At 40.7% G+C, this 72,089-nt stretch overlaps 1 protein-coding gene and 1 long non-coding RNA gene across 3 annotated transcripts; one reads left to right on the top strand and one right to left on the bottom strand.

The window, feature by feature from the left end:
• The first annotated feature begins 20,566 nt into the window (after nucleotides 1-20,566).
• On the top strand, nucleotides 20,567-52,189 carry LOC135488090 (uncharacterized). Of its 2 annotated transcripts, XR_010446922.1 has the most exons (7): nucleotides 20,567-20,731; nucleotides 29,721-29,798; nucleotides 31,022-31,096; nucleotides 37,627-37,806; nucleotides 40,517-40,696; nucleotides 43,407-43,586; nucleotides 45,426-52,189. It is a non-coding gene; the product is annotated as an uncharacterized LOC135488090 (long non-coding RNA). The 2 variants fall into 2 exon arrangements; XR_010446924.1 differs by lacking the exons at nucleotides 20,567-20,731; nucleotides 29,721-29,798; nucleotides 31,022-31,096 and adding an exon at nucleotides 37,328-37,345.
• On the bottom strand, nucleotides 25,435-26,491 carry LOC135496551 (uncharacterized). Its single transcript, XM_064785917.1, has 4 exons — nucleotides 26,439-26,491; nucleotides 26,070-26,297; nucleotides 25,789-25,960; nucleotides 25,435-25,672 (listed from the first exon to the last, which is right to left on the bottom strand). Exons 2-4 carry the CDS (start codon nucleotides 26,281-26,283, stop codon nucleotides 25,435-25,437), a joined length of 624 nt encoding a protein of 207 aa, XP_064641987.1. The 5' UTR covers nucleotides 26,284-26,297; nucleotides 26,439-26,491.
• Nucleotides 52,190-72,089: the final 19,900 nt, after the last annotated feature.

A 72,089-nucleotide genomic window follows, 5' to 3' on the forward strand; every position in this document is an offset into this window, starting at 1 on the left:
GTGGACGTATTTCCTTCTTATCTTGAGTTGGTGGACGTATTTCTTACCTATCTTGAGTTAGTGGACGTATTTCTTACCTCTCGTGAGTTGGTGGACGTATTTCCTTCTTATCTTGAGTTGGTGGACGTATTTCTTACCTATCTTGAGTTAGTAGACGTATTTCTGACCTATCTTGAGTTAGTGGACGTATTTCTTCCCTATCTTGAGTTGATCGACGTGTTTTTACCTTCATATCTTGAGTTGGTGGACGTATTTCTTAACTTAGGACTTTGGAGGGAGCCCTTTAACTATCAGCATCACGATCAGTGGCGAGGTAAATAGTCGCTTGTATTCTTTCGTCACGATATTTGGTCCACCTTGCCTGTTTCAATTTTATTTTTATCAAGGTGACTGTAGGCGGGGTCGATTGAAAGTTCCCTCCTTTCAGTATTATAAACAGATAGAAGTATGCAATCATCAGAAAAGCTCTTTTTTAATCAACGACAACATTGACGCCAAAGTTCGTACATGTACACAAGGTACAATTATCCGATACCAGACCTATTGGTCCCGGTTACCAACTTTGTAAGACAATGGTGAAACTAGAATTGGGTACTATCACTGATGTCAGGTAAAATGTATCGACATGTACATGTATAATTCAAAATACAGGTAGATTCATCTGATCATAATTTCTTAAAAGATGATTCCGACAATAAAGGTCCTAACTCACAGTAAGATACTGCAACATAAGTTGGTCAAGTTGACCAACTTAGTGAAGCCCAGGACTAATGTCATGTGACTGATGAAACAGCAATTTTTTATCGTCAATTGAAGACTTTTTTAGTCAGCGGATCATGAAACCGGCTAGGTAAATTTGTTTCACTTGATCGGTCACCTGACCAGTGGTATTGGTCAATTTGGTCACATGACCAATGCACTTGGAATACTACTAAATGGGCTGCTTGATACTTGAAATTCATGTGCGAGTGCTAACAGTATTGATCTAAGGGAGACTATGGCTATCTCGCAGAACATCGAAAACGAGGAAAATAGAATAACCTTATAATTATAGCTTGAGGTGATTTCTGGCGAACAACAGTGATCAATCACCACTTTCCAAGAATCTCCGATCAATTACTGAAAAGTATTAGGCGATTTTGCTACTGACAAACAGGGTGTCCCCTTTTCATGGCCTAGCTTCGTTAGTTCAGGATGTAGTCCAGTATCAATATGCGTGCGTGGCGACCCTTGCAGAGTAAATGATAAAACTACCAAGGTTCCCCTCTTTCAGATAGTATGTATAGGATGTGGTGCGATGGGTGAACGGTTCGACTCTTTTCTTACAAGTTTGAGTGGATGTAGTGCTTGGCCGCGGTGATGTGTTGCTTGTTGGTCATGAGTTCGATTCTTTTGTCACATATTTGGTCGTGGCTGATTTAGCAACCCGAACACCTTGAGACCAGGAGGGTAAGCACACTGGCCGGGTAAAGGAATAGAAAAAAAAGATAAATTCAAATAAAAAATCATCAGATAATTGAACCAAAGTCATGCAAGTTAAAGGCTGTTGCATCATCAATCAGATAATTAATACAACCCCAAGACAAAGCACTACATTTGTATATCCCAGCTAAATACTACCCCAAACAAGGGTGTTTACAGTACCTTCTTTGAATACTTCGAAGGATATCGCGCTCACAAGTGCACTCGCAAGACATGAGATTATAGAGTGTCAGCCATCATGGATTTTGATGTCGTGACCTACTTTTCGACTCGGGCGTTCTTCTTACTAATGCCTATAATATGTACGAACAGGGCAAAGTTGGCTAGGAAATGTTGACTTCGGCAGATATCACGTGCACACTCACAAGTTGCAGCCGTCTTTGATTATGATGTAGTGAACTACATTTCGATAGGGCTTTTAATGACTGGGGCCTATTGTTTTGTACCTGAATACCAAAGTTGGCTTTAATGAGTCGCTGAATTCTGCTGATATCGCGTTAACACGTGCACTCGTTCTCAAGATTTCAACAGATAAGGTGGCATCCATCTTGCTTTTGATGTAAGCTACATTTGATTATAACTAATGCCTATTATTTGAAATCTTTATATTTTTATTTATTTATTGAAACCTCCTTTTCAGGAGAAGCAATATACATACATGTAAGACATTTACAGGACGGTAAATCAGAAAAAAATAAATGATACGTGTTGGGTTCACCTATGACACATCTGATGTGCGCTTCCAACAAAAATTTCTATAATATATTATTCACAAAAGGGTTTCTATTTATTTCAATGTACAATGTATGTTTTAGTTCCAAGCTTTATCTTTCCATTTGCATAAAAAAACATCAATTTTTAAACTGATTGGAATAGAGTTAATAAGCTTTTAATTAGAGGTCATAATTTGAGTTTTGAACAATCCTGCAGACTTTACGATGCGACATATCTGTTTCTGGTTTGGACTTACAGATCGAGGCATGGTGCATGCAGGTGCTAACGATCCGTTTTTTCTAAAAATACATTCCATTTAATTGGTATAAACCAATTAATGCCATAAAAGGCATTTCTGAATATTGCCTATTTCCGTCCGAATATTTTAAAAAAGCAATCGTTGGGATCTGGAATACACTGATGGCTATATTTTACAAAATAATGTTTCAAATATATTCATCTATAAAAGATAAAACTTGTGACAAAAAGCTGAAAATAACGCCTGCCAACCGCCAGTTGCAACTTTGTTATTGTAATTCACGTCATTCCCGCCCCTGCCTATAGCTGAAGTCGGATATTCTATGGTCACTTGCGTTAACTTGTGGTCAATTACCAGGTCAATGGCCCAACCTCGTTTACCGAGGGGTCATTACGGGCTCCTGTGGTCACTTGCACTGCCCCTGGTATCATGTTGAGCTAAAACATAATTGATTTGTCAACGAATAACGTTTGACATTCAAATAAGATGTAAATAATGTTTTGAAACTTGGCATATTTATGACATATTGAATCGGCGAAAAGGGCGGCATTGTCAGTCTGCATGACCATTTACCCTTATGCGATCACCAATCAATTGACGGCATAATATAACTTCATTGACACGGATAATATATGAAACTAATGCTGATATAAAAAATTAATTGCCTCTCCAAGAAAATTGCGTCACTTAGTCGGGCCATGCGGGCACTCGGAGCAAAATAGAATGGAAGAAGCACGCGTTACAAATGCTAATCGCACCAGCACTGTGAAAATATCATTTCGAAATCCCCTTTTGATGATTTATTTTTTATTTAAGTATAATACTTCTTTATCTGTATTCACCCAGAGATAATTGCTCAATTTTACAATCATTTGGTGGCTTACAAACGGTTTTGCTGATGATGAAGCAGTGCTGACACGTAGTGCCAGAATAGACGGGTCATAGGTCAAACATGATAAGTCACCCCCATATTCTGGCTGTGACGAGAGAATGACGTACACGAGTATCCAGGGTCTAGTGGTACAGCCATTTTGAATGCTAATCAAGTAGATCCCGGATGAAGAGGCTGCAATGGGCCTATCTCTGATTGACCGACGATGAAAGCCGAAAACGGCATTGAAATACATTTTTGAAAAAAGTATATAATTGCGCGACGAAGGGAATTAAGTCTGCATGTAGGCATTAGTTAAGAGGATCCCGCTTGTCAAAAGTGCTTGCCGTATTGGTGAACCCCAACCTGAACTAGAAATCTTGCTAAAAGGTTAGTCTTTGACAATTAAAAAATAACGTCTTGGACGAGAGTTTTGTTCACAGCCAAATCACCCCCACATTTTTCATATATCCAATTGTCCAAGATCGATCATGATGATATCGATCGGACGAAAGCAATATCTGATTCAGTTTCATGACAGTACCTCCATTTTATACATTCCATGAAATCCATTATAGTTCAACACTATAGGCCTAAATGCACAAAAATATCTTTAGGCATGCCATAAAGTTAAAATGTATGTGTATTCTGCTACACAAAACGATTTGACAGTAGTCCATTGTATTTCCTGTGTGAATATCGCGATAGAATGGAGATTCGCCGAGATGGACAGGATTAGGACAGTCAGATTAACACATACGGAAGTCCTGAGGATGAAGTCTCGAGTTGGTGGGCGTATTTCTTAACTTTGGAGTTAGAGGGACCCCAATAGCTATCAGCATCAAGATCAGTGGCGGGTCATATTGACGAAGTACTATTAGTCGCGATATTTGGTCCACCTTGTTTCCATTTCATTTTGTCAAGGTGACTTTAGGCAGGGTCGATTGTAAGTTCCCTCCTTTCAAGGGAGGCTGTAAACAGATAAAAGTATGCAATCATCAGAAAAGCTCTTTAATTTTTTCAACGACAACATTGACGGCAAAGTTGGTACATGTTAAAATTAGTGCTCATCAATCTATCACTGGGTGGAGACGTATGATTGTCCGTATGATTGAATGGGAGAGATAAGGGCCTGAAATTTCGTAACACTCGAGCAACGTTTACAGTTGAAGCCTAACTGATATGCCTCGAGATACTGCAACTACAGCTGATTCTTGCTATGGCGTTTATTGTAAGGACTGTTTTGTACATCTCGACAGTGGTAAGGAACGAAGTATCCGCATGGGCACCAAGAATATGGGAGAGTTTCCAACCATATTTGGTTATATCAGGATTGGTCGGGCACAAACAATAACCTAAAAAACGTAGGCCAGCCGTATTTTTTGACAAGTTAACGCCAGTTTTTGACCTGGGTATTACGCATGCAAACATTAATTCTCTACGGTGAAGCAAAATAAGTTTAGATCAAGAACATATGTCAGAGTGACGCAATTGACAATATCGTCTCACAGCATGTACTAGGCGCACAGGACTATCAAAATAATTAAAAGAAATAATAGTAATTTCGTGCTTGAGACTGGCGTTTGTAACTATTTTCGAATTCGATCGACCAATGATTTTAGAAGCTCCGCTATAGATGCTCATTAAGGGTTCGCGGGTCCTTGCGTCAGCCTCAACTGCTGAAGTGGAAAAAACACCAACAAAATGATGATCGATTCATTGTCAACTGAACTTCCAGTATTGCGTAGTCTTGATTCATTTTTCACCACGGCAATTATGTGCTTCATTAGCTCAATAAGAAGTACGAACTTCGCTGTGATATTTGCGCCACTTTCAAATGACGCTAAGATCGGATTTATATACCAACAAAACGGTATCTGGTTAGACTCGAGGTCACGACTACACTGCTCAATGAGCTGCGCAAAACACGATTTAGTAGCCGGGTTTAAGTTTGAGAACCAAGGCAAAACTAACGCTTGCTTATTTCTGGGTCGGTGTTGTCAGTTTGAATTAAAAAATGGGTTAATCGATATAATCATGAGAAAAAAGGTAAATACTTTTAGCTAATACAGTGAGAGGTACCGGAAAGCTACAGGGTGGCCCAGAAATATTTACCCACACACAATGGATACACAGTAGATTTCTAATGTGCAAGAGAAAATAATTCTGGGCCATCCTGCCGTGCCAACTAGCTACTTCATGCAAGGCAACAGAAGAGCAGAGTGCCAGAGCGTTGCCCTCATTTGCCACTTTCCTCAAGCAGCATTTTGGTATTGAGCAATCAGAAGAGAGCTATCATGCTTGTTCGGCGCAGACAGCACGACATTGGTCAAAACCTGTCACCTGACAAGAAGTCCAACATGATTTCAGCTTATGGAAAGTGGTGAACGATGAAGTGGTCGTGGTTTAAGGAATTGATATCGAATTGGAGGTATTGGTTGTCTCAACTAAACCGCGAGGGTGGAAATAGAATGTAGACCAACAGCGAGGCGGAGCCGAGGTTTTGGTCAATACTTCAGCTCCAACCTAGCAGTTTGGGTGAAACAATCAATACCGACAGTGAGGTATCAATTTCTAATCTAAAACATCTCAAATTAAATGTCGACTAATTTTGTTTTAAATGCTGTTGAAATGCTCCCACATTTTGCACCAACCCAAGTGGTTATGGTTGCCTGACCCAAACCGCTGAATTCAAAACGAGGCTTCATTCGACCATAGTGCATTTACACTGTAATGTGCGGTCCATTCCAAACCAACTTGTTTTAGAATTGAAAATAAATATTCATCGTCTCGATACATTCTAGAGAAACGTTTAATATGGCAGCAAAACTGCTGAGTTAGAGCTTCGTTGCGGAAATTCTTTCTAAATATCATTCCAAAAGGAAGAATTTTTGGAACATATCTTTATAGTAATGTTGTTTTTAATTAATTTTGGTGAAACAAACTCTCCAACACAAAGCATTTGTTGGGGATACCTAACATAGAATTCATGTTGGAGCTAGCCAATATGAAATTGACGTTCGTCCAACATACATTTAATTTCTGATATCCATTTTAAAAAATAGATTTGGTTACATTTACGTCTACATTGGACACCCAACAAAAATCATATGTGGTTCATGCAATGAATTGCATGGAGGGCGCAATTAACTGTGCACCCAGCCACGAGACCAAATTCACTTTTTTAAAGCGGCAAATATGAACCCTAAAACGTCAGACCTACAGACGTAGGTTATCACGGTTTATGTTAGTTATTCTAAAACACCAGAATTTAGAATGAACCGCACTTTACATTGAAAATGCCCTTTGCGCCAAAGAAGCCTCATTTTGAATTCAGCAGTTATGGTGAGGCAACCATAACAACTTCGGTTGGGGCGAAATACAGTAGCTGTCAAAAAGCATTTAAAACCACATTATTCGCTGTCTTAGTTGAGATGTTTTAGAATAGAAATTGATCTTCACTGTCGGTATTGATTGTCTCCCAAAACCGCTCGGGTGGAGCTAAAATTTTGGCGAAAACCTCGGCTACGCCTCGATTTCGGTCTACATTTTAGCTCCACCCTCGCGGTTTTGGTGAAACAACCAATACCTCCAATTTTGTATCAATTCCTTAAGCCCAAATATAATTATTCTATAATGTAAATTTTGAAGACAAATTGATACCATGTACATTGTATTAATAAAATGTGTTGAAGCAGGTTTGAATGAATTGCTGGTTTATTTCACTAACCACATGATTTTGTTCAGTCTTAGTTCGACGTGTGCAATATACTCGATCATATACTTTCTCTTCAATGGATACTGTTTCAAGGGAAGGCGACAGCTGTATCATCAATACAAAACATTGTCCCTTTCATCGCGTTTCTGGATGTCGTCGCCCGGGAAAGGTGCCTTCAACGGCTTCAAGGCGCTTTTTGATGAATTCTCAAATTTTCATGTGGTAGAGAAGAGACAAAACAAAAGTGTGGTTTATATTTTCCGGAGAAGACGGTATGATTATCAGAGGAAGATTCTGTTCACCACAGACATTTTTTTGCGCGGTAAGCTTAAATTTCTTCGGAGAAATTTAGCGATATTTAAATTCAGATCAAAAACGACCCGCATCGTAAATGCTAAAAATGGGCATGACGCTGGCTCATATTCCTTAGAATTGCCACGAAAAGATGACGAGTTGCTTTGTTTAAATGAAATAACAGTCAAGGGCACTGCAAAAGAAGCATTTGTGATGTACCACATACGGCGAAATGGGAGGAAGCTTTTGATATTCGGACGTTACAACATCGTTATAATAAAACACAGTCGTGACAAAGTAAATTCATTTGGGCATTTGATGCAAAATGGAACAGAGTTGAAAGTCATCAATTCTGATTCGAATAAAATGGGAAATTCTGATTTCTTTGTTCACATTACCAGTACCGGTGATGTTATTGTTAGAAATTTGAAATGTATACTTCTGTTTACAAGGAGGAGCAATTTCGAAGAGAGTTTGGTAGTTCAAGGGATGATATGCCTATCAGAGCTAAAATCACCTGTTTCGTGTGATGGTGTTGACTCTGAGTGGTGGAATGGCAAGCGCCTGTTATCAATTTGTCGCCTGGGGAAGAAAAAAACATCCGCGGTTTTATCTCTTCGAATACCAACATTACATAACATTTGGCACGATGAGGAAATATCGGTTAGTATTCTGAGGAAAGTTGATTATGACTTGAGGTTGATGGGCTACGGGCGTGATGGAATATTTGTGACATATGACTGGCGAGGGCGAAAACCCATTACAATCCACAGACCAAGCGGGCTCAGGTGACATTGATCTGTTCATTTCACAGCCAATCAATTGGCATGACCACGCATTTAGAGCAATACATTTGTGCCACGACACATTAATGCCAATGAGACCAACCAATTAGGCCCGATTTCTTTATCAAATATTAACCACAATAAATTGGGCGTGCTGATTCAGATGAATTTGCGGAAACTGAGCGGAAAACATTTAAAAAGATGAGATATCAATACAAAATGCATGATAAATATTTGTAATATTTCATAAGTATCAAATTATGTTTAAACCTCATAATCTCTTGAGCTTTTCTCACAGTTCTCTCCTCAATCCCACCTGACAGCAATAATCTTAATTGATGTGTTGCAAGTTTTTGAATTATTCTCTTTACAATAAAGTTTTCGAGAAAAGAAAAACTTTTTCTCAGATCATGACTATTATGCAGCTGTCGTAGGAACTTGCGCATGCTCAATTATCCGATACCAGACATATTGGTCCCGGTTACCAACTTTGTAAGACAATGGTGAAACTAGAATTGGGTACTATATCTGATGTCAGGTAAAATGTATCGACATGTATAATTCAAAATACAGGTAGATCCATCTGATCATAATTTCTTAAAAGATTATTCAGACAATGAAGGTCCTATCTCACAGTAAGATACTGCAACATAAGTTGGTCAAGTTGACCAACTTAGTGAAGCCCAGGACTAATGTCATGTGACTAATGAATCAGCAATTTTTTATCGTCAATTGAAGACTTTTCTAGTCAGCGGATCATGAAACCGGCTAGGTAAATTTGTTTCACTTGATCGGTCACCTGACCAGTGGTATTGGTCAATTTGGTCACATGACCAATGCACTTGGAATACTACTAAATGGGTTGCTTGATACCTGAAATTCATGTGACAGTGCTCACAGTATTGATTTAAGGGAGACTAAGGCTATCTCACAGAACATCGAAAACGAGGAAAATAGAATAACCTTATAATTATAGCTTGAGGTGATTTCTGGCGAACAACAGTGATCAATCACCACTTTCCAAGAATCTCCGATCAATTACTGAAAAGTATTAGGCGATTTTGCTACAGACAAACAGGGTGTCCCCTTTTCATGGCCTAGCTTCGTTAGTTCAGGATGTAGTCCAGTATCCATATGCATGCGTGGCGACCCTTGCAGAGTAAATGATAAAACTACCAAGGTTCCCCTCTTTCAGATAGTATGTATAGGATGTGGTGCGATGGGTGAATGGTTCGACTCTTTTCTTACAAGTTTGAGTGGATGTAGTGCTTGGCCGCGGTGATGTGTTGCTTGTTGGTCATGAGTTCGATTCTTTTGTCACATATTTGGTCGTGGCTGATTTAGCAACCCGAACACATTAAGAACAGGTGGGTCAGCACACTGGCCGGGTAAAGGAATAGAAAAAAAGATAAATTCAAAAAAAATCATCAGATAATTGAACCAAAGTCATGCAAGTTAAAGGCTGTTGCATCACCAATCAGATAATTAATACGACCCCAAGACAAAGCACTACATTTGTATATCCCAGCTAAATACTACCCCAAACAAGGGTGTTTACAGTACCTTCTTTGAATACTTCGAAGGATATCGCGCTCACAAGTGCACTCGCAAGACATGAGATTATAGAGTGTCAGCCATCTTGGATTTTAATGTCGTGACCTACTTTTCGACTCGGGCGTTCTTCTTACTAATGCCTATAACATGTATGAACAGGGCAAAGTTGGCTAGGAAATGTTGACTTCGGCAGATATCACGTGCACACTCAAAAGTTGTAGCCGTCTTTGATTATGATGTAGTGAACTACATTCGATATTGCTTTTAATGACTGGGGCCTATTGTTTTGTACCTGAATACCAAAGTTAGCTTTAATGAGTCGCTGAATTCTGCTGATATCGCGTTAACACGTGCACTCGTTCTCAAGATTTCTACAGATAAGGTGGCATCCATCTTGCTTTTGATGTAAGCTACATTTGATTATAACTAATGCCTATTATTTGAAATCTTTATATTTTTATTTATTTATGGAAACCTCCTTTTCAGGAGAAGCAATATACATACATGTAAGACATTTACAGGACGGTAAATCAGAAAAAATTAAATGCTACATGTTGGGTTCACCTATGACACATCTGATGTGCGCTTCCAACAAAAATATCTATAACATATTATTCACAAAAGGGTTTCTATTTATTTCAATGTATGTTCTGGTTCCAAGCTATATCTTTCCATTTGCATAAAAAAACATCAATTTCTAAACCGATTAGAATAGAGTTATTAAGCTTTTAATTAGAGGTCATAATTTGAGTTTTGAACAATCCTGCAGACTTCACGATGCGACATATCGGTTTCTGGTTTGGACTCACAGATCGAGGCATGGTGCATGCAGGTGCTAACGATCCGTTTGTTCTAAAAATACATTCCATTTAATTGGTATAAACCAATTAATGCCATAAAAGGCATTTCTGAATATTGCCTGTTTCCGTCCGAATATTTTAAAAAAGCAATCGTTGGGATCTGGAATACACTGATGGCTATATTTTACAAAATAATGTTTCAAATATATTCATCTATAAAAGATAAAAACTTGTGACAAAAAGCTGAAAATAACGCCTGCCGACCGCCAGTTACAACTTTGTTATTGTAATTCACGTCATTCCCGCCCCTGCCTATAGCTGAAGTCGGATATTCTATGGTCACTTGCGTTAACTTGTGGTCAATCAAACCAGGTCAATGGGCCCAACCTCGTTTACCGAGGGGTCATTACGGGCTCCTGTGGTCACTTGCACTGCCCCTGGTATCATGTTGAGCTAAAACATAATTGATTGGTCAACGAATAACGTTTGACATGCAAATAAGATGTAAATAATGTTTTGAAACTTGGCATATTTATGACATATTGAATCGGCGAAAAGGGCGGCATTGTCAGTCTGCATGACCATTTATCCTAATGCGATCACCAATCAATTGACGGCATAACATAACTTCATTGACACGGATAATATATGAAACTAATGCTGATATAAAAAATTAATTGCCTCTACAAGAAAATTGCGTCACTTAGTCGGGCCATGCGGGCACTCGGAGCAAAATAGAATGGAAGAAGCACGTGTTACAAATGCTTATCGCACGAGCACTGTGAAAATATTATTTCGAAATCCCCTTTTGATGATTTATTTTATATTTAAGTATAATACTTCTTTATCTGTATTCATCCAGAGATAATTGCTCAATTTTACAATCATTTGGTCGCTTACAAACGGTTTTGGTGATGATGAAGCAGTGCTGACACGTAGTGCCCGAATAGACGGGTCATAGGTCAAACATGATAACTCACACAACGTAGTGAGTGTAATGGTTACGTATGTATACACTGTATTCAAATTCATATATCCATCATGTCCATCGAATCTGAAAAAAATTGTGCAGACCCATGACAATTCTGGTTCCGGTACAGTTTGTCGCATTCCATACGGGCCGCGCGTTGGCCGATCCTGCATTCACGACGCACCGCACCCACAGTTACCACGTCGGACGTGATTCCCATTGTTTCCTTCCTCGTGACGCCATTATTTCATGACGTCATGAGCCATTGACCATTCACACAAGTAGATTTATTCACACCGGCGCCACTCAAGTGCGGGTGTGGGACATCATGTATTTAGAAATTGTCTGCTAGGGTCTCATTAGGGAGTGGTTTTTTTTATTCATGCGCAGCCCCCACTGTAGTTCCTAAAATCATTGATTTCTCGGTCCTTACAGTATGTCAGTGTTGATTCAGCCGTTGTTTTGGCAAAGACATGTTTTTTGGAGTTTCTAAAACCTAGAGCGCTACTCAATAACAAGAAACTACGCATTTATACTGTTGTTGCCAACGTATGTGTACACTGAACTCGGGATGTGCGTCGGCCCCGTGTTGAAATGCCGTCCAGTGCCAGTTGGTGCTTTTTTCGCTGATTTGTGCAAAATTCAACATATCTCAAAAGTTCAATGGTTGACCCTCGATTTTTTTTTATTTTTGTGTAGCGTAAGCAACTGTCTTTCATGGGAGAATGGTCTCTGTAAGAATTTTTCAGGAAGAAATGTATAATATTTGGGGTTTTTCGTGATTGTCCGGCCCAATTGGCAATATTTCCATTTGGGATGGTGAACAGAGCTAGGAGCTAATGCGACGCTTATGATTTATTTAAAGAAATAAAATGCCCGATTTAACATCCTGCAGAATCAGGGGAATCAGGCGTTTCCAGTGATATACGACACAAATGGGTTGTCCTCATGCATTCACTTTGGAAACGCATTTTAAAATAGATGTTACGTCCTGTTAATTGGGCACGTCATCATCACGTACATTTGGGAAAAACTCCCTAACAGACCTAGGACATACAGGACAACGTCGGTGGAGACAGTTGTGACATTTCAATTTTCATTGCATAGATTTGACGGACTGATTTGGAAATTCATTCCAACCATGCAACTGTTTCAGAAATGAGAAAAAGATCCTGGGTGTCATGACATGCATTCAATTATTATTTCGCCACATAGAGCTGCTTCTGTCAGCAGATATGAGACAGCTACCGGGGCGCCCCCCCCCCCCCCCAATGTACTGACTAAAACCTGTCACATTCAGAGAACGGGGGTGGGGGTTTGGGGTACTCATCCCCCAATGTACTGGCTAAATATGTCAGAAGGACGGGGGTTTGGGGGGCTCCCCCATGTCAAACAGTTGTGTGAGTTCACTAGAGCTTGCTCTTTACATATTAAGTCACCCCCATATTCTGGCTGTGACGAGAGAATGACGTACACGAGTATCCAGGGTCTAGTGGTACAGCCATTTTGAATGCTAATCAAGTAGATCCCGGATGAAGAGGCTGCAATGGGCATATCTCTGATTGACCGACGATGAAAGCCGAAAACGGCATTGAAATACATTTTTGAAAAGAGTACATAATTGCGCGACGAAGGGAATTAAATCTGCATGTAGGCATTAGTTAAGAGGATCCCGCTTGTCAAAAGTGCTTGCCGTATAGGTGAACCCCAACCTTAACTAGAAATCTTGCTAAAAGGTTAGTCTTTGACGATTAAAAAATAACGTCTTGGACGAGAGTTTTGTTCACAGCCAAATCACCCCACATTTTACATACATATATGCAATTGTCCAAGATCGATCATGATGATATCGATCGGACGAAAGCAATATCTGATTCAGTTTCATGACAATACCTCCATTTTATACATTCCATGAAATCCATTATAGTTCAACACTATAGGCCTAAATGCACAAAAATATCTTTAGGCATGCCATTACGTTGAAATGTATGTGTATTCTGCTAAACAAAACGATTTGACAGAAGTCCATTGTATTTCCTGTGTGAATATCGCGATAGAATGGAGATTCGCCGAGATGGACAGGATTAGGACAGTCAGATTAACACATACGGAAGTGCTGAGGATGAAGTGTTGAGTTGGTGGGCGTATTTCTTAACTTTGGAGTTAGAGGGACCCCAATAGCTATCAGCATCAAGATCAGTGGCGGGTCATATTGACGAAGTACTATTAGTCGCGATATTTGGTCCACCTTGTTTCCATTTCATTTTGTCAAGGTGACTTCAGGCAGGGTCGATTGTAAGTTCCCTCCTTTCAAGGGAGGCTGTAAACAGATAAAAGTATGCAATCATCAGAAAAGCTCTTTGATTTTTTCAACGACATCATTGACGGCAAAGTTGGTACATGTTAAAATTAGTGCTCATCAATCTATCTCTGGGTGGAGACGTATGATTGTCCGTATGATTGAATGGGAGAGATAAGGGCCTGAAATTTCGTAACACTCGAGCAACGTTTACAGTTGAAGCCTAACTGATATGCCTCGAGATACTGCAACTACAGCTGATTCTTGCTATGACGTTTATTTTAAGGACTGTTTTGTTCATCTCGACAATGGTAAGGAACGAAGTATCCGCATGGGCACCAAGAATATGGGAGAGTTTCCAACCATATTTGGTTATATCAGGATTGGTCGGGCACAAACAATAACCTAAAAAACGTAGGCCAGCCGTATTTTTTGACAAGTTAACGCCAGTTTTTGACCTGGGTATTACGCATGCAAACATTAATTCTCTACGGTGAAGCAAAATAAGTTTAGATCAAGAACATATGTCAGAGTGACGCAATTGACAATATCGTCTCACAGCATGTACTAGGCGCACAGGACTATCAAAATAATTAAAAGAATAATAGTAATTTCGTGCTTGAGTCTGGCGTTTGTAACTATTTTCGAATTCGATCGACCAATGATTTTAGAAGCTCCGCTATAGATGCTCATTAAGGGTTCGCGGCTCCTAGTGACAGCCTCAACTACTAAAGTGGAAAAAACACCAACAAAATGATGATCGATTCATTGTCAACTGAACTTCCAGTATTGCGTAGTCTTGATTCATTTTTCACCACGGCAATTATGTGCTTCATTAGCTCAATAAGAAGTACGAACTTCGCTGTGATATTTGCGCCACTTTCAAATGACGCTAAGATCGGATTTATATACCAACAAAACGGTATCTGGTTAGACTCGAGGTCACGACTTCACTGCTCAATGAGCTGCGCACAACACGATTTAGTAGCCGGGTTTAAGTTTGAGAACCAAGGCAAAACTAACGCTTGCTTCTTTCTCGGTCCTTGTTGTCAGTTTGACTTCACAAATAGGTCAATCGATATAATCATGAGAAAAAAGGTAAATACTTTTTAGCTAATACAGTGAGAGGTACCGGAAAGCCACATTGTGGCCCAGAAATATATTCCCACACACACAATGGATACACAGTAGATTTCTATTGTGCAAGAGAAAATAATTCTGGGCCATCCTGCAGTGCCAACTAGCTACTTCATGCGAGGCAACAGAAGAGCAGAGTGCCAGAGCGTTGCCCTCATTTGCCACTTTCCTCAAGCAGCAATTTGGTATTGACCAATCAGAAGAGAGCTATCATTCTTGTTCGACACAGACATCACGACCATGATCACATAAGGGTTGGAGGTGATTGGTCAAAACCTGTCACCTGACAGGAATTCATATCGAATTGGAGGTATTGGTTGTCTCACCCAAACCGCGAGAGTGGAGCTAAAGTGCAGACCAAAACCGAGGCGTAGCCAATATTTCAGCTACACCCGAGCTGTTTGGGTGAGGTATCAATTTCTCTTCTAAAACATCTGAAATTAAATGTCGAATAAATGTTGTTGTAAATACTTTTGAAATGCTTCTACATTTTGCACCAACCCAAACGGTTATGGTTGCCTGACCCAAACCGCTGAATTGAAAACCTGGTTTCAGTGGAGCATAGTGCATTTACACTGTAATGTGTGGTTCATTCCCAATCCAGTTGTTTTAGAATTGATAATAGATATTTGTTCCTTGATACATTGTAGAGAAACGTTTTATATGGCAGCAAAACTGCAAAGGAAGAACGTCATTCCGGCAATTCCTTCAAAATATCATTCTAAAAGAAAGAACTTTTGAAACATATGTTCTGGTCATGTTGTTCTTAATCAATATCGAAGAAACAAACTCTCCAACACAATATTCGTTGGGGATACCCAACATAAAATTCATGTTGGAGCAAGCCAATATGAAATTTACATTCGTCCAACATACAAGTAATTTGTAATATCATCGTAAGAAATAGCTTTAGTTACACTTACGTAAATCTATATTGGACACCCAACCAAAATCATATATGATTCATGCAATGAATTTCATGGAGGATTCAATTAACTGTGGGCCAAGCCATGGCCTTAAAGTCAATTTACAGGTCCAAATTCACTTTTTTTTAAAGGGGCAAATATGAACCCCAAAACGTCAAACCCTGCAGACTGAGGTTAAATCACAAAACGAGGCTTCGTTGGCGCATAGTTCACCAGGATTTAGAATACCCGCACTTTACAGTGTAAATGCAAATACAGAAGCTCTCAAAAAGCATTGAAAACCACATTATTCGCTGTCTACGTTGAGATGTTTTGGAATACAAATTGATACCTCACTGTCAGTATTGATTGTCTCCAAAAACCGCTCCGGTTGAGCTAAAATGTTGGCGAAAACCTCGGCTACGCCTCGATTTCGGTCTAAATTTTAGCTCCACCCTCGCGGTTTGGGTGAAACAACCAATACCTCCAATTTGGTATCAATTCCTTAAGCCTAAATATAATTATTCTATAATGTAAAATTTGAAGACAAATTGATACCATGTACACTGTATTAATAAAATGTGTTGAAACAGGGTTGAATGAATTGCTGTTTTTTTTCACTGACCACATGATCTTGTTCAGTCTCAGTTGGACGTTTCCAATATACTCGATCATATACTTTCTCTTCAATTGATACTGTTTCAAGGGAAAGCGACAGCTGTATCATCAATACGAAACGTTTTCCCTTTCATCGCTTTTCTGGATGTCGTCGCCCGGGAAAGGTACCTTTTACGGCCTCCAGGGTTTTTTTGATGAATTCTCAAATTTTCATGTAGTAGAGAAGAGACAGAGCAGAAGTGTGGTTTATATTTTCCGGAGAAGACGACGCTATGATTATCAGAGGAAGCTGTTGTTCACCACTGAACGTCTTTTGCGCGGTAAGGATAAAAATTTCTTCGGGGAAATTTAGCGCTATTCAAATTAAGATCAAAAACGACCCGCATCGTAAATGCTAAAAATGGGCATTATGCTGGCTCATATTCCTTAAAATTGCCACGAAAAGATGATGAGCTGCTTTGTTTAAATGAAATAACAGTCAAGGGCACTGCAAACGAAGCATTTGTGATGTACCACATACGGCGAAATGGGAGGAAGCTTTTGATATTCGGACGTTACAACATCGTTATAATAAAACACAGTCATGACAAAGTAAATACATGTACATTGGACCATTTGATGCAAAATGGAACAGAGTTGAAAGTCCTCAATGCTGATCGGAAAAAAATGAGAAATGCTGATGTCTTTGTTCGCATTACCAGTACCGGTGATGTTATTGTTAGGAATGTGAAATGTATATTTCTGTTTACAAGGAGGAGCAATTACAAAGAGAGTTTGGTAGTTCAAGGGATGATATGCCTATCAGAGCTAAAATCACCTGTTTCGTGTGATGGTGTTGACTCTGAGGGGTGGAATGGCAAGTGACTGTTATCAATTTGTCGCCTGGGGAAGAAAAAAATATCAGCGGTATTATCTGTTCGAATACCACCATTACATAACATTTGGCACGATGAGGAAATATCGGTTAGTATTCAGAGGAAAGTTGATCATGACTTGAGGTTGATGGGCTACGGGCGTGATGGAATATTTGTGACATATGACTGGCGAGGGCGAAAACCCATTACAATCCATAGACCAAGCATTTAGAGCAATACATTTGTGCCACGACACATTAATGCCAATGAGACCAACCAATTAGGCCCAATTTCTTTATCAAATATCAACCACAATAAATTGGGCATGCTGATTCAGATGAATTTGCGGAAACTGAGCGGAAAACATTTAAAAAGATGAGATATCAATACAAAAAGCATGATAAATATTTGTAATATTTCATAAGTATCAAATTATGTTTAAACCTCATAATCTCTTGAGCTTTTCTCACAGTTCCTCAATCCTACCTGACAGCAATAATCTTAATTGATGTGTTGCAAGTTTTTGAATTATTCTCTTTACCATAAAGTTTTTGAGAAGAGAAAAACCTTTTCTCAGATCATGACTATTATGCAGCTGTCGTAGGAACTTGTGCATGCTCAACTATCCGATACTAGACCTATTGGTCCCGGTTACCAACTTTGTATGACAATGGTGAAACTAGAATTCGGTACTATGACTGATGTCAGGTAAAATGTATCGACATGTATAATTCAAAATACAGGTAGATCCATCTGATCATAATTTCTTAAAAGATTATTCAGGCAATGAAGGTCCTATCTCACAGTAAGATACTGCAACATAAGTTGGTCAAGTTGACCAACTTAGTGAAGCCCAGGACTAATGTCATGTGACTAATGAAACAGCAATTAGTATCGTCAATTGAATACTTTTTTAGTAAGCGGATCATCAGTTCAGGATGTACTGCCTGGATGGACTGACCGAGATCTACTCTAGGTCAATCAAGGGGAGAAATTGACTCGTTGCGGTCCCGCTATCAGGATACCTCTGTATATCCAACCGTATTTCTTTGTCGCCACACGCATCTGATGAGTCTCTCTTGATGAAACCGCATTTCTTGCACCTTCATGACCTATCAGGCACACATGGTTGCTTCAAACCATCAGTGCACGGTGCCCAGTAGCCAAAATCCTTCATTTTGGTCCTCTCTTGTTGCCATGAACAACAGAACATGCAGGCTCAGGCTACGATGTCACTGATGACGTCACAAGAATGCCATGACGTCATCATGATGTCATGACGTCGGGTCAACAATCACAGCTGTCAGACAGTCCCTGAATGATCTCTTCATTCAGTTGCGGTCATGCAGGCGCAGTGGACACCAAATTGCCACGTCAACATCATTTGTTATTATTTCCTTGGTGTTCACTGTCTGGGAACACCACAGGTCGCTCTGGCTTTGGCACTGCACATCTGTAGTGCCTGTGATGAGGAAGTCTCACACTCTCCCATCTTCGTAAGGTCTCATTAGGGAGGTTTTTTTTGTTATTCATGCGCGGCCAAGCCCTAACCGTAGTTCCTAAAATCATTGATTTTTCGGTCCTTAGAGTATGTCAGCGTTGATTCAGCAGTTGTTTTGGCAAAGACATGTTTTTTTGGAGTTTCTGAAACCTAGAGCGCTACTCAATAGGCGACTAACAAGAAACTACGCATTTATACTGTTGTTGCCGACGTATGTGTACACTGAACTTGGAATGTGCGTCGGCCCCGTGTTGAAATGCCGTCCAGTGCCAGTTGGTGCGTTTTTCGCTGATTTGTGCAAAATTCAACATATCTCAAAAGTTCAATGGTTGACCCTCGATTTTTTTTTGATTTTTGTGTAGCGTAAGCAACTGTCTTTCATGGGAGAATGGTCTCTGTAAGAATTATTCAGGAAGAAATGTATAATATTTGGGGGTTTTCGTGATTGTCCGGCCCAATTGGCAATATTGTAATTTGGGATGGTGAACAGAGCTAGGAGCAAATGCGACGCTTATGATTTATTTAAAGAAATAAAATGCCCGATTTAACATCCTGCAGAATCAGGGGAATCGGGCGTTTCCAGTGATATACGACACAAATGGGTTGTCCTCATGCATTCACTTTGGAAACGCATTTTAAAATAGATGTTACGTCCTGTTAATGGGGCACGTCATCATCGCGTACATTTGGGAAAAACTCCCTAACGAGACCTAAGTGGTCGATTTTTGTCGCAACCATTTGGGCCTAGGGCCCCGCACTCACTTCAGAGTGCATTATTAATGGGCTTCAGCTCCATGAAGCTTTCATCAGTGCCCCCAGCCCCTGTGGATTTCATGTTCCCAAGGTAAGTATACGTACATTGCCACGTCATTTAAATATTATTTCCCTCCGTATACTTATTTCCTTTACTGTCCAGCTGTTTCAACCTCTCCGGTTTCACGTGTCTTCTTCAGGCTTTAAACTTTTAACTATCTAGACCCACTTTTTGCCAATTGCTTGGCTCAGACCGCCCTTCAGCAGGCCATACTGCCTGGATGGACTGACCGAGATCTACTCTAGGTCAATCAAGGGGAGAAATTGACTCCTTGCGGTCCCGCTATCAGGATACCTCTGTATATCCAACCGTATTTCTTTGTCGCCACACGCATCTGATGAGTCTCTCTTGACGAAACCGCATTTCCTGCACCTTCATGACCTATCAGGCACACATGGTTGCTTCAAACCATCAGTGCACGGTGCCCAGTAGCTAAAATCCTTCATTTTGGTCCTCTCTTGTTGCCATGAACAACAGAGCATGCAGGCTCAGGCTACGATGTCACTGATGACGTCACAAGAATGACATGACGTCATCATGATGTCATGACGTCGGGTCAACAATCACAGCTGTCAGACAGTCCCTGAATGATCTCTTCATTCAGTTGCGGTCATGCAGGCGCAGTGGACACCAAATTGCCACGTCAGCATCATCAGTTCAGGATGTAGTCCAGTATCAATATGTGTGCGTGACGACCCTTGCAGAGTAAATGATAAAACTATCAAGGTTCCCCTCTTTCAGATAGTGTAACAATATTAGCTTTTCACCTTTCGTTTCATCTGGGGACAACTCCTGGGTTCATATTTTACATACAACCGCTGTGTAACAAGTACCGGTTTTCCAGGTTGGGATTTTAGATGCAACCGTATCAATTTTACTCGATCAAATTTTTGTGTTTGAAGGCCATTTTTATCAAAACTGTGCTAAGTTGGACCTTCAAACTTTAGGGATACATTTGTCCTTGGGGAATCTAGTGATTGAGAGCCTCCTGGTAAGTTGACAAGTAGGTGAACGCTTGTATTTCACCATTTTTATGCTGCGATTTGTGACTTTTTGTAAACTGTCCTCCATGTTGGATGACGTCAGACTTATGTATTGTTTTGATGAGTGAGCGGTGAACTTTCAGATTGCAACTTTTCAAAGTCGTTTAATTCAGGTAAATATGTGTATGAAAGTAATTTCAAAGGTACCATTTAGTTTAGGAATATCTATAGAATCTTTTGGTGTTATTTTGTTAAGTTGTGACTTGGGGGAATTAGTTGTATTTTGTGGCTGCAGTTTGCACATGTTTCAAAACGTGTTTGTTTTGCACGGCCGTTAGCTAGGTAATTTTTACTTGTGGAGAAATCCCTCGGTCTTGTTACTATGAATAGCCTGCCGACCACCGCGCCAACGGCGGGTTGAGTAACCAAAGTGGCTTGGTATATAATAAGGAATACGACCAGGAGACCCGGGCTCGCGATTTTCAAAGTTGGTCAAGCAAATCTCCTGCTACACCATCGACGAGCCGTGTAGTTGGTTCCACATTGTAGCATACACCACCAAGATGAGAAATTACCATATAATTTTCCCTTTTCATCATTCTGTTTACGTTTAATATGAGGAAGGCTCAGGCCTTGATAGGGAGCTCTTCGTTAATAGGGCTGGTGAGCGAGAAGACTCGGGGGGGGGGGGGGGGGTATATAGTTAGGATGATGCCATCATGACAGTTGACCGAAGAAGCAGTTGGCTAGCACACAATGTCAATGATTGATGGCGAGTAGTTGGTGGGTGGGAGAGGGGGGATATAGTTAGGATGATGCCATCATGGCAGTTGACCCAATAGACGCTGTCGCAGTATAGAAAATAAGTGGGGAGAATGTGGGAAACTAAACACAACAGGAGAAGGATAGGTATTTTTGCCCGGAGATAAGCATAATGATCCCAAGACCCAAGTGTAATTAAGATTTATATTCTAATTCAAAAACACCTTAGCCGACCCCCCCCCCCCGTCCTGAATAGTTTGAGGTCTCACTAGCCAGTGGTGATCAGGTGTTAATCTTGAAGTTATAAGGCATAGAGGTGAAATTTTTCAAATTTGCGTTATATATACAGGGTGTCTCATGCATTGTGCTACATCAGTCTATGCATGACTGTAAGTCTAGACGACGTTGAAACTTGGTCAGATGTATTCTACAATACAAGAGACATGCTATTCAGAAATGTATTGGTTTGTGTGAGAGTAACGTACTGCCAAGTCTACAGCCGCTGGAACAGGGGTATGCATGAAATGACGTCGCGTCATTTTTGGAGGCAGTTAGGCCTGGCCTCCGCACCGGCTTGTGAGACCTGAGGGAAGCGCGTGCGTTTGAGTTAAGTGCGCATGCGCTTTCTACGGAAAATTAAAATGGCCAGTGTTGTGGACGAGTGGTTTCAGGTTTCACGGTAGGATTTTGACATGGAAACGGGGAAATAGACATTGAGACCAATGTACTTTCAAGATTATTGCATTATTAATGGAACCAGACCGTTGACATATTGTCACACCCCATGATATTGACGAAATCGTCGTCGAAACGGGCAGCCCCGGACCGATCATGTTGGTGCGCTTGAAACTACGGAAAAGTTAGCAGACGGAAAATCTTTTGCGGAATTTTGCCAGTTCAAAGCACGATTTCTTCGCGGAAAGAGAAAAATGATCTCTGGCAGCGATGCAGATTGTTGTTTAATGCATTTCGATTCGCCCCAGGGTATCGTCACACTTTGATTCGGCCCTGTTTTGACGAAATCTTCAACCGAACAGCGGCTTCTCCACGTAAACATCGCAGCGTCCTGCTGAATTGTTTGGAAAAAGAAAATCTCTCCCTAGGTAAATTGCTGTGCATTAGCGTATACGATTCGCGTGCAAAAATGTCACCTGGGTGCAGAGGTTTTCTGGTTCCGGTCAAGCGGGTCAAGTTTTTTTCGTTGACGGTATACACGCACACATTCGACCCTTAACCATAAAGCTCGCTTAAGAGCTCCCTATAAAGACTTGCTAGTTTCTATTCTTGGTTCATAAGAGTCCCTCGATATGGGTTCTTCGTTACCATGTACGAATTCTTGGCATATGAACCGATCTTACCTGTTTTAAACTGATTTTCCGGCGAAATATCGAAGAAACTCGCACGGGATTTGGCGCATCAGCAAATTTCTCCGCCAGCTGACGAAGTACCCAAAAATTGATTACGCAGTAACCATTCCTGGCACATGACCTAATTATTATTCACTTCCGATTTGGGTCCCTCCCTTTTATTATCATAATCGATGCGTTCAAAGTTGGTCAAGGGAAATTACTTCATAAATCATGCAAATTACCACGAAGGCGTCATGTTTGCAGATCAACCAATCAGATCGGAGATTCCACAGGAGTCATGTGATCAAATAAATTGTTAAGGCACATTGTTGTCTAACGGCCGTGTTTGGTTAGCATTTCTCGAGGGTCTGTAGCCCGTGGGTGACCCCCGTGGATGCTGTATAAAACCCTGATTAGCCTGGTTAGCCTCAGATTGCCTGGACACATGGCCTAATTAACAGCTCTAAAAGAGACAACCGTATTTTTAGCACGATTTATTTTACCAAAGTAAATCTGCTGTGCAAGCACCACCAGTGCGCACTACTAGCCTGATCTTAGTGCTTTGCTACTGTTTCTGGCTAACAGGTAGGTGGCAGAATTTGCCATTTTCAAGTTGACATTTTGACTTAGAGTAACTAAGTGCAACCCATATTTCATTTATCATCCTAGCATTTTATATATAACAATGCCGCAGCAGTTCGTGCCATTGGAGGCACCTAGTGTGCATATATAATGCAGATGATATTTAGTAATTGAAACCATTTCTGTTGTATGTGAATTTATGCTTGGTCACTGTTTAGATATTTTAATGTTGCAGTGTTTTACTGTACATTGGGTTGGTTAGTGCCACTGTCACTGGGTAAGCACTAATAATCAATGGTTTGATGGTGTGTCAATGCTGGTTGAGTATGGAGTTAGGTCAAACTGGTTGTTTGCAAAATGAAATTGAGAATCTGGATTTAGTCCTGGTACTAGTCATGGGGTAACAAACTTATAATATGTAGCTTTTCGGCCGGAAGTTTATGTATTGTGAAGTTGAAACACTTGTTGGCAGACAGCAAGACTAAGTAGTGGGAGTGACACTTTTAAAGGTGAACTGTCACTTGTCAGTTTGCCAACAAAATAGCTATAATTGACTTTCTTTTGTATATAAGTTCCACTAGAATGCGTCCTTACCAGTTTTATGCATAAAAACAATGCGCACAATGATTTATTAGGCCTTTTTTGTAAGTACCTCGCAAAACGCACTCGATCCAAGCTGCGAATCTATTAATAGCCCCGTGACGTCATTCCTAGAACGTGTGCTGGGATCCACTTCGAACCAAGATGGCGACCAATGAGGAATATTCGAGTGAAAGCGACTTCAGCGAAGATTCTGACGACACTACGCTAGGTTTCATTGATTATGGGGATGAAGATAACGAAGGAGATGGTGAAGAACAAGCAGAACCTGTTCATTTTGGACCATATATGTTTGAGCCGCTAGTTGAGGCCGATGAAGGCGCAGTCGAAGTGGACATGGCCGAAGATGCGGATGATCGGAGATGGCGACTGGACACTGATCGTTTGGGAGAATGGTATGCCTATATTTTTACACGTAGCCAAGGCCAACAAGGTTTCCAGGGTGTCGGTGTGTCAAGTTAATTCGCCATAACCATGTTATCAAGGACGTGCAGTAAGGTTTCATGCAATTTCATGATTTAGTATAAGGCTGCGCCTACACACAATCAATGGCAATGCACGACAATTGACATGCATACCCGGCCGGCCTTGCCAGGTCATGACAACACTGGACTTAGCATTTCCAACACAGTTGAGCATGAATGACCAGTCCTCATCATGATCGATGAGAGGACCAAGGATGGTGTACTGTAGTGTAGGGCCAGAGTCAGAGATGAAGATTGAGGGTCAAGTCCGCCCCTCCATCATCAGGGGACAGAATGGGATGAACAAATGAAGTAACTAGCATATTGATTGATTGATCTCTGTTTCATTTGTGTTTTATTTTTACATGTATATTACAAAGCATAATATATAATATCTGCTACCCTACTATATTTTCAGGTGCACATGCGGAAATTGCCAGACAATGCCCACTGTGAGAGAATGTTGTTGCTGCATGGAAACAGAACAAGTTCCAAATAAAATTGCAGAAATACATTTGGTAGAGGATGTAAATAATGTGACTCCCAACTGCATAGTCGATCATCCCGGATTTACTCCTGTATGCCTCAGCCCCTGGTCTCTACAAACTGCTTGGCTGTTCTACAAACAGCAGTATTGAAGCAAAGCCTTCAATGGGCCCTCCAATGCCAAGTACAGGCACATCGCATATAGACAGTTGGTTCGTTGGTGTTGGGGATATGTAGGTAAAGACAATAGAATTATTCTGCCGTCATGTGCTGTAGCATGCATACGGGCACACTACCCACCACCAGGACAGGAGGAAGACTTCCAGTTTCGAGGGTATATGGCTTTAGGTGTTAAGCATCCAGAACTGTGATGAGGAACATTCAAATTGTGCTATTGCTGAAGCGAGACTTGAATCCTGCAACCGCATCACTGACGTTTGGCTTCTTGAACTGATCACATAGCGGTGGAGGCTCTTGTCGGCTTGGACCCTTCTGTTTGGTTGTTACTAACTCCATCATGTTCTGGAAGCATTCCTCTACATAATCTGGAAGTGTAAATAGAATACAATACGTAACATGGTATATAAAAGATAGCCAATAAATGTTTTATTTTTTCTTACATTGTTCTATGCTTCAGTTATTTGACAAATGTAGGGAGACCATAATGGTTGTGAAATGGTAAGACCCGGATTGTGACATGGTATGCAAATGGTTTGTCTTACCGTATGTTGCTCCTACCAAGATTTTCTTGACAACATATCCTCCAGTTTTATACTTAGGAAAGTCGATCCTATATCGGCCTTCCCCGGCCATGGTTGCTGCTTGTGGGCGTCCCGCATTTTCATTATAGTGGAGAGCAGCTAGACAAATCCTGAAAAGGACCAGGTAAATTAGGAAACAAAAGGCAAAAAGTCAACTTGGCAAAGTGCATCTAGTCTTCTAGGATGCTATAGAACTGTTTTAGAATACCGACACACCTAGGCTTACCTGCTGTTCATTCCACTGTACGAGAACTTTATCATTTTGGGGGCAAAGTGATTGAGTACGCTGTGGTATGATTCAACTCCACTCGTCTGCCCTATTGCAGACATCTTGCTGATGTCATTGACGAGTAGAGTCTTGGTCAGCATAGCCACCAGATCATCACTTGCTTGGGTTCCTGAAAAATAAAGGTAATTGAAAGGAGATAAATAACAAGTATTAAACTGACTGGAGGTGGAAGTGACCCATGGAAATGACAACTATTGGTTTATGTATGGATCACCTACCTTCGTTTAACCATTTCCTCTGTTGTCCAAGGTCACCATGTAGACAGTTGTCATGTTTGTCCTGGATGTGCTCAACACAGGACAACCATTTCTTCTTGATCGCTGCACCATCTCCTTGCGGGGATGACATCACGCACCAATACAAATGATATTTTATGCTTTTAATCCAATCCCTTATTGGTGCTAGTGTCTTCTTCTTTGCCTTTTTCTCCATATTCTTGCAAAGGCCTGAAAGAAATACGACAAATTAAGAACAGGGTTCAACAGCATGATTTTTCCTAGAACCCTTGCTACATTCTAGAAGAGAGAAATGAGGTGGAGTGATAGTATCCCCTGAGAGTAGTAGCTTATGAACATAACATTGCTTACCCTTCACAACATGCCAACAGTCGAAGAAGTGGGGGACTTTCAGTTTTTCACGGATCCACTTGGCAACCTGTCTGTGTCTGTCTGTGATCAAGGCCTTTACAGTCATCGTCCTCAAGAAGGGAGCACTCCTCTTGAGTCCCTCTAACTCCATATGGTAGCTGCTCTTCACCTCATTGCTCTGCAACATGAAATAAGGACAATCTATTGGGAGCACTAATGAACAGGTTACATGTATATGGTTATGAACAAAGACAACCACTAAGTGTGTAAACTAACAAAGTCACCATAAAATTTGCTAGAGGTAATGCATACCTGAACCAACTCTATCGACAACAGTTTATTCACGTCCAGCTCCATCAACACATAGCTGCCAAATTTGGCGACCCATTGAGTCACAGCGCCCGTCTCCTCCGAGCACCAATGGTTTGTCCTTGAGAGTTTCAAGTAGAGCAGCTTGACAGCACTTCCATGTCGTTTCAACCGCAGTGTGCAGGTGTTTGTTTGGTGCCTGTAAAACGTCCTTGCTGTCTGACATTTTATGTTGAGGAAGCTGAAAAACGAAATAAGGACACCTGTATTACGACACATGTGTGAGAGTTTTGTTGCCAACGTTAAGATTTTATCTGCAAATATGTGGCATGTACTTACTTGAACAGCCTTAGGACCTTACTTGGTAGCGACCCCGAAAAAAGTATAGCACCACTCAGTAGGATGTTCAAGATAGGCATAGTTCCGATCTTTGGTTGGCTGTCCCACTGCCTGGAGTTGCGACATCTGTCATTAGTACAGTCAGCCTTCAATGTAATCATGGTGCCGAACACTCTCTTGCTGGTCTTTGTTGGGTGGTTGCAGATCAAGCATGTATCAAACAACTCAAGCAGGGCCGACTCGAAAACAACATACAGTTTTGGCTCATGAAGTGGCGGGACATTTTCATTGCTGAAAAAAAGGATAAAAACATTAACACATTGTTCTTTATGGATTATCTACATTACATGCATTACATGTATGTATCCATGGTCAGCTGATATAGATTGCATGTAAATATATAAACACACCTGATTTCATCGAAAGCAACAGTATCAAAATCTTCATCATCAGAACTTGAATCCCCAATGTCAAAATCCTCCTCTGGGAGGTAGTCCTCATCTGTCGGGTCATCATTTACAGCTCCATCGTCAACAAAACTGTCATTGAACTCCATTTCATTTTTTTCAACAGCATCCTCACAGGCAGTATACTTTGGCGTTTTCATGACAGGCTCTTGGTCTGTGAGAAGAACACATTGGGTCCCAACAGATCTATAGGGAGGCCTCTTTCTCCTGGGTGTCTGAACCGCTGAAAATGTAAATGAACATGGTCAATACCTGGTGATTAGCTGTCTGGAATGAGCAATTTTTATCATGTAATGTATGGTACTGTCTAGGCCTAAATTATGGAAATTAAGTACATTTTATATTACGCACCTTTTGTAAGTACCTCAACCTTTCTGGCTGCATTAGTCCCATCATGAAGGTTTGGTGTGGAAGGTGGGTCACAAGGAGGCATATGACATATAGGCTCATCATCCTCGACCTCAGGCTCAGGCATGTCCTGGAGTGAAGCAGTATCATCTTCTTCTTCGACCTCCATAGCTGCTGCTTGGGCCTCAGAGACGAGACGACGATTCTCTCGCTTAGCCCAAGCACTTCTAGGCCTCCGTGGGGTGCTTTCACAGTTACCGGCACTTGTAGTGGTAGGTGTTGGTGGCATCAGATGAATTGTAGGCACAGCACCTTCTTTTCGCATCAATCTGAAAGTAAAATCGTGAAATGAAACTGTCTTGTACCAACCAGGTCTCGGTGTAAGGCAGCCTAGGCCTGTCTCAGTGAATACATGATATGAATGTGATGGTTAGGCCAATTCAAAAATCACCCATCTTTTAAGGACGGCGTGCTAAAATCATGCATGCTGTACGGAGTAGGGCATGGGCAATACACAGAACGACAAAGTCAACACCTCAGTCAGTACCTCAGGCCTAATTTTCGTCAGATTCAGCATAAATAACGGCAGCCTGTGCTACATGTACTAACCTCCTAGAAAACCCAGCATTATATTGCTGCAAATTCAGGATGCAGTCATCAGTAAAATGCTTCGAGCACAACACACTGGTTTTGGATGGCTGCCATTTATCTCGTTTTGCCTTGACGAACAACGTCCAAGAACGCCGCAGTTCTGTCGTCTTCTTCTTCGCATCTGCCGATAAATTCGGTTTCTCCGGATCCGGGAATTCAAACAGATACCTGTCCTGTTGGCTACAATTAGCTGCGACGCAACGCCTAGGCATATTTAAAAGTTCAAACGGAAGAAAAAAGTGTGTCGATGCTGAATGTTGTGTACAAATTACATGGCGTATTGTTCTCGATCTCCCCATTCTTGCAGCAGGTTCTAGGAATGACGTCACGGATTAAAGTTCCTTGGCGCGTAGTTTGAATTGCGTTTTTTGAGTGTCTGACATTCGGTTACAGGAAAATTCGTCCCCGGATAATTCGTCCCCGGATAATTCGTCCCCGCAAATTCGTCCCCGGATAATTCGTCCCCGAGGATAATTCGTCCCCTAGGAAAATTCGTCCCCGGATAATTTGTCCCCAAGGATAATTCGTCCCCGGATAATTCGTCCCCAAGGAAAATTCGTCCCTGGATAATTCGTCCCCTAGGAAAATTTGTCCCCGAAAATAATTCGTCCCCAGAAAATTTTGCAAAGTTAAAAGTTTCTGACTTTACTTTCTAAGACCCTTAAGTCTTGTCGAATGGACTGTAGTAATAACTACTACTTTCGATTTTTCTCATTCAGTGTAATATCTCTCTTTACTACCCTACTGGCTAGTTACCTGCCCCACTATTTTTATAGAAGGTAGAGGTAGGCAGGCAAAATATTTTATTGAAGAATTTAGAGCTTTTCTTTCATTCTGACCAGTAAAAATACTTATTTGAAGAAAAAAAATTTATTTCGCCTGCCTACCTCTACCTACTATGAAAAAAGTGAATTTTCCTAGAGCCCTGACATTCAAAGGGATATTACATAATTGTTGCGGGGTTTTTTGAAGACCTCTCTGCGCGATGTTGGATCTTACTATGTACTAAAACAAAATCATGAACTTAAATCAGAAAATTGTAGTCTGTCAGTTCACCTTTAAAATTGTCGAATGTTGACAATTCAATTATTATTATTCACACCGCGTGTTTTCTTCTTCCTAATCCTAGTGTATTTATTAGTAAAGGACCTTCATTTTTCACCTGCAGGATTTGATAATCATGCCTTCTGGAGAAGATATCTGCTAGTTGTGGTCGTTGGTCGATTGGATATTCTGTCATTTTCGAGTAAGTATCGCAAAACCTTTCTCCTCTTTCCTTTTTAGCTCACCTCTTAGCAGAGGTGAGCTTATCCCATACCGTGGCGTCCGTCGTCCGTTAGCAGGGCACGTTTCGTAACTGTTAGAGCTATTGAGTTGAAACTTGGTACACATGTACCCTTATGTAATGACACCTTGGAGACCAAGTTTCGGTCCGATTCGTTTCATGGTTTGGCCACCAGGGGGCCAAACGTTAAAAGTGAAAATATGCAATATCTCCCTTAATAGCAGTCGGGAAATTTTGAAAAAAATATGGTTGGTACTTCTAGCAAAGGTGCATCATATATCTCCGGGTTTTTGATTTGACCTCCTTTTCAAGGTCACAGAGGTCAAATGGTGTAAATTGGCCGTTATTTTGTAACGATGGCACGTTTCTAAACTGCAATGACTATTGATACCAAATTTGGTACACATTTACCCCTTAGTCAGGTGATCTCAGGGACCGAAGTTTGGTCCAATATGATTCACCACTTGACCACCAGGGGGCAAAATCCAAAAACCTTAAAAATGTGATTATTCCTTAACTTCTTGCCCGATTGCCACCAATTTGATATCATGGGTACATCTAACCACCATACAGTATATGTCACACAGGTTTTTAATTTGACCTTCTTGTCAAGGTCACAGAGGTCAAATGGCGTAAATTCGCCGTCAGGCCGTAACTATGGCACGTTTCTTAACTGCAATGACTATTGATCACAAATTAAGTACACATGTACCCCTTGGTCAGGTGATCTCAGGTACCGAAGTTTGGTGCAATCTGATTTGCCGTTTGGCCTCCAGGGTGGGGGTCAAATCCTAAATTCTTCAAAATGCCATTATTCCTAGTAATGACTTGCCTGATTGGCACCAATTTTATATCATAGGTACATCTAATTCTAACAACCATTCAATGTGTCACCCGGGTCTTCTTTGATTTGACCTACTTTTCAAGGTCACAGAGGTCGAATGTACTGTAAATTGGCCATTTTGGGGAAATTATAATTGCTTGGACCTACATCAAACCTAACACTACATGACACAATACCATGCTCTTTATCCATCTTTCCTCCACATGAGGTGAGCACAATGGCCCTGGCCATTTCATTTTTTTTTTGAAACTATTCTCCGTGCAGAATTTATACTCTACTCACAAGCTGCGGGATCCTTCTTATTTCCTGGTGTAATTGTAACCTTTTTTTTTTCCTGCAGGATTTTGTCTGCTGCTGCTGCTGTTGATCGATCGATTGTCGAATAGTTCTAATCCAAAAAACATTCCTCTTCCAAGTAAGTGAAATATTTTTTCTCAGAAAACTGATGCAGCGGAGTCTTTGCATAATGAACGGTCTAAGATTTTCCAGAAAAGATGAGTTTTTTCATTCTTAAATCAATAATTAACTGCAAACTCGGACAAACGCTTATAAATTTCGATAAGCCACCCGGACGGGAGTTGTGCGTAGACTTAGAAAATGTTTTCGGAAATAAGCGACTTACTTCTCGAGTAAAACTTTCAAACGGGTGGGCTTTTCGCCAATTCATCGATTTCACTATCGGTGTTTCAAAATCAGGGTTTCTGTCAATCTATATTGTCAAAGATTTTGAGTATTGGTTGCTCGGACCAGGATTCAAGCGGATTTTACGATTCGTCGAAGCTAGGGTGTCTTGTTTTTCTGAACGTATGAAGGATGCCCCAAAAACGACAGTTTGTGAAAAAATCCGATTCAAATCGAGAGATGCCGTTTTTAAACTGATACAAGGAGGTTTGAGTTTTGAGAAGAATTCACCACAAGCAGTGTGCTTTAAACAGTTGATCAGGGTTTTGTGAAATCTAGAGAAGATGCAGTATTACTAGCTCTCGAGGACTTTTTTCACAAAGTTACCGCCAAAACAGGAATTGTAGTGGTATATTCAACACCCATTCGTCTCGGAAATCCCGGACTTACTAAGAGGTATGTATTTTTTACAACGTCATCATAATCACTTGGCCTCTGGAGACAAAAAGTCTACAGCAATTATTCGATTTTTCAATAATGCCGCTTTATCTGGGACTGTAAACGGGAGTAGCTTAAACTAATCAGGCTTTTATCAAGAAAATTTTTTCAATTTTGCAGACATTACGGCGAAGCTGAATCTCGATTCATTTCAAGATTAGAAGATCTTTCCGAGAGGAGACTGATTTATTTACGGGCAAGGTTTACAACTAATTCGCCGAAGTAGACAATGGAATACGTACGACAAGAAGTTGGCCTTTATAGTTTTGCGTGTGATTTTTTCCAGTTATTTACTAAACTCGTGCGTTTAGTGCCAAAAATAACTGTGGATGGAAAAGTAACCTTTGCGTTTCTTGCGTTTTCCATTGCGGGTGATTGTTCGGAGCGACATTACTTTTCTGGTGGAGACCGGTGCGATGATACGCTTTACATTAGGTGTTCTGCTGTTTGCCGTGATAACCTGAATGTAAACGACTTCTGGCTCGGATATTGCCCGAGTGAATGGCCAGAATTAGAAAATGTAACCCAAGATTTCCAATCTACGATGATGAAATTTGGGCGTGATTTGATAAGATCTAACATTTTAGTGCCGTTATTTTCTGGAGGACAACAGGACGTTAGTCACTTCTCGTCTAGCAAAGACGATTCACACGGAGCTTCGCGAAAAGCCAGAAGTTCACCTCTGGTCAGACTCGAAGATAGTTCTTCACTGGATTAAATCCAATTCCATCGATTTGAAGCCATTTGTTGGAGTACGAGTGGCCGAAATACAATCGACATGGGATCCAGAGCTTTGGAATCACGTCCCAACAGAACAAAACCCGGCTGATGACCTGTCTCGTGGACTGGAAGCTTCGGAAATGGTCGGACGTTAGATGAGTGGACCTTCCTTTCTTCTGAGTCCAAAGGAGGATTGGCCATCAAAGGTAGAGATCTCAGTACCTCCAGAAGACAAGGAAAGAAAGAAGCCAAAGCCAGTCTGCACAGCAATGAAAGTTGTCTCGCCGATTGAATGCCAGAAGTTTTCGACATGGGGAAAGCTTTTGAGAGTAAACGCACTCTGTCTTCGGTTTGTCCACAACTTGAAGTGTAGGATACAGGATCGAGCTGAGTCAAGAGAGGGCACACTTGTACCAGAAGAGATTAGAGCAGCAGAGAACTATTGGATTGTTCAAGCTCAGAGAGACCTGGGAAATTGGGAAGCGAGATGTCTCGATCTTGCTCCCTTCGTGAAAGATGGAGTAGTCCGAGTAGGCGGTCGACTTAGAAAAGCGAGCCTACCTTATGACCAGATCCACCCTGTTTTACTTCCCGCCTCAGGGCACATATCTAGGTTGGTGATGGAAGATGTCCACAGTCGGTTGATGTATCCCGGTTCGGAGCGTACTCTCTGCGAGAGTAGGAGCAAATACTGGATTCTCAAAGGTCGTAACCTCGCAAGAGAAACCGTGAGGAATTGTGTGATTTGCCGGAAGCTGAGACAGCCACCACATAGCACCCTAATGGGTGATCTACCTGCCAGTCGTCTCCGATTGTTCGCACCGCCATTTACAACTACTGGAGTGGATCTCTTCGGCCCGTTCATGTTGAGATATGGTCGCAACATTAAAATGAAGGCGTGGGGCGCGATATTCACTTGCGCCACTGCTCGCGCTATTCATCTGGAAATAGTGGAAAGTTTGTCGACTCAATCGTTCCTCCAAGCAGTTCGCAGATTTGCTTCGCGTCGCGGATGGCCAAAGACATTAATATCGGATAACGGCACCAACTTCATTGGAGCTGAGAAGGAACTCAGGAAACTTACCAAAGAGATACGCAAGCAGTTGGAAGAATTTGCAGTTCTTCATGATATCAACTGGAGATTCATTACGCCTTTGAGTCCCCATCAAGGTGGCTTTTACGAGAGCTTAATCAAGCAGATCAAGAGCGCACTTAGAATTACTGTGGGTGATCAGACGCTTACATGGAATGAAATGTCAACTGTTTTCAGTGAAGTGGAATGCCTGGTGAACTCAAGACCCATTGGATACGGAAGCGATGATGCCAATGATTTCCGTCCACTCACTCCTAACCATCTGCTGATAGGACGAGCTTCAACAGAAATTCCACAAGGGCCGTTTGTAGAATCGAAAAATCTGCACAAACGCTTCGAGTTTGTGCAAGCTCTTGCCACGAAGCGATTTGTCAAGGAGTACCTCTCTACTCTCATGCGCCGTGCCAAATGGCAGAATGCTAAACGTCAACTTGCGGTTGGAGACGTGGTTCTCTTGACAGATCAGAACATTCCATGGGGAAAGTGGGATGTTGCTCAGATAATCGAAGTATACCCCGGTGATGACAATATTGTCCGAAACGTAAAGGTCAGGACCAAATCTGGTGAAAAGAAACGCAGTGTTCAGAAGTGCTGTGTGATCTTGGAAATGGACTCCGCATAATTATTATCAATACATTGTATCTCATTATTGTTGGCCCCGGAGGGTTGTTCTGAACTGTTTCGTGCCATACATGTAATTAACACGCCATCATATTGCGCCTCCGCATCCTCAGCAGCGCGCGTCATCGATGACGCTTTCCTCAACAGTGCGCATCATCCGCAGCAGCGGCACGTTTTAATTTCAATTCATCCGTCATCAGCGAACACCGCACATTTGTATTTTCCATTTTCAAAGTTCCGAAACAATATAAGTCGTAAACCTTCAGGTACGTTTATCTTAAATATCATAATATGAATAGATCAGATTGTATGTAAATTAATTTCTATTCATTGCCTTTTATATATTATGTAAGATTTATATCATTTTATTGACTGACTGTTCTGCACATTTCAGAATGCAATGCACTGTTAATAAACACGCATTAGAAGAACGACAACTTTGTTTCGTCCATCAAATCCCATTCGCCACAATTTTATTGAGCTAATTTTAGAAAAAGAAGTTCAACACAAGGTTTTCGTACGCTCTTCAGAGTACGCGAAACGCGTCAATAAGGCCCAGTGCCTAGAAAGCGAGTACGCCCGAAAACAAGAGGCTATCGCTCTTGGCGAAAAGGCAACACAATTCATGGATGAGGCCCTAATAAAAGTTAAAGAATTTCGCACAATTGTGCACTCGGCAGTAGAAGACTATACCAAAGACATAAACTATACAATGTTAGATAGGGCCGCGTTTGATGCGGAGGTTCAGTCCGCAAAAGATCTGACCAAAAAGATTTTTGCTCCCGTACTCAAAGCTCAACGAGTTTACGAGAATGAAGGGGAAAAAGGGCAATGTTTTGGGTGCGCCGAGAGAGAACTTAAATATAAAAGTAATGATAAGATCCTCTGGAAATGCCTGTTTGTTTCTCGGTTGCCAAGAGAACTAAGGCAGCTTGAAATATTCCCTAAAACCGAGAAAGAACGTGAGAATGAGGCTCGTCTTCAGCGAGAGAAAACCGATTTAAACGGTCCGGAGCAGGGCGTTCGAAAACCGACCTTGCCCGGTAAAATCACGACTGGAGGTAAGCGGTCGATGATCGGCAGCAAGAACATCAAATGACTATCATCAAAAACGGGCTCACGGTTGGAAACCAAATTGGCTTCGGGTTTACGCCGGAAATATCCCTTTCATCCGAGAAGGGTGTCTTCGCCCCTTACCCGAAAAATTGGCCCCAAGATTTTTAGGAAATACGCCTCGTTAGATCAGATACAAACTGTAAGAAGATCTGTTTTCCAATTCGATCGAGTGCTGCATTCTGCGGCCAAAACATTAATCTATAAGATTCCACAGTTTGTGGAGGAAAACTTTCAATGAGGCGCTCACGTATATTAGGCCTCCATGAAACTTCACTAAATGTTAGATTTTTTCAGCGGACCTCCCATTTGCTAATGGGAATTTGCTTGGTACGTTCAATAAATGAATAAGAACGAAATACTCCTCCCATTTATTTGATAGTTGTGGGCAGAGACCTGTATTCATCCACGACCGGAAGTGTGGCACAGTCACATAGAGCTTATCAAAATGTCAAGTTGTGGTAAATACATGGCTGGGATGGACCAAAGTGGAATTAATTCTCAATCTGTGGTTGATTCTTAATCTACAGAGTCAGGCCATCACAGAAATATGCTTTTTGATAATATATTTAAGAAAATGTGGTCTCACTGGTCAGTTTAGAACTTGTACTTTGACAGGGCCATATCAATGCGCCAGTGACGTTTTGATGGATATGGTGTACGGAAATCATTTTTTCTCAGGCAATCGGTATTGGAATTTTTAAAAACTTTATTATGCTATTGTCAAAGGGTTCTTCTTGACACATATAAAATTTTGTGCAGATTGATTGGTCCAATGAGTACTTTTTAGCTCACCTCTTAGCAGAGGTGAGCTTATCCCATACCGTGGCGTCCGTCGTCGTCGTCGTCGTCGTCGTCCGTCGTCCGTCGTCCGTTAGCAGGGCACTTTTCGTAACTGTTAGAGCTATTGAGTTGAAACTTGGTACACATGTACCCTTATGTAATGACACCTTGGAGACCAAGTTTCGGTCCAATTCGTTTCATGGTTTGGCCACCAGGGGGCCAAACGTTAAAAGTGAAAATATGCAATATCTCCCTTAATAGTAGTCGGGAAATTTTGAAAAAAATATGGTAGGTACTTCTAGCAAAGGTGCATCATATATCCTCCGGGTTTTTGATTTGACCTCCTTTTCAAGGTCACAGAGGTCAAATGGTGTAAATTGGCCGTTAGGATGTAACGATGGCACGTTTCTAAACTGCAATGACTATTGATACCAAATTTGGTACACATTTACCCCTTAGTCAGGTGATCTCAGGGACCGAAGTTTGGTCCAATATGATTCACCACTTGACCACCAGGGGGCAAAATCCAAAAACCTTAAAAATGTGATTATTCCTTAACTTCTTGCCCGATTGCCACCAATTTGATATCATGAGTACATCTAACCACCATACAGTATATGTCACACAGGTTTTTAATTTGACCTTCTTGTCAAGGTCACAGAGGTCAAATGGCGTAAATTCCCCATCAGGCCGTAACTATGGCTCGTTTCTTAACTGCAATGACTATTGATCACAAATTAAGTACACATGTACCCCTTGGTCAGGTGATCTCAGGTACCGAAGTTTGGTGCGATCTGATTTGCTATTTGGCCTCCGCTCCAGGGAGGGGGCCAAATCCTAAATTCTTCAAAATGCCATTATTCCTAGTAATGACATGCCCGATTGGCACCAATTTTATATCATAGGTACATCTAATTCTAACAACCATTCAATGTGTCACCCGGGTCTTCTTTGATTTGACCTACTTTTCAAGGTCACAGAGGTCGAATGTACTGTAAATTGGCCATTTTGGGGAAATTGTAATTGCTTGGACCTACATCAAACCTAACACTACATGACACAATACCATGCTCTTTATCCATCTTTCCTCCACATGAGGTGAGCACAATGGCCCTGGCCATTTCATTTTACCAAAACCTATGCACAACAATGTACACGTAATGTACACATGTTTTAATAGAGGACTCTGGCCTAGTAGTCAAAATGGTTGACCAAGTATGAAAAATTTGACACTTGCACACACATTTTATCTTATTTTCTCTATTCTGCACGTCCTTTTCATCCCTTTTTCTTGTAGTTGAACCAATACTTATGGCATTATTGTACATATTAACCCTTTTCAGCCGCAATCATGGATTCAGACCTTAAAACTCAAAATAAACCAGAACAGCGAAGCTGATCTGAAGTCGAGTAGTGTAAACTGTATATTATGGACTGGGTATAGTCAACAATGTTAGTATCCTCAGTTAGTATAATATCTGTATTGTCCTTTGCAGCATCCTGTCCCCTCCGGCGAAGTATCCTCAGTGGGCTGACTGTGTTCTCGACCGTCGGTGCAAAGATGATGCCATCCGATCGCTCACGCACAACATTGTTGTAATCCTCATTACTGAAGTGAAACGAGACCAGCTACCATCGGTTTTCTCTGGAGGCATTGTCCTGCTGTAGGGCGAGTGGTAAGAGTGACCAACTTGAAATCCACGGCTTGGCTTTTTGCTTAGTTATAGGCATCTTGAGTTGAAGTTTACTCTGTGGAGTCCACATGTAAAGTGACCCCCAGGGCATACCTAGTTGAAGCTTGAGGATATTGGGATGGTTCATCATTGTGCTTCTCTGTACTGATGAGCTGCTTAGATAAACAAATACCTTAGCCATAACAAAAGTCATATCCTAATGAAAAATAAACATGTGGTAGGCCTACACATGTGTCCTCCAATCTTTCAAGTTGAGAATGTGAGAAAAGGAGGTTTCTCAGGGTCAAAGGGGTTCACTTTGAATTGGCCACACATGCTCTTTGCTGGCCATATGAAGTTTAAACTTGATAGGTAGGCAAGTGTGAATCTGAAGTAATCTGGAATTGTGACTTTTTGAAAATTCAGACTCAGTGTTGTAGAGATTCTACAATTTCTATAATCCGTTGTCATGGTAACTGCCCAAACTTAGAAACTGGCCCTGGGACATCCAGCAATGACCATATGAACTCAAAAACTCTTATTTCTAATAATGTATATATCCTTTATTTCAAACTAACAGTGCTTAGTAGGATTTAATAATTTTTAACAGAAATATTACATGTTGGGTATTTAAGAATTTGCCACGCCCACATCACTTCAACATAGAATTTGAGGCCGGACATAGCAAGAAGATGAACTCGAATAAAAATTTTACAGTTCAATATAATTCAAAAATTCCTTTTGCACAGTAATGTGGACATCTAGGGAAATCTGAAAACAGCAGAACATTTGACCTGGGGCCAACACTGGCTCTCTACTAGGGCAGAGACCTGTATTCATCCACGACCGGAAGTGTGGCACAGTCACATAGAGCTTATCAAAATGTCAAGTTGTGGTAAATACATGGCTGGGATGGACCAAAGTGGAATTAATTCTCAATCTGTGGTTGATTCTTAATCTACAGAGTCAGGCCATCACAGAAATATGCTTTTTGATAATATATTTAAGAAAATGTGGTCTCACTGGTCAGTTTAGAACTTGTACTTTGACAGGGCCATATCAATGCGCCAGTGACATTTTGATGGATATGGTGTATGGAAATCTTTTTTTCTCAGGCAATTGGTATTGGAATTTTTTAAAACTTTATTATGCTATTGGCAAAGGGTTCTTCTTGACACATATAAAATTTTGTGCAGATTGATTGGTCCAATGAGTACTTTTTAGCTCACCTCTTAGCAGAGGTGAGCTTATCCCATACCGTGGCGTCCGTCGTCGTCGTCGTCGTCGTCGTCGTCCGTCCGTCGTCCGTTAGCAGGGCACTTTTCGTAACTGTTAGAGCTATTGAGTTGAAACTTGGTACACATGTACCCTTATGTAATGACACCTTGGAGACCAAGTTTCGGTCCAATTCGTTTCATGGTTTGGCCACCAGGGGGCCAAACGTTAAAAGTGAAAATATGCAATATCTCCCTTAATAGTAGTCGGGAAATTTTGAAAAAAATATGGTAGGTACTTCTAGCAAAGGTGCATCATATATCCTCCGGGTTTTTGATTTGACCTCCTTTTCAAGGTCACAGAGGTCAAATGGTGTAAATTGGCCGTTAGGATGTAACGATGGCACGTTTCTAAACTGCAATGACTATTGATACCAAATTTGGTACACATTTACCCCTTAGTCAGGTGATCTCAGGGACCGAAGTTTGGTCCAATATGATTCACCACTTGACCACCAGGGGGCAAAATCCAAAAACCTTAAAAATGTGATTATTCCTTAACTTCTTGCCCGATTGCCACCAATTTGATATCATGAGTACATCTAACCACCATACAGTATATGTCACACAGGTTTTTAATTTGACCTTCTTGTCAAGGTCACAGAGGTCAAATGGCGTAAATTCCCCGTCAGGCCGTAACTATGGCACGTTTCTTAACTGCAATGACTATTGATCACAAATTAAGTACACATGTACCCCTTGGTCAGGTGATCTCAGGTACCGAAGTTTGGTGCGATCTGATTTGCTATTTGGCCTCCGCTCCAGGGAGGGGGCCAAATCCTAAATTCTTCAAAATGCCATTATTCCTAGTAATGACATGCCCGATTGGCACCAATTTTATATCATAGGTACATCTAATTCTAACAACCATTCAATGTGTCACCCGGGTCTTCTTTGATTTGACCTACTTTTCAAGGTCACAGAGGTCGAATGTACTGTAAATTGGCCATTTTGGGGAAATTGTAATTGCTTGGACCTACATCAAACCTAACACTACATGACACAATACCATGCTCTTTATCCATCTTTCCTCCACATGAGGTGAGCACAATGGCCCTGGCCATTTCATTTTACCAAAACCTATGCACAACAATGTACACGTAATGTACACATGTTTTAATAGAGGACTCTGGCCTAGTAGTCAAAATGGTTGACCAAGTATGAAAAATTTGACACTTGCACACACATTTTATCTTATTTTCTCTATTCTGCACGTCCTTTTCATCCCTTTTTCTTGTAGTTGAACCAATACTTATGGCATTATTGTACATATTAACCCTTTTCAGCCGCAATCATGGATTCAGACCTTAAAACTCAAAATAAACCAGAACAGCGAAGCTGATCTGAAGTCGAGTAGTGTAAACTGTATATTATGGACTGGGTATAGTCAACAATGTTAGTATCCTCAGTTAGTATAATATCTGTATTGTCCTTTGCAGCATCCTGTCCCCTCCGGCGAAGTATCCTCAGTGGGCTGACTGTGTTCTCGACCGTCGGTGCAAAGATGATGCCATCCGATCGCTCACGCACAACATTGTTGTAATCCTCATTACTGAAGTGAAACGAGACCAGCTACCATCGGTTTTCTCTGGAGGCATTGTCCTGCTGTAGGGCGAGTGGTAAGAGTGACCAACTTGAAATCCACGGCTTGGCTTTTTGCTTAGTTATAGGCATCTTGAGTTGAAGTTTACTCTGTGGAGTCCACATGTAAAGTGACCCCCAGGGCATACCTAGTTGAAGCTTGAGGATATTGGGATGGTTCATCATTGTGCTTCTCTGTACTGATGAGCTGCTTAGATAAACAAATACCTTAGCCATAACAAAAGTCATATCCTAATGAAAAATAAACATGTGGTAGGCCTACACATGTGTCCTCCAATCTTTCAAGTTGAGAATGTGAGAAAAGGAGGTTTCTCAGGGTCAAAGGGGTTCACTTTGAATTGGCCACACATGCTCTTTGCTGGCCATATGAAGTTTAAACTTGATAGGTAGGCAAGTGTGAATCTGAAGTAATCTGGAATTGTGACTTTTTGAAAATTCAGACTCAGTGTTGTAGAGATTCTACAATTTCTATAATCCGTTGTCATGGTAACTGCCCAAACTTAGAAACTGGCCCTGGGACATCCAGCAATGACCATATGAACTCAAAAACTCTTATTTCTAATAATGTATATATCCTTTATTTCAAACTAACAGTGCTTAGTAGGATTTAATAATTTTTAACAGAAATATTACATGTTGGGTATTTAAGAATTTGCCACGCCCACATCACTTCAACATAGAATTTGAGGCCGGACATAGCAAGAAGATGAACTCGAATAAAAATTTTACAGTTCAATATAATTCAAAAATTCCTTTTGCACAGTAATGTGGACATCTAGGGGAATCTGAAAACAGCAGAACATTTGACCTGGGGCCAACACTGGCTCTCTACTAGGGCAGAGACCTGTATTCATCCACGACCGGAAGTGTGGCACAGTCACATAGAGCTTATCAAAATGTCAAGTTGTGGTAAATACATGGCTGGGATGGACCAAAGTGGAATTAATTCTCAATCTGTGGTTGATTCTTAATCTACAGAGTCAGGCCATCACAGAAATATGCTTTTTGATAATATATTTAAGAAAATGTGGTCTCACTGGTCAGTTTAGAACTTGTACTTTGACAGGGCCATATCAATGCGCCAGTGACATTTTGATCGATATGGTGTATGGAAATCTTTTTTTCTCAGGCAATTGGTATTGGAATTTTTTAAAACTTTATTATGCTATTGGCAAAGGGTTCTTCTTGACACATATAAAATTTTGTGCAGATTGATTGGTCCAATGAGTACTTTTTAGCTCACCTCTTAGCAGAGGTGAGCTTATCCCATACCGTGGCGTCCGTCGTCGTCGTCGTCGTCGTCGTCGTCTGTCCGTCGTCCGTTAGCAGGGCACTTTTCGTAACTGTTAGAGCTATTGAGTTGAAACTTGGTACACATGTACCCTTATGTAATGACACCTTGGAGACCAAGTTTCGGTCCGATTCGTTTCATGGTTTGGCCACCAGGGGGCCAAACGTTAAAAGTGAAAATATGCAATATCTCCCTTAATAGTAGTCGGGAAATTTTGAAAAAAATATGGTAGGTACTTCTAGCAAAGGTGCATCATATATCCTCCGGGTTTTTGATTTGACCTCCTTTTCAAGGTCACAGAGGTCAAATGGTGTAAATTGGCCGTTAGGATGTAACGATGGCACGTTTCTAAACTGCAATGACTATTGATACCAAATTTGGTACACATTTACCCCTTAGTCAGGTGATCTCAGGGACCGAAGTTTGGTCCAATATGATTCACCACTTGACCACCAGGGGGCAAAATCCAAAAACCTTAAAAATGTGATTATTCCTTAACTTCTTGCCCGATTGCCACCAATTTGATATCATGAGTACATCTAACCACCATACAGTATATGTCACACAGGTTTTTAATTTGACCTTCTTGTCAAGGTCACAGAGGTCAAATGGCGTAAATTCCCCGTCAGGCTGTAACTATGGCACGTTTCTTAACTGCAATGACTATTGATCACAAATTAAGTACACATGTACCCCTTGGTCAGGTGATCTCAGGTACCGAAGTTTGGTGCGATCTGATTTGCTATTTGGCCTCCGCTCCAGGGAGGGGGCCAAATCCTAAATTCTTCAAAATGCCATTATTCCTAGTAATGACATGCCCGATTGGCACCAATTTTATATCATAGGTACATCTAATTCTAACAACCATTCAATGTGTCACCCGGGTCTTCTTTGATTTGACCTACTTTTCAAGGTCACAGAGGTCGAATGTACTGTAAATTGGCCATTTTGGGGAAATTGTAATTGCTTGGACCTACATCAAACCTAACACTACATGACACAATACCATGCTCTTTATCCATCTTTCCTCCACATGAGGTGAGCACAATGGCCCTGGCCATTTCATTTTACCAAAACCTATGCACAACAATGTACACGTAATGTACACATGTTTTAATAGAGGACTCTGGCCTAGTAGTCAAAATGGTTGACCAAGTATGAAAAATTTGACACTTGCACACACATTTTATCTTATTTTCTCTATTCTGCACGTCCTTTTCATCCCTTTTTCTTGTAGTTGAACCAATACTTATGGCATTATTGTACATATTAACCCTTTTCAGCCGCAATCATGGATTCAGACCTTAAAACTCAAAATAAACCAGAACAGCGAAGCTGATCTGAAGTCGAGTAGTGTAAACTGTATATTATGGACTGGGTATAGTCAACAATGTTAGTATCCTCAGTTAGTATAATATCTGTATTGTCCTTTGCAGCATCCTGTCCCCTCCGGCGAAGTATCCTCAGTGGGCTGACTGTGTTCTCGACCGTCGGTGCAAAGATGATGCCATCCGATCGCTCACGCACAACATTGTTGTAATCCTCATTACTGAAGTGAAACGAGACCAGCTACCATCAGTTTTCTCTGGAGGCATTGTCCTGCTGTAGGGCGAGTGGTAAGAGTGGCCAACTTGAAATCCACGGCTTGGCTTTTTGCTTAGTTATAGCCATCTTGAGTTGAAGTTTACTCTGTGGAGTCCACATGTAAAGTGACCCCCAGGGCATACCTAGTTGAAGCTTGAGGATATTGGGATGGTTCATCATTGTGCTTCTCTGTACTGATGAGCTGCTTAGATAAACAAATACCTTAGCCATAACAAAAGTCATATCCTAATGAAAAATAAACATGTGGTAGGCCTACACATGTGTCCTCCAATCTTTCAAGTTGAGAATGTGAGAAAAGGAGGTTTCTCAGGGTCAAAGGGGTTCACTTTGAATTGGCCACACATGCTCTTTGCTGGCCATATGAAGTTTAAACTTGATAGGTAGGCAAGTGTGAATCTGAAGTAATCTGGAATTGTGACTTTTTGAAAATTCAGACTCAGTGTTGTAGAGATTCTACAATTTCTATAATCCGTTGTCATGGTAACTGCCCAAACTTAGAAACTGGCCCTGGGACATCCAGCAATGACCATATGAACTCAAAAACTCTTATTTCTAATAATGTATATATCCTTTATTTCAAACTAACAGTGCTTAGTAGGATTTAATAATTTTTAACAGAAATATTACATGTTGGGTATTTAAGAATTTGCCACGCCCACATCACTTCAACATAGAATTTGAGGCCGGACATAGCAAGAAGATGAACTCGAATAAAAATTTTACAGTTCAATATAATTCAAAAATTCCTTTTGCACAGTAATGTGGACATCTAGGGGAATCTGAAAACAGCAGAACATTTGACCTGGGGCCAACACTGGCTCTCTACTAGGGCAGAGACCTGTATTCATCCACGACCGGAAGTGTGGCACAGTCACATAGAGCTTATCAAAATGTCAAGTTGTGGTAAATACATGGCTGGGATGGACCAAAGTGGAATTAATTCTCAATCTGTGGTTGATTCTTAATCTACAGAGTCAGGCCATCACAGAAATATGCTTTTTGATAATATATTTAAGAAAATGTGGTCTCACTGGTCAGTTTAGAACTTGTACTTTGACAGGGCCATATCAATGCGCCAGTGACATTTTGATGGATATGGTGTATGGAAATCTTTTTTTCTCAGGCAATTGGTATTGGAATTTTTTAAAACTTTATTATGCTATTGGCAAAGGGTTCTTCTTGACACATATAAAATTTTGTGCAGATTGATTGGTCCAATGACTGAATGAGTACTTTTTTTACCAAAACCTATGCACAACAATGTACACGTAATGTACACATGTTTTAATAGAGGACTCTGGCCTTGTGGTTCATTTTTTTTTGCATGAGAACCGGGTTGTTATAGTTCTTGCTCTACAAGAGATGACCCGCGTTGGATGTTGTTTAGTACGGAACTATAGTAGTAAATAGTTATATGAGGATGCGTCTTGCTGCAAGGAAGCAAAAGTCTGATTGTAGGAATCCTGTTAAATTAAGTAAATTAACAGAGGTTTACGCTCTGCATCAAGAGTCACCCAGCTTATTCCCTCCAAAGACGCGAACCCGGTACACTTTGGTCACGCGGCGGCGGTGGTGGTGCTGTATTTTGGAATAGCCTACCTGCAGTTATACATCGATTGGACAATTTGTCTCTCTTTAAAAAGGCGGGTTAAGCGTCAGCTTTTCCGAGAGCATTTTCAAATTGATAACTTCTTCTCAGTGGTAAAGCGCCTTTGAATCATTCTTCTGAAAAGGGCGCTTTAAAAATAAGGTATATACATTATATACGCGGTACACCCATACAATCATACTGTTAGCTCTAGCTGTTTATCGTCTGCTCGAAGCTAAACCTGTCTCTCTTATTTTTGCAGCAAGATGTTCTACTGCGCACTCCTTGACGGCCAATCATCGGTTAGTGAGTTGGAGGCGCGCAGGCGGAAGACTCCGCTAACAATTGGTGCGGAGAAGAGTTTACGAAAACGGATGCCTTGCGGAGCGCCATTTTATGCTTTCGATAGATAAAGAATCTGCTTTATCTATCCAAAATTTACTTAAAATTTGTTTTGAGAGGCTACCCAGTGAGTTTTTCGCAGCGCTGTTTAGCTTGAAGCGCCTGGTGAAGAATCGTAGCCAGTCGCCCCCAAGTCTTCTCCGGCTCGCTCGATTCTCCATCAGGAATCGACTGCAGCAGTTGCATCCTGCTGATCAGCTGATTAACACCAGCGCTGCGGAACAGCTGGGGTTGCCTCTCTATCTCAGATATTTTTTACCACATAAGTTGATTCCGGCCTCGGCCCTTTGAAGTAGTTAGTTTGAAATTATTAGTCTCCGCCATCGGCTGAGACTTTTGTATTAGGGTATTATTCTCTTCAAGAAATTATTCCAGCAAACTCTCGTCCCCAGGTGAAAGCTTTATATGTACATGAACACGGTAATGCATTGCAAAACATCGATAAAACGAGAGTGTCCATGAACTAAGAAGTCAATCTGGGTTACAGCCGCGAAAGTGCTATGGGCATGCATAGCGCAATACATGTAAATTTTTAACCAATAAACCTCGCCATACCGGCACGATGACTGGTGCCCCGCGTTATGTGTATTACATATTGGCTGCACATATGGAGGAACGTAATGGATAAAGACCAGGGACTAGTCTCCACCATCGAAGCATTTTCTATAATACCGGTAAATAAAATATGATATATGGCGCCAGTTAGGGTAGAACACAACGACAAAGCAACACCGATATCCAATCCAACGCAACTTTAATGTGAGACAAAATAAGCACACGACCAACCAGTCGTCGGGCTGAACTTAGAGTGGCCTAACATACATACATGTACATGCATACACAAATAGTATTAGGGCAATTACAACAATACATAAAAGGGTGTTATTAACAACAATACCACAATTACTGGCGCAACCTCTTTTTCTTTTAGAAAGATGATAGTGAGAGTCCAATATATTCACGAATGATCATGAGAATGAGGTTTGAATTAGAAATGGCCGTAAAACTGCGTTTGCTTTCGATCACGGCAGGAGCGTCGCAGAGGTTGAGGGTCAGTGGACGCGGATATGCATGGTTCACTTTGGGTCGAAGGCTCGGCTATTTCCAGAGGAATCTCGGGAACGGGCGGTGGCGGTGGCGTCTGTATTGGCTCTGGGAGTTCGGATAAGGCACGTTCCGTCGCAGGTACGCACACGGTCACGTCGGAGTCGTCGTCGTCATCGTCATCTGTCGAGTACTTATAGTTTTTAGTGTCTAGAACTACCTGGCTTGGTACCCTATAACACTCAGTTTTCTTGACCCGGTAAGATGCATTTCGCAGTTGAGAACCAACAAGCTTTCTGATATTGCACCAATTGTTGTCTAGTGACGTCAAGATGTAACGATCACGAGATGCAGACTTGTTACGATCGGCGTAGAGGTACACGATGTCGCCGACTTCCCAATCCTGTATTGAACCAGTGTCGGAGGTGCGCGTGTTCGGAGCTTTTGACTTTTCGCTATGTGGGTGATTGTCTTTGCGCTTACTGTGTTGATTTCGGATCAAAGACTCGTCAGACATATTCAGCTGTCTGTTCGTGAACTGGTCACGTTGTAGCATCATTTCACGTGCGGAGAGGCCTCTTGAGCGGACGCGAGCATTTAGGGTTGCAGAGGCAATGGCTAGGGTCTTCGCGGAGATGCACCCACCTGTGGGGTCAGTTTTTAGCAACTCCAACTCTAATTCCTGGACAGCTTTTTCGGCTACCGGGTTTTTGTTGACGTTCTTTACTCTACCAACTTCGATCGCGATTTTGAGTTCTGATAGCTGTTTGTCGCTGACTAAAGCTTTGAAGCCTGGCGCCGGGTCAACGCGAATTACAGCGTTAGGACCATCTAAGGGTCTAATATCAACACATAGGCGGATGAGACCATCGCGGAGTGATTCATGGCGCTCATCTTCGATAAGGGTTGACGTAGTGTATGACGTCACACACTCTCTGAGGACAAGGATGAACTGCCTGTTGCACCTGATCACATCTGCAGCGAATGATACACCGACGGTGTCTGGCGGATCACAAGTACTTTGTTCCGCAAACAAATGTGGGGTTTTCAAAAGCGATGCGCATTTGTGACAAGACTGAGCGACCTTTTCAATGGACTTGTCGAGATCCAAGGCGAAGAAGTAGCGGTGGGTAACCGACTTCAACTGATTGGTTGACGGATGGTCAAGCCTAACATGGAGAGCTGTCAGTAAGCCATCTAGTACCTGACGGGGAACGACTATTCGTTCACGCGTTGGGATGAGTGGTTCGTTCTGGGGTACAACCAAAAGACCGTCTTTTGCAATCGTCGCAGCGTTGAGGTAACGTTTCACGTCCTTACTGTTAGTTACCTTTTTGGAAGGGCGTGTACCTTGCTTCAGGTGCGCATGTGTGCGTCTTAAATCTGCGCACTCAGACTGGATCGATAGCCATGTCGACCTGCTGGTAAACGGGAGCTTGTGAATGCCGGACACAATGTCGGATACGTTTACAGGTACGCGTCGAACGACTGAGTCCTCGGTTTGTTTTACGAAACTGCAGATTTGGCAACCTTGCTCATCACATGGTGGGGCATTGCGGCTTGCAAAATCCGACTGCAGTATGGAAGAGCCCGATACATGGCGTATAGATACCTGGTATCTACTCGCTGTTGACAGGAATGTGGTGACTCTAGGACTAGCAGAAAACTCACCGCGGCAGAGTTTCTCAAATGCTTGTAGCATGGTTTACTGTCTGTCAAGACACAAGTGTTTTCTGTGGCTTGGATTATATAAGGACTAAAATGTTTGACAGCTGCTGCGATTGACAAAGCTTCGACCTCGCACGGTAGCCAAGTAGCTTGTCTGTCTCGTAGTTTTGCGCTAAAGAAACCGGCTAGGTGTACCTTGTCTGACTGAGTGACGTAGAGTGTAGCGCCTAGACCAGGTTTTCTAAATGCGCCGTCTGTTACGATCCACAGAGTGTCACTTGGACGAGGTAGCGTGATAATGCGATTTGTTCCAAGTGTTTTCTCAGCGCTTTTGAAGGCTTCACACAGTTCGTCAGACCAAACAATTTTCTCTTTGGACTCGCGACCGGCGGTAGCTTGGTCTAACAGAGTGAGTACATCGGAACATCTCGGGATAACGCGGGCAAGTACCTTATAGGCGCCAATGAAAGACCTTAAGTCCTTCACTTTCTCTGGGAGATTGCAATTCGAGAGGGTTGCGATGCGATGGGGGCTAGCTTGGAGGGTACCCAGAGACCAGATCCATCCAAGGATGGTTGTACTCTTAGGAGCGATAATCGTTTTCGGGGCTGAAAGTGCGAGACGATTGATATGCAGGACGTGTAGGAACTTCTTGAAGTTAAGGAGGAGCTCCTCTGGGGTGTCTCCACCGATGTAGAGGTCATCGGCTATTTTAGCTACGATGCCTTCTTGAATGAGGTGTCCTACAACGCGAGACATTAGTTCCTCAAGTGCTGTTTCAGAGCCGGGCATGCCCATCGCCGATCGAGTGTAGACACGAACGCCGCGGAATGGGGTACAAACACCACAGTATTTCATAGACTCTTGGGAGAGGGGAATCTGATAAAACGCGCTGGTGAGATCTGTAGTGATTACGTACTTCCACTTTGCGATCTGGCGCAAGGTTGAGTCCACGTCGGGCATTAGGGAGGGCTGGGGTTTGCTGTAGCGTCCCACGTCAGTAAAAGCGGTGACGAGCCGAAATCCGCCTTTGGATTTCTTTACCAAGAACGATGGGTTTAGATATTCCACGTTCACGCCTACGTCTTCAGGGCGTTTGAATACGCCTTGGTGTTCTAGGGTGTCGAACTTCTCTTGAAGCTCGAGTAATTGGTTACGCGCGTACTGAGGGAGGCGACCCTTTCTCTGTGGGGGCTGTACCGGGCCCATGTTAACCTTAGCCTCGAACGGACCGGAAGCTCCGTTGTAACCTTTGAAGTTTGGGTCGAATACGCTGTCATATTCGTCTAGGGTCGAGCGGAATTTGGTGGCTATGTCGGGGGGTAGGATGTTATCAGGGTCAAGACTCACTGTAGCGGAGTGTTTTGAAGAGTCAGACTTAGCCCGTATCAGGGGTGTCTTTGTGCATCGCGTCGGCGCAGGATCTGTTTCCGGCACGAAGACGGGGCAAATCTGGCATATATGTTCGTTGCGTTTTAGGACAACGGGTTCGCTAGTAGTGTTAGGGATGCGGATTTTTCCTGCGATACTTGGTATCACGGCTGGACTAGGCCAAGTTTCTGTTGCGAGTCTGGCGTCTACCTTGGGTTCCAGAGCGAATTCCGAATCGGGGGGAATGTCGACCGGGGTGTCTATTTCAAGGAAGTCACCGGGCCAAATCGTGACAGATTGGTCTGGAGCGCGGATTACGCATGAGCGAATTGCATGACGACCAGATGGTTCGGGTAGTGAGCCGTAGATGTACTTGGAGCCGACGCCTAGTCGGACCTCGCGTTTTGCAGGTCGGACGGAAACGTCATTATGTTCCATGAACGGGGTACCTCCAAGGATATCTACATCAAGGTTTTCAATGACAAGACCTTCAAAAAATAATGGTTGATCGTCTCTGGTGAATGTCAGCCTAGTTTCCCCAATGACTTTCAAAGGGGATGACCCGTCAGCTTGGTGGGCAGACTGTGAGCTTTTACGGATGTCTACGCCAAGTCTTTTAGAAGATGGCAAGCTGATGAGGTTCCCTGTTGCGCCAGTATCAATAGTGATGCGGGCGCCATGGTGTTCATAGAAACAGTTTATGTAGGGTGACTGACGCACCTGGATTCTTTGGGCTGATGGGTTAAAGTCACAGCTACTCGGACCTTGAATGTCACTACTGCAATCAAAACTGGACACCTGAGGTTCCTGAGTAGTTGTGTCATAATCGGCATTGTCATTGTCAAGGATACTTAGTATCTGTCTTGCTCTTACCATGTAGCGGCGATCCTTTTCGGGGAGAAACTTGCACTCGCTTAGGAAGTGTCCCTGATCACTGCGACCCGCCTGTTTGCAAAGAGGACAAGACTTATCCCCTCTGCCGTCGAACTTTCTGCCTGATCTCCCTTGAGGGCGAAACGAATTGGTTTTAGGAACGGATTGGTGTGATGCTGCGGCACGCATCACTTTAGCACTTTCGTTCGTACGTATTTCGTCCAGTAGAGAATCGAGGGCTTGGGAGATCTCCGGTTTTAACGATGATAGGGTCCTCGATCTTAGCTCGGTCCCGTAACGTTGTTTAACGAGTTTGGGTAACTCCGGGTTGATGAGTCTGAGCCACGTAAGTACTACCATATTCTCGAGAGAAGGTGAGAGCTCTTCATCTTCGGTCATGACAGACCTGTGGTGAGATAAGCCGTTCGCTTTTAGTAGATTGTCCTCGACGAAGGCCGCGAGCCGTTGGTATAGGTCCTCTGGTCTTTCGTCAGGCCCTAGTTGAAAGTCGGCCAGATCAAGGAAATGGCCACCCGTTGTCTGGAATCCAAAGTGTAATCGGATAGTTTGCCAAATGAGATCGGTGGATGTGGAGTTCTTCACTATAGTATTCCGGGAAATAATTGGACAGAAGTTCGCTATTTGACCTAACATTAGTTCTAACATGGACACCTTTTGTTGGGCAGTCCACCTGGAACCTTCAGGTACGGTTGCTGGGTCATCCTTGAACCCGCGAACCGGTTCAGTCTTGGTTTTCTTGCCCCAAGTCATACCATCCACCAGAAATTGGGCAAAGTTTGCATCAAGGGATAGGGTGTACACTAAGTTCTGTTTCCAGTTCTCGAACGAACTTATCGTCTCGTTTTTGGTCAAGCACCACTGTTTCGGCGCGCGTTGCATGATGTAATTGGAAATTCGGATCACTTGATATGTACGAATCCGGTGAAGATACGGTGCACGTTAGCACTGTGCCGTGTTTTGCGATTGTCCTACCGCCGTTAGAGTATCGTTCACTCGTAGGCACGGTTTTTGGGTTCGAAGGAACCGCTGCCACCACGCCAGTTAGGGTAGAACACAACGACAAAGCAACACCGATATCCAATCCAACGCAACTTTAATGTGAGACAAAATAAGCACACGACCAACCAGTCGTCGGGCTGAACTTAGAGTGGCCTAACATACATACATGTACATGCATACACAAATAGTATTAGGGCAATTACAACAATACATAAAAGGGTGTTATTAACAACAATACCACAATTACTGGCGTGGAGTTTATGGGCTATGAAATAAGAAAAACGGCAGTGAATTAAAGCAGCTGAGTTTCAAGAATGTGTTCTTCCCTTCTGGACACTTTATTTTGCCTTGATCAGTCGTACTTCGCACATAAACCATCGCTCCGCTGAAGTGAAAGTGCGATGTTTTTGGTTTGTTTTTGTCAACATGCATGGCTGTGTGCATTCACGGCTGATCGACCATGCACTGGATTTCGGTCTGAGAACATTTTTAGTTCCTGGACGTATAGTTAGTCCACGTTATTCGGTGAAAATGTGCTGTACCGACTTGGATCTATAGCAAACTGCAAACCTAATCGCAATCATAACTATTGTCAATGATATATATTGCTTGAAATACACCAGCAATCAATAAACAAAATTAATATTATCTATTTATTTATTCATTTATTCCTTCCATTCATACGAAGCGCACATTCAACTGCGGCTTCACATCCCTTCCTCAAGGGCTCATCTCAAAATGTCCTTATGAAAAAGACGACACAATTCGGTCTCCCCCTTCACCCCTCCCCGCTCTTGCAACAAAGCTAAACAAATGTCCCATAATTCTTCAGAACATAAATTTATATCACTCTCAACCCCCTCCCTACCACTAACACCACATTATTTCGTCTTTTCCCCCTCCAATCAACCGAATCGATCGTCTTATCCCAACATCCAATCTCACCCAGACAATTTCTCAATCCCCCTTCCATTCACAATGCGAACAATACCCCTACAATGAGGCGGAGACTCCAGAGTCTGCTAAGACTCAACTGACAATTCTAGTTGTATAAGCATTGATAGAACCTTTTTCGTAGTAGATCGAATAGAGAAGAATAATATTGTCTAGAATAATTTTAAAAGCCCCGTAATCTATTCGATTCATCGGTTTGCTCACAGCCGGGTTGGTGGTGTCGAATCCCGGGATGGTGTAGAATCGTATTATGAACATTTTTATCTTCATCGGAACTGAACAACAGTTGTATTTACTCTGGGAACGCGCTCAAGATCTGGAGCCAACCGAAAGGGCCGCTAAGGGATTCAGTTCGACAGGGTCTTTATGTCGACATTCGAAAGAAGAAACGTGTATTCCCAATCGATATCTATATACTAGTGTGAATCTGATGACTAAAAAGACCCTTCAATTGTCACTCGGAACATCTATAGTCTATGTCTATACCCTTTTAATTCGATTCTAGTCCAGGAGAAAGACATGGTGTTATTTTGAAAAGCGGACGCCGATCCCTCCTCCTGTGCTCAGCTGCTGGTGCATGGATGTGGACACCTTCACCCCCCCAAGTAGCGCGTTTTCGTTCTGCCGACAAAAGTCCATGCCAGAGATCTGTTCATTTTCAATTGTGAGCTTGCTTTAGCAAAGGGGGCAGAATACGATGACAATTTATTTGAATTTGCATTTACTCAATATAGAAAATTCGAACTTGAACTGGGTGTCTACAAAACCAAGACCCAAGACCCAAGACCTACAAAACCAAGACCCCCACCTACAAAACCAAGCCCCCCCCCCCCACCTACAAAACCAAGACCTACAAAACCAAGACCCTTGTTAGCTCATTTTGTGATAAATGCCAGTGATGTGCTATTTTTTAATTAGTGGCACAAGTCTCTTTTGAACAACGAGGAAAAAGTATTTTGAATGAGTGTTCAGACAAAACGTTTTTCACCCAGGTAGATGGCAAATAATACATCCTGCATGTAGGGTATGTACGGTTAAACCTCGCATGGCTACCTGGAGTCGATGGAGAGCAATTAAATTAGTTACACCTCCTGCTGAGACAGATTCACGGCATCATAAGCTGTGAAGTCAACAAGCAGTGGACTTCAAACACCTAGAGGTCAACCACCCTTTTATGTTTATCCACCACATACATGATGAGCTGGTAAATTTCTGCCCAGAACTATATCTGTTACAATGATTAATTTGTTTACACGGTGCGTTGGTGAGGGGAGGTTTGGTTCTCTTTGATCCCAAGGGTACTCCTATTAAACTAGGTCAGGATAGTAAAGCTTACATAACATCAAAGTCATATCATGAGAAGTCAAGAGGCATTTGTTACCAGTTTCCACATAGCTATGCTGTAGTGAGTACCGTTGTTTTTCTCTTGTTTTGGATAGTAATGCTTGTATAACATAACGAAAGGATGCCATGTATTGTGTAACTTTTAAAAGCTTTCAATTAACAAAAATAAATTTGCATATGACACAGAAACATATCGTCAGTTTTTCATTCATGGTCTCCTTAGCTATTATTTTCTGAAATCGGTGCATGACAGAGCTGGGCCCAGGTGCTCAATCGGCGTGAAAGTAACCGCAAACGTTAGAGCTGACGCTGGTTTTAAAATCTCACTTATGTAACCATTGAATATCATCAAATTGGAAAATTTGTGTTAAGTTCACAGTAGTCTTGAATTTCATACCATTGTAGCTAATACCAACTCTCCAAGTAGTGAGATTTTAAAGCCAGCGTTAGCGCTAACGTTGGCGTTAACTCTGACTCAGCAACCGGGCCCTGTACCGTAACTGTAAATGGTGCCCACAGCAGACCAGTTGGATATAGAAGCTATGGAACCAGCTCCCCAACCCACCCCCTACTTTACCTTGGAAGCAAATCCCCGAGAAAAGACGTGAAAAGAAATTATCATTCAATTCTCATATCACAAAACGTCGCCGTCATCTACAGGGTGTCCGGGAAAGTGTGCGGAGTGTAAAAGTAGAAAATGTCCCCCTGGAAAAAGTGTCCGGCCCTATTGTATTATGCCATATGCTATAGAGGCCATGACCGTCAATAGCTCATCGGCGATTAAAGTGCTCATTATAATCCTTTGTTTCCTGGACATTCTATCCTAGGAAATTTTATAATTCTACACCGGTCCACAATGGTAAATAAATTGTGGTTCTGGACTCTGCAAACTTTCTGGGACACCATGTATAATTTGCAAGTTGGGCTGGGCAGGACAATGCCTTCTTGCATGTCCTGTTGGTTGGCACCAGTGGATAATGTCCCTGTGACAGAGAAATGCGAGAAATAATCACACATATGAAAAATATGGAAACCAGGGCAAGGAGCAGGGCCTGGTTACCTGGCCCTGATCTGCAAATCTGCAAATCAGTTTGGATTATGCTTGTTGACGGGTCTTGGGTTTGTAGATGGGGGTCTTGGTTTTTTAGGTCTTGGTTTTGTAGATGGGGTCTTGGTTTTGTAGGTCTTGGTTTTGTAGGTGGGGGTCTTGGTTTTGTAGGTCTTGGTTTTGTGGGTCTTGGGTCTTGGGTCTTGGTTTTGTAGACACCCAACTTGAACTTTATCCCCCCTTCGCGGAGATCTTGAAGAATATTAAGCAAGAACTACAGTCTAAAGAATTCGTGGAGTTTGATTTGCTCGAGGCAAACCTCATCCACGCATACCTCAAGACGCTTTACGTTTTATCCAGAGCCGGCATGACCGCAGTTTGACTTTACAAATCACCCATTGAAATAATGTCTAAATCAGTGGATATATACTGTTGCTGCGGACTATCTACCCCCAAAAAGTTATCGGATGTCTTCAGGAGATGTCTCTTCGGACATTTATGTTCAGCTTGCGCGCCCAATGGTCCTTGTATTCGCAATCTGTGAGCAGGTTTTTCCAACGCCGCTTTCTCGAAAGATAGGCGACAGGAAGGAGAATGCGAGCTAGACGCTGCCATGTTCGATGCCCTGAAGGACATCTGGACACACCGGGTTGGGTCCAGTCGGGTGAAAAACGAAAGCTTGGTTCTTAACCAATGTGAGCCCGGCCCTTTGAAGTAGTTAGTTTGAAATTAAGAATATATGTATTGTGGTGGTAGGAATCTAGGTTATGTTTTAGGCCCTTTGACCAAAGCCCTTACAGGGCTTGTGCCCCAAATTAGCCTACAACCCCAAAGAACCAATCTACCACAATACATATATTCTATCATTCTTCAGTGAAGCGTTGCAATGAAAATGGTTCATTCATGAGATTCCCAGTGAAGCGTTGCAATGAAATGGTCAGTGAAATGGTGAGGGAATACTAGAGCTCAATGGGTTAATGTAATCATGACTTACTGTATTCCAACAGAAAGTACACGTCAATAGCTTTCCAAGGATACCTTATCAAGGCAAATATCCGTTAAAAAATAGCAGAGAAATTGACCCTATTCCCATGCCACACTGAATGAGATATCACATGACAGCTGTGATGCGCATAATCAATAGGCGCTCTTATTACCTTAAACAGATGTTACTTTTAAATAGGCATAAATATTATTGATCTAAATAGAAAGTTCAAAAGCCTAGTGGGATAACATATGCTTACCACGCAGAATACCCGGGTTCGAGTCTGGCCTATGTCAAGCTTGTTTAGATAGATGTTACAATGAGAGATGTCGCAATCGGTTCTGGTCAACAAGATGGTAGTTTGTGTTTGTACATAGCAACCATCCTTCTCTCAGGGATCGTTGTTAAGGACCAAAATGCGCATGACTGAATTGTTAATGAGAGCCGATCAATATTACAATAGTTTATCAATTACCATATGTGGCATAAAGCCACGCTCCATGAATTTTAGAGGCCTTAATTTTGCCTGGAAAAAGTAGTGTATTGTAAGTATTGTAAGTATTGTACACTGTACATTCGTTTCCCTGCATTTTACCTGATATATGATGTTGGCACTGTTCACTGCATGTACATAATTTTACTAGTAAATAAATAGAAAATGGCAACAGGATATTTATTAAATACCGAAAGGGCACATAAGATTCCACTTGGTTTAAAAGCTGAGAGGCAGCATCATATCATTACTCATAACCCATCATCTGCTAACCCCAAAGAAACTTTGTATGTTAGAATACCGGCATTGCGAGAGAATACATTCTTTGTACCTAAATCTCTTTATCTGTCTGCTGATGTAACCATTTCTGGTGATTCTAAAAATAGTGTTGTAAATAATCTTGGTAGAAACCTGATTTCAAAGATGGTGGTTAAGTGGGGAACAGAGCAGATATTTGACCTTGACGAATACAGTCATTATTCTACATTTAAAGATCTGTGGCTAACTGGAGAAGAAAGAAATGATAGAGTTTTTCAGGGTATTCAATCAGAAAATCTTAGAGAATTAAGATCAGGAGTCGCTGAAGCTGATGTCACTGGAGAAACAGCTAATGAAAAGACTTTAAAGAAAGTGTTTGACAAGAAGTACAAAAGACCATTAGATTTTGAACTATTCCATCATCATGCTCCATTTTACAAGTTTCCAATTCAAGAAGATGTGATTATTGAAATAACTTTAGCACCAAAGGAGGAAATCATAGTCACCACAACAACAGCTAGCATGGGCTACAAACTAGAGAATATTTGTTTTGAATATGATACCGTAGCCAACAAAATGATTGCTAGTCAATTGAGTAACAAGTACAACTCTGGATTCTCAATATTTTATGATTGGGTAGACCATTTTAAGACAGTCAATGTTACTGCTAATGAAACACTAATTAATGAGAACATCAACTTTCCAAGAATGTCTATTAAAGGATTATTATTACTATTTGTGTCTGACTATGTAGATGGAGCTAGAGATTCAGAGAAGTTTGAAAACCCTAACATAATTAAAGTGCAGATCACAATAGAGGGTGTTGCCAATCAGGTGTTCCCAGAAGGAATGAGAATGATGGATCAATGGGAGGAGATCAAGAAACATTTTATGTCTGAAGATTTGAAGAAAACTCATGACTGTAACATGACCATGGAGAAATACTATGGTGATTCTAATCACTATGGTTTATGGTTGGACCTGAGAACTTCTGAAGATAATCGTCTACACGGATCAGGAAAGAAGCTCCAGAACACAAAAGATGGTATTCAATTATCTATTACAAAGAAATCTGGAAAGGGACCATACAAAATGCACATATTCGTGGTTTCTGACGCCCAGGTTAACATTCAGAATTCTCAGATTGCTTCACTCCAACACTGAAACAAAGTTCGTACAACACTAAATTAAATACTGAATACTAGATAAATGAGTTTTACTAGTGATTTTCTAAGTAATTAAATGGATACACCAGGAAAGAAAGATATCATAAATACACTGTATCAAAGTTTACTGTTGGCATCAACAACAATTGGTTACTCTATGTTACTGAAAAGGTTCTTGAGAATCAATATTGGTCCCCCAAGTCAGGCCAACCTAGAGGAAATTCTTAAACTGGGAGGAACTGTAGCTATCAGTAATGGAACATTAGAGTACCTTTACGATCAAGGAATCCTACGCAGAAATATTATGAAGTAAGAATAATTTACTTATTTGATAAAAGGTAAATTTGAAAACGAAAATTTGCTTAAGTAAATGGTTACTGTAATGAACATAGATTCAAGTGACTATCCAGATCAGAGTTCAAGTGATTTAACAGTCAATCTCAAGACTGAAATTCAAGATGCATGTAGCATCTCTTTAACTTTTGCAGTAATACCTTGTACATTCTACAACATAAGTGCAGCCAGGGAGAATAACCGAATCAAAGTTAAGGGGTTTGATGTGGCAGAGATTACGCTACCAGATGGTCTCTATGACCTACAGAGCTTTTCAAAAGTATTTGCAGATAAGTTGAAAGAAAATAGTATGAGTAGAGGTGCTGTCAGATTTGACCTTGAAGAACCAACAGGTAAGGCCATCTTACACTTCCTAAAGAGAAAAAATGAGGCGCATTATCAGATCTATTTTCTTGGTAAAAGTAATGAATTATTTGGCATGAAATCAGAATGGCCTTACCCTTTAGACAATAAAAGTAAGGATGATGTTGTAAGCGAGAAACCCATCAATTTTAGACCAATTAACCATTTTGTTTTTCACTGTGACATAATCGAATCTAATAGTGTATTAAGTAATGGTGAAGCATCTGATGTGCTAACCACAAGACCAATAAAGGAAGCTAATTTTGGGGATTTAATAGCATACACATTTGAGAAACCAATAGCAATTCCCTGTAAACCAAGATTCAATAAGCTGAATATTCGCTTAACTGATGAAAAAGGTGACATCATCGATCTTAATGGTCATAATGTACAGTACCAATTGGTATTAACTCGAGCTATGCTCTCAGGGACACATCATTGAAATTAAAATTCATTGAAATTAAATGGCTGGCATTGGTATGTTATTTGGATATGCAATAATCAATGGATTAGCATTCACTGGATCCGGTTACCTTTTTAAAAAACTAGACAAAAACGGTTATGAGACTGAAGTGAAAAGACATGATTTGGCTCAGGAGCAATTACAGAAGGCCTCCACAGAATGGGATGAGCATAGGAAAAGTACCATTGACTTCGTTAATCTTGAATTAAAGAGAGAAAGAGACGCTTCTATTGATTTTAACAATACTGATTCAGCACTTACTGTTTACAATCATTTACATCCAGAAAGAACTATTGTACTACCTCAGCGACCACAATTAAGTGATTACTACCAACCTAGTGATGAAATGAAGAAATACGAGTACCTATGGATTATCCTAGGACTTAGTGGTTTAGGGTTAATAATTTATTATTTTACTAGGGTTAGAAAGACTAAGACCATTGATCGGACACAGTCCTGATGATCGGACACAGTCCTGATGATCGGACACAGTCCTGAGAGCATAGCTCAATCAGAAGCGGGACTAAGATTTTTGATGGGAAAGAGTAAATCCAAATGGATGTTGTAGTCTAATGATCAGTTTTGATCCTTTTTTCATCTTAAGTTCTTCTATGTAGTACTGTCTTTTCTCCTTAGGAATAACACTGTTTTCTTCTAAGGCATCTTTCATGGCTGATTCATCCTTATTAAAAAATAATACTAAAATTCTTATGTTCTCTCTGTAGTCCTTGACAACTGAATTGTACTTCTGAACTAGTAACCAAACAGTGAGATTGTAGTGCCTGCCGGAAAAGGCAAGATTACATAACTCGGACACCTTCTTTTTTGTGTCTCTCAAATTAGCACAGTCATCAATGAGGAATAATGTGTTAGAACCAGCAAAGGTCAGAGTAGCAAACTGAAGCACAAGGTCCAAATTACTGGCCACAGCTTCGGGATTAACTATGTAGACGTTCTTGTCTTGGTAAATCCATTTCCTTTCATATGTCTTATTGTTGAAATATGTTGGACAGAAAATGACTATGTTCTGGAACTTGTGCCGATACGCCTTTTCTAAGAGGTCAAGGGCAAAATATGTCTTACCACAATTGGTAACACCAGAAATTAACATATTGTGTGGCTCGTAAATAAATACTTCACTCATTTAAATGAATGTAAAGGATGACACACAGCAGTATCTAAGGGATTTGTACTACAACCCCGAGAGTCCCGTGGCTTACAGTTCTTTGAGTAAAATCTGGAAACAGGTCAAGGAAGATATGACTTCGTCACGAGAGCAGAGCACAACTTCGTTGTTAGGGACAAAGTCCCGCTCAGGAAAACTTATTAAACAAAAAGAAGTGAAAGAATTTCTAGAAACACTACCAACTCACCAACTACACAAACCGGCCATTAAGAAATTCACCTTCAGGAAGACAATGGTATCGTACATCGATCAACAATGGCAAGCAGATCTGGTTGACATGCAAAAATTCGAGAAACAAAATAAAGGCAACAGATTCATTTTAACAGTCATAGATCTATTTAGTCGTTTTTCTTGGGCTCTAGCAGTTAAGAGTAAGAGGGGAGAAGAAATCAGAGATGCATTTAAAGTGATATTTGAGGAAGCAAAACCAACGAAAATCCAGTTTGATGACGGTAAAGAATTTTACAACAAACACTTCAAGGAACTCTTAACAGAAAATGACATAGAATGGTTCTCCACAAAATCTGATAAGAAGGCAGCAGTAGTAGAGAGATTCAATAGAACCCTTAAAGAAAAAATGTGGCGTTATTTCACCGCTAAGGAGACTGACAAGTGGATTGACGTTCTGGATGACCTGGTCAGCGGCTACAATAACACATTTCACTCATCAATAGGTATGAAACCTGTAGACGCCAGAAAGATGGAAAACGAAGGAACAGTGTGGTACAATCTTTACGGTCTTCACCTCAAAGAGACATTTGGTGATCCGAAGTACAAAGTAGGTGACAGTGTAAGAATTTCAAAGTACAAGTCCATTTTCGGTAAAGGTTACATGCCCAACTACACTGAGGAGGTGTTCCAAATCAAACAGATCATCTTTACTCACCCTATCGTCTACAAGCTTGAGGATTACCACAAAGAAGAAATTCAAGGATATTTCTATGAAGAGGAATTGAGCTATGTTCCTAATCCTGACCAGCTAGAGTACAAGATCGAGAAAATCCTAAGGTACAAGACCAGTAAAGGCAAGAAATACGGATTAGTGAAGTGGAAGGGTTACAGTGATAAGTTCAATGAATGGTTACCAGTTTCTGATATCAAATCATTGAAATGAAATAAAGTCTCTAAAGTGACTTAAGTCACAAGAACAAGTTCGAAAAACGTAATTTAAAAAAAAAATGTCCTACTAAATAAAGAAAGAAATGGAGGGAGCAATATTTGATAATCAAAATGGTATGATGAATCAGAATAATATGATGAATCAGAATAATATGATGAATCATGATAATATGATGAATCATGATAATATGATGAATCAGAATATTCAGAAGTTTTTGTATTATTTGCATCAAAATAATATGTTAAATCAAAATATGATAAATCAGATTATGTTAAATCAAAATATGATAAATCAGTTTATCTTAAATCAAAACATGGAAAATCAAAATATGGAAAATCAAAACATGGAAAATCAAAATATGATAAATCAGAATAATATGATGAATCAAAACATGGAAAATCAACCTACAATTTATTGTGTTAAGTGCTGTGAAAAGAAACCTGAAATTAATTTTGAAAAGAACAGGCGTAATAAACTACTTGATTATTGTAAAGAATGTGGTTCAAGTAAAATCAAGGGATGTAATAAATGTTATGAAAATAAATTACTAAGTGATGGTGAATTTGGTAAAAACGGAAATAGAGGTAACTGCAGATCATGTTTTAATTCATATTACAAAAAGGATTACCTTGACCAAAATGGTAATAGAGACAGACACAAAATTAGAGTTGGTCTAAACCGCATTTCTAAGGGAGAGTGTAATCGAGCTCTGCTCTCAGGACGAAGTCTGACCGGTAATTCATCATTCAATCTAGGATGTACAGACAGTTTCTTCTCACAGTGGTTAGAGTACCAGAGGAGTCTATCTCCAATAGGACAAAGTCCCGAGAACAGAGTTCGAATAGTAGAAGAAGAGTTGGATCATGTCTTACCAATCAAGGAATTCAAAGATAAACCTGAACTGTGCTTTGCTTGGTTTAACATTAGACCAATGGAAAAGACAAAAAAAAAAAGAAGAGTGCTAAAGTAGACTACACACTATTTAAGGATCAATTGGATAGGTCAATGGATTTCATGGTAAAGATGAGAAGTGAAAACTGGTTTGTCTTTCGAGACCAGGATGTAATACCAAATTGGAAAATAGTGATATCACAGCATTTCGGGGATTATCTTCGTGATGAAAATATGATTCTGCTTGATAGATTATCGAATTTAAATAATAACATGAGAATGAACCAGAACATTAACATATGTAGTCAGACAGAAATCATAAACGAGATGATTAAGTTGAATAATAGACTTGAAAGAAATTTACTCTTTGCAGTGAATTGATTTTATTTTACTTAATTAAATGAATAGAACTTGGGGTTACACAAAACGACCACGTAATTGGAAAGAAAGATTAGAACGATTTCATAGAGAATTAGAGGCAGAAGTAGAGTCAAAGTTGGAGCCTGGTCCCGAAAAACCTTTAAAACCTGCTGTGCCTGCTGGGTCAGAAAAACCTTTAAAATTTAATGTACTTCAAAAACCTGTAGTGTCTGTAGGATCAACACTAAACACTAGAAATGACAGAACAACTGATTCTAGTTATTCCCACTAATTAAATGGATGGAGACAATAAGGTTTATCCAGATTTAAGTAATTTAAACTCTGAAAGTCAATTGAACTATGAAAGGTCTGAAAAGCATACAGAAAGTAACCCTCAGGCTTTCAGACTACAACAAATATGTGAGGTTAAGAGTTTCTTAGAAAGCGAGATTGAATTTAGAAGAAAGATATTTTCAAAGTACAAAAAAGCATTTAGCGTAATTACTGGCATTAGCCACTTCCTTAATTTTGCCAGCGTTGCAGCTGGCTCTGTTGGTGTTTCCGCTCTAGCTGGTGTCATCACGGCACCGATAGGCTTAGCTTTGGGTGGCGTAACAATAGGTAGTGCCATTATTTCATCAGCCTTAGGCTGGGAGAAAAAGAATATTCTAAGGAAAATTGAAAAGCATGAGAATATCAGAATGTTGGCAATTTCAAAACTGAACACAATAAATGATTTGGTTAGTAAAGCCTTAACCGATTCTCACATATCTACAGATGAGTTTACTTTGATTCTCAAGGAGAAGGAGAAATACATTTCGATGAAAAATGCCATTAGGAAAAAACAAAGGGAGGCAAGTTCAGCTGTTGATGTAGAGTCTTTAAAGAAGACTTTTTTAGAAGAAGGAAAAAAACTAGCACAGACAGAGATGCTAGAAAAACTAAAAGTTCAGTAAATCAAACAGGACCCGGACTACATCCTAATCCTAATGTGGTGTATCACTATCACTATTATCATGACTTCGGTGTTAGGGATGAATTTCACCAAGTAACACTACCATCAGCACCACCCTATTCATTAGTTTAATCGAACTTTGTTCTCTGGACGTAGTCCTAATCGAGCTATGCTCTAAAGACGAAGTCGGACTAGGACAAAGTCCAGAGAGCAAAGCTCGACTCAAGCGAAGTTTGAATCGCTGTAATCTATGTAGCCTTCATAATACATTCCAAATGGTAAGGTGCTTATTCCATCTTCAAGTATGAACCTCTTGTCATCAAAAGGACTGAGGCTTTTTTTGTCAACTTCTTCCAAATAGATTTGGTGTTTATCTGATCTTAAGTGTCTCATCTTGTGGTAAAATGACCTACTCTTTTCAAGACAATCAACATAGTCATCAAATGAGATATTTCTCCTTACTACATTCTTGGCAATACCCTTCAATTTCTTAGAATCGTAATATTTTGTCGAACTCTGTTCTCCAGACATAGTTTTGGTCCTGTAAGCGTACATCTTACTTCTCAGGGCAATGAATTCAGTCATCTCTACTCCTCCTAGCTCATCCTTAAAGTAGCCTGGTACCTTCTTCTTACTGGTATCATAGAGTGGATGATCTTTTGGATAATTACTGAAGTCAAAATAGTGTTTCAACTCCTTTAAGTCTTTAGTTAAGTCATCAGTATTAATGTTAAGTACAAAGGAATCTGTATCTAGATACAGTAGTTCAATATTTTTCTAACCAAAGTACGGTTGAAGAACTTCATAATAGAATTCATACATTAATAATTTAGACAATTCAAGTACTGAAGCTCCTATGTAGATTGGTTTGTTGAATTTCATTGATGTTTTCCTCATGCTAATAGCAGCATTATGTTCGTCAAATACACATATCGATGAAAACCTGGGATTGGCCATTACATTCCTGGCTCTCTCCCCGTCCGATACAAATTCAATTTCAACCCTGTTCCTTATGTTCTCACAGGTCTTACCATAAAAAGAATTGTTCATCAGTTTAAAATAGTCTTTCTCAAAATCAGTCTTAGAATCCATACGTCTTTTAGTGTTAAAATCAATGTATGGTGCTAACCACTTTGATTGTTTAAAGCTTATCACTGAATGAACCCTCTTAAGTACCATTCCGTGCTTGAGGTAAAATTGTAGCATTCTGTAATGCACTATGTAATTAGTTTTATCCTTTTGTGTTAGTATTAGTTTCTCTACATTTGATCTTTTATCATCGCCCAGTAACTCTCTCTGGTAAGGACTTAATTCATCATCTTCAATAAAGAGAGATTCGGGACAGAATGGAAAGTTCCTTGACTTAAATTTAATATTTCCTGGATACTCCAAATCAACCTCTAAGAAGTAGCCTACTTCACTATCACTTGGAATTGCCATAATCTGCTCTTTACTGATAACATTCATGTTAAGTCGAGCTTTGTCCTGAGAGCATAGCTCGAGTGGATCAATATCTATCATTTCAAAACTACCATAGGGTTGAGGTTCCATCATGGACCAGCCGTAGAGATTATTTGCGTCTACGTAGAGTAGTTTGTGGTGTTCATCTGCCTTGACATGTCTTGTTCCCATAACACCCGAAATTCCACCTCGTATTGCTTTCTCAAAAGTAAGTAAGATGTTGGTATCAGTCAGTAGTTCTAGGTTTATTCCTGTGTACTTCAAACCAGCTTGCCAGGTTAGGCCTGGTGCCGAGTAACAGTGACATGGATCTATCTGAAAGTAGTTCAAATTGACATCCCTGAATTTCTCAAATAAATCAGCTAAAAGGATCACATCAGTTTTGAGGTAGAGGTCAATGAACTCAGCGTGATTCCTGATCTTGAAATGATCCCATATTACCTTAGCCTCATCATAGGCAGAATCAGGTGCCATTTCATTTTACAATTCGTCAAAAAACATAGACTTTTCTAGGTAAGTAACATTGTAGCTTTCATGTGATGTGTAAAAAGAGTAAGGTACTGAACCCTTCTTCCTCAATAGCTTAAAGTCAGTGGTATTTGGGAACAGCTGTCTGGTAATTTTAAAATCATCATCCAACATTGATTTGGTTATGTTGTCTAAACTGGACTGCAGGAATCTGTACGAGTCCAAAAACCTGAAACAACCGAACTGAAATGAGATGTATTCCTCTGATGTTTTGGCAAGTATTTTCAGTTTCTTGTACTTCGGTAGCTTAGTCATTAATTCTTTAATAAATAAGTGAGAATCGTAATTACTGAGATTGTGAAAAAACACTGGAACAAACATAGCTTTCTTTTCATTCAAATTACACGAGTTGTGAGCAGCACCTCGATATCTACCACAGTAGTGATCATGATCCTTGACCTTGTCATATCCCAAAGGTTGATTACAATAGTAACAATGTGTTTCTAATTGATATTTATGCCAGTCTTCATCTGTCATTGTTAGAGGAAAGTTACAGTTCAATAAATTAGAGAATTGTTCTTCCATCCTGATTAACCAATTACAGAACACATCTACAACATCAGCACCCCTGTGAGACACATACTGGCTACTGTAAAGGTGTGTGTAGTCTGAGTGAACATAAACACCAACAGCTGATGCATTTTGTTTAAAAAGTTTTTTAGTGGTAACAGTGGTATCTGTCTGAGTTGTGAGAGCAGAGCTCGAGTTATCATTGACTGTTGTGCTTATCGCTTCGAAATCAGCATAGATCACAAACGGAACTCTATTTTTGAATGAGTGTTTTTCAAATTTAATTTGTGACCATTTACTGTTAGGTGGAGGCAAAGTAATCTTACAGTAATCGTGTTCTCCACATTTCTTTTTATGTTTATCTAGTGTTGACTTCCTGTAAAAGTAATTCATGCATCTCCTGCAAAGATACACTCTATGAGCTAGTGTCCTGAAGAAAAGATTGATGTCTCTTATGTACATGAAATGGTCCTTGAAATAGAGCAGATCAATGACATCATCATCGTCATAATTCTTGGACAGGTAGAGAGGTTCTAGTTTTGCCTCACAGGTGCTCTTAGCCGATTCGTTCTCTAACTTGAACACATTAATTTTGAGATTATTATCACTCTCTATCTTAGGGATATCCTTTTGAATACATACAGGAAATGATTTGATTTTGATATCAGTAGTTTTCGAACTCTGTTCTCGTGACGAAGTCATTTGTAGCATATCGGTAGTGATATTGAATGTACTCTCGAGCTCTGCTCTCAGGACAAAGTCCGTCTCTGGATTTTCTTTCAGATATTTAGCGGCCAATAAAGACCAGAGAAAACATTTATTGTCATTTGATTCCACATTTATTACTGCTTTTGTTTTAAATGGTAATTTAGTGTAATGACCACCTTTACACCTCTTGTAAGAACAGATGGTCATGTTACAAGACTCTATTTTATTTAAAGTAAGTCCAGAACCTTGAAAGTACCTTTCCTCAATCTGTGTCTTAATGTAGTTTAACTGGTTGGTTATGGCATAAATTGCCTGGTTCCTTGAAATTATGCTTTCCATTGGGGACTGTATGGGGTGTGTCGAACTTTCACCCTGACGATCAATGCTCTGCTCTTCGACCAAAGGTCGATCAAACTGAGCAAATACTGATATGCTAATTTTGTGATGGTAATCATTGAGTTGAAATAATACCTCCTCTAATTTATCTCTGTATTCATACCCTTGTTTAGCTTCTCTGTCAATCTTCAAACTAATGGTGACTACAGGCTTGCCAAATTGTTTTACTATTTCTATTCCACTCACTTTCTTTATGCCATCTAGCTCATTTTCCTCAAATGCAAGTTTCTTATCCATAGTTTTAGGGATCAGTGATGGGGCTCGGGGTTGAGCAAGAGGCACATAATCCGGATTTAATTTACTTAAGTGACCTTTGGTTCTCCTGTGAATAGCCATATTATTGTAGGATATGTACTTGTCACATGTAGTGCAAAGTATTTTCTGATTCTTATCAGTCATTCTATTTATTAGATTAAAATTTATTAAATTCAATAAATCTCTTGAATTATATAGAAATGGACTTCATAATCAATGAACAAGAATGTAATGAAGCCTAATTTGAGTACTACTTAACAGACCAATTAGACATAAAATCCATTACTTTGAAATCGATAACCTTTTACAATTCATGGTGGACAGGTGATTTTCTACCAGAGGGAGTCAGGATTTTCTCATTTCTAGTCGAAATAACCAGAATTACAACACATGAGCCCTTAGATAAACAATTATGGTGTAGGACATTATTTGCTCCTGGACTTGAAACAGATACACTTGAAAAGGAAGTCATGAAAATTTGCGAACGGCATTTGGAAAATGATTCTACCACAACTAAAGACACCATTACTCAATACACATTTCCATACTCTCGACATTTTAGTTTAAGTGAGTTTTGTGAGGTATGGCAAAAATACATAAAAGAAATTGGAATAAGCCATGTGAAAATTTACTGTGATAACAATAATTACATAACCCTTGAACTTACAGAGGATAAAGAGTACCCTCTGAAAGTAGACAAGTTAGATAAAAATGAAAAAATCAAGATTGAGAGAAACACAGAAGGTTTTCAAATAAGCAAAACCATAAGAGAGGTGATAGAAAAACAGCTCACAGTGGTGAATGAGTGGTTTGGCTTTAAGCAAACTAAATTCACCAAGAAAGGAAAATACTACTCCGCAAGACCACTCAACTTTTACAGGAAATATCTATTCCTGCAAGCTAATTTGGTTGACAAAGCTAAGACCCTCTACAACAATAAACCATCTAACATTTTCTGCATCATACCTGTAGAAGATGGTGACCAAATAAAAATGCAGCGATACGAACCGAATTGTAAGAAAACGATAAATAAGTGTACTAATCACATAAAATTCGAAATCACTGATGAGAATGGTAAGCTAGTTAATTTCAGAGGAACAGAGGTTTCTTTAGAGTTAAGAATCGAGCTTTGCTCTCTGGCCTTTGTCCTAGACGGACTTCGTCCTGAGAGCTCTGCTCGACTCGAGCTATGCTCTCAAGACGAAGTCGGACCACCTGATGAGATCATTCCATTAAAGGAATAGTACATTTCTTCTCTTTAACTACAGGTTTAACAAGAGGGTTAATTGATCCCTTCATGACTGCTTCATTCGGACTTTGTCCAGAGAACAAAGTTCGATTAGGACTTTGTCCTGAGAGCAGAGCTCGATTCAAGCCTGATCGCTGCTCTTTACTTACTTTTTTAGGAAGTTTCTTAAACATAATGAATGCTGCTAAAATAACGGCACCTAAACCTAGTACATAGACATAGGTATTACTACTAGATTCACGCAGTGATACATCGGTATTTTGAGATTGTGGTTCTTCTTCCTCTACTTCTTCTTCCTCCTTTTCCACAACTCTGTTTTTTGGTGAGGAGTCCTGTACTTTAAATGTCGTCTTATCCTTTTTTATCCTCTTAAATTCCTTAGATCTTCTACCCAGTTCTCTAGACCATGCTAATTGTTTCTCTGATCGAGGTTTCTTAGACACTGAAACTTTAGTCGAACTTTGTTCTCTGGACGTAGTCCTAGTCGGACTTTGTCCTGAGAGCATATCTCGAGTAGTATCAGTTACAGTTTCAAGTTCCATTTATCTTGCTCAAATTAATTCGAACTATGTTCTCATAACCAGGTTAATTTAGTCTTCTTTATCATCACTACCTGTGATATCTGTACTTTCATGTATGGTTTTATCAAATTCAGAGACAGTCATATTTGGTGTATTCATATTTGATGCAGTCATACTCGATGTATTCATAGATGATTCCTCATGACAATGACCTAAAGTAATAAGTGTTGTTGAAGCAAGTGCAGTTAATGGTCCCATTCTCAAACTCAACCATCCAAGCCATTTATCCAACTCGTTAGTTATCAAATAATCATTTCTAAGATCATGATAAAGATTATCTTCATCATCTATTGGTAATAACCACCTTGATAATTTAGTGTAAGCTTTAATTACTGTCTTACCCAAAGAATCATTAAGTCTGGCAGCCATCTTTGTTTCATACATTCTATGATGTTTTAAGATTTCTTTTTCAGTCATATTATCTAAGTCATTAAAAGTTATTTGTTTATTAAGGAAATCCTTGCTTTTACCAGTTGCAACTAGAATCTCTAAGTCTTGTTTGGCTTTAAGGCCACTATCAGTCAAATAGTTCAAATTTTGTTGATTGCTGGTTGATCCTAGTTGGCAACTAGAATTGACTATTCCTTGACTTGGATTAACTATTCCTTGACTAGGAATAACTAAATTTGAACTATTCAATTGTTTGAAACTTGTTGATTTGTAGAGCAGTTCTGTTGAAAGTTAGTTCTGTTTTGTTGGTAACTACCAGTGTTCTGTTGGTTAGAAGCCCCAACTCGAGCTAAGCTCTCAGGACTCATAACACCAATCTGTTTCATCTGTTGTTCAATCACTGCAGATGTCTGACTATTCATTTGCTGATTATTCATTTAAAATGATGGAAAAATGACTGTTAAGTGCAAAATGCTGTTTTCACAACTTTATTGCATCTTAACACTGGCTCGAGCTATGCTCTCAGGACGAAGTCCGGCTCGAGCTATGCTCTCAGGACGAAGTCCGGCTCGAGCTATGCTCTCAGGACGAAGTCCGGCTGGTGTAAACTTAATACTACTGATGCAGTTATTGTCTCTACCTGCACTGGCACTCAGTAAAACGTCAAACTGCTTGTCAATATCCTGGTCATATTCCTTCTCAACCTTGTAATTCTGGAAGAAAATACTTTGAGTGAAATCATACCATATTCTCTCCAAATCATTTACTCGCTCCTTGTTGGTTAAAAAAGGTGTAAATATTACATAATCAATTTTCAGCGTTTTAAAGGCTTGGTGTAAAAATACCTTGTAGTTAATGGTGACCTTCACACCACAGTAATGCAGAAATCTAAGGAAAGCATAGTACACTAGTCTAAGGTCAGTGATATTCTCATCGGTTAATTGCGGTTTACCAATTGCCCTGTTAATAAATTCAATGGCAAGAAACCAATCATATTCCCCACAGTGAAATTTAAAAAGCATGGCTTCACCATGTAACCCTTGGTTACATAACTTAGAGGGGAGAGTGTTAATACCCATTTTTAGGGCTGACTGAAGAGTACTTTCATATCTCTGCTTACTAAGACATTTTCTGTGACTTGAAAAGTAGCACTGTAAATACCCTTCCACAAAGTCCTTTAAATACTTAACTGCCGATTCGGACAGCCGACTCCATCCAAGTTTCCTTAGAATACTGTCAAAGTAACGTGTCTTGTTGTCAATATTGATCTCAAGAGTTTTAAATCATCATCGTAAGTAGTCGAATTGCAATTGGTGCAGAATTGATACCTCACAGTTTTAGCTGCGTACCTTGCTGAATTCAAGTTTTTTTGATACTCAAAAAGTGTCCACCTTTTACAATTACGGCAGAATTGAGCATTAGTGTTGGTACTGACGTCATATTCTTTCATTCTTGGCAGGACTACTTTGCCTGTCTCAGTCGAGCAGAGCTCTCGGGACTTTGTCCTAGTCAGACTTCGTCCTGAGAGCTCTGCTCGAGTCGAGCTTTGCTCTCTGGACTTTGTCCTAGACGGACTTCGTCCTGAGAGCTCTGCTCGATCCATAACCCTAGGACGAATGTATCCTTTAAGATTCTCATTGTTCCACTCACTAGAATAATAGTCTTTATGCAGTCTCCCAATAACTAACTAAACTCCGAAATATATTATTAATTGGCCAAATTTATTTTGACTGATTTTACTTGCATCGTACCAATAGAAGGGGCATGCCCCCAAAATGTAGCGGCCACAACAAACGCATCAGCAAGCTAAATCACGTGACGAGTAAATGTCCGGATGACGTAACATCATGAGGACAGGATGTGAAATATTCACATACCACGTGCTCTTAACAGAGCCAATCACGTGACATGACTCAACTCGCTGACGCGCGAAGTGTAATCCGCTAAATGTTACATAACTGCAAGGGGTCAACCACCACTCATAAAAAATAAGCATCTGAGACACTATACAAGTTGGAGGAGGAGTGGAGGAGGTGGAAAACGAAATAATTAAACAACTTGTTCGTCTCACTGCAACCTGGCAAGTAATAAAGCTCTTGCCCCTTGAAGCTAGCTAGCCCCTTGAAACCAGCTTGGGACCCTAGCTAGAATCTGATTGGTCAGCCATATTCCTGGACACTCCCAGACCTGGCTGATTAGCATGTGGTGAGGGCTGAACAAGTTGATTAGGTTATCCCACATAAAATCCATTATGTCAGTCTATTGTTTATAGTTTACATAATGAGCATTTTAATGAGATGTATTTATTCATATTTACATAATAATTATTTTTTAAACATTGTTTTGATAGAAGGTCACCTAAGACCTTTTACGTGATTTTACTGTTTTACGTGATTTTAAGGCTTTAACACCCCCAATTAAACCATAAATTATGGAGCTCACAATAGCAATAACTGCTATGATCAGATGTTCAGCTAGAAAGCCAACAGCTGCACCAATTGTTTTCAGGAGAAATGATACGATAGAACCGATGATTCCCGGTAAAGCCGCA

The sequence above is a fragment of the Lineus longissimus genome, chromosome 1 (assembly GCF_910592395.1).
Source record: "Lineus longissimus chromosome 1, tnLinLong1.2, whole genome shotgun sequence".
In the NCBI taxonomy this organism is placed as follows: domain Eukaryota; kingdom Metazoa; phylum Nemertea; class Pilidiophora; order Heteronemertea; family Lineidae; genus Lineus; species Lineus longissimus.

Excerpts from the sequence above, each read along its gene's own strand:
- LOC135496551 (XM_064785917.1), bottom strand. The coding sequence starts at position 26,283 with ATGGAGAAAAAGGCAAAGAAGAAGACACTAGCACCAATAAGGGATTGG. Across the intron at positions 25,961-26,069 it reads GAGGAAATGGTTAAACGAAG|GAACCCAAGCAAGTGATGAT; the intron begins GTAGGTGATCCA and ends TTTATTTTTCAG. Across the intron at positions 25,673-25,788 it reads TACAGTGGAATGAACAGCAG|GATTTGTCTAGCTGCTCTCC; the intron begins GTAAGCCTAGGT and ends GGTCCTTTTCAG.